The 72,089-nt window shown below is 33.7% G+C and overlaps 1 protein-coding gene across 1 annotated transcript; it reads left to right on the top strand.

The window, feature by feature from the left end:
- Window positions 1–3,158: 3,158 nt before the first annotated feature.
- Window positions 3,159–29,289, top strand: LOC136417922 (uncharacterized). Its single transcript, XM_066403786.1, has 4 exons — window positions 3,159–6,050; window positions 6,174–8,273; window positions 28,681–28,786; window positions 28,889–29,289. The coding sequence occupies exons 1-4, from the start codon at window positions 3,159–3,161 to the stop codon at window positions 29,287–29,289; spliced, it is 5,499 nt and encodes a 1,832-aa protein (XP_066259883.1).
- Window positions 29,290–72,089: the final 42,800 nt, after the last annotated feature.

Raw genomic sequence — 72,089 nt, forward strand, 5'->3', positions numbered from 1 at the left:
TGTATATGGAAGAGAGCAGAATTTATTTGCATTTCCAATAAACCATGCCGAAATACAGTTATGACTTATTGAAAAGGGCAATAAAACACTACAGTCCTGACTAACAGTGCCAAAAATAGCAATTGCCTATCTGGGAACTTACTCGAAATGTACGAAAATCAACCAGGTCACAATAAACAATATTGTCGATTATCAAAAATATTTTGAAAGTAAGGAGCCTTTACGTTAGGCGCCAACTGTAGTCTTAGGCGTGGGAGTTAAACATAAAAGTAGGCGCCAAAATAAACAGTTTTGCAGATGAAAATTATATTTATTTTTTAGTTGTTATACTACGACTGTAAGTTATGACATATAATTCAATTATGATTAATGGATGTCGTACGGGCAATTCAGAGCCCTCTAGACTTCGTTCTTGTTTATTTTGGCAGAAGTCGTATTTAGAATTCACTTAATGTATTTTCAGGTCACTTTAATTATTCAGGAAATTCAAGATTATCAAACATGGAAATGTAATGTCGCCCTTCGCTTTTTGCGTATTAGGTAAATTAGGTGTTTGGTGGAACGATAGAACGTTTTTAATGGAAGATACATGGGGTCATTTTGAATCTACATCATCATATTTTCCTTATGCAAAGTCTCATTGTTTTTATATATCGGCCAAGGGGCAGGAGGGGGGGTTAAGTAAATGTATCAGAAATGGAGGGTCTCATTTTGAAAATTAAATTATTAAAAAATAATATTGCTTAAGTTAGAACTAGCGCTCTAATTTTAAAATGATTAATACTTATGTAAATTTAATATTTCTTATTTTCTTGTGCGTACCATTTCCTTTTGTGTTTAGTATTGTGAATTATAATTTTGTTATAATGTTTATTATCTGAAACAATATACCACAGAGAAGTTTTTAGAGACTATTTCAATTTCTTGCTCCAGTGCCGTATAGGAGACAATTTTGTCTAAATGGGAAGAATAAATTGGAATCAAAATATTTTCACACATTAATTTGCCTACACAATTGTTTTTAATAATAAATTTTAATAAATTTTTATTTTGTTTTGTCAATATGCATATTAAGAATATTTTACAAAATATTTCTTAAAGTGGAAAGTATTTAATATTAAACAAAATTAATTTAATTGTATAAAATCAATGATTTTGTATAAAAATCTGAAAAGGCCGATATTTCAAAAGCGATGAGAGTTTGTATAAGGATAAATATGGTTATACATATACGATCAAGATCAATACTTTTTTCCTCATTATTACTTCTACTTCATCAGTTTCATTATTTCTTCCAATTGAATTTTTGTTAAGAACTGTATGTACATTTCTACAACCTACTATAACTGGTACTTAGTATTTTTAAAATATTTTATAGTTAGATATAATAAATTAATAAGACCAAAAATCCTTCCATAACAGCAAAAGAATAGTAAATATTTTCCAAAGCATTTCTGTATTATTTCCTAGACCGAGATTGGAAAAGCACTTAAAATTCGAACTCGATAACTTCGTATTCGAATAACTTCAAAATTGACAAGAACTTCCTTCATTAGATATTAAGAATTCGATAAATTGTGCCATTTTGACTTCATCCGAATATGAAATTGCTTGAATGGCATTCCGAGAATAGAACCCCAAGGATCGGAAAATGATTTTGACGATTCCCTAATCTGAAGTTTCTAGTCTTGATTGACAAAACGTTACTTTCAGGCAGCAAAATTAGACAGAAAGTATATAGTTCATGACCAGTCGTAAATAAAATACGAATAAACAAGTTTACAAATAGTGGCTTATACAATTTTCTCAATTATAATACATAAGCATTCAATAATTTGCTCAATCAACTAATTTTTACTTGCTGATAAGGAAATCGTTTTATTCACTATAGAATGTGTAGCAAATGTAGCAAAAATTCCATGAATGTGCGAATCTCTCTCTGCAAAAGCTCAATAATTACAACAAGTTGGTCAGAATTCATCCAATGCTCGTCCAGGCACAAAACATCTGGCTCAGCTTCAAAGCAGTATAATTGAATTAAGGTAATCTTGTTGGATAAGCATTGCATGTTTATGTAAAAAATCCTCATGCTTTCACTTGAAATAATTCTACTGGCTATTTTCTTTTTTGTCGAATGCAAAAGAAGTATTGCTATTAAGTTGTTATGCAGGGCGTTTGGTAAAACGATAGAAGGTTTCTTATGAGGTAGATGGGGTCGTTTTTAATCTATATGTATAAGCAGAATGAACAAGATAAAAACTACCTTACAAAATTTCAAAGAATACAAGAGTTTCTTCCAAAAGTCTTGCAAATTTTGCATTTTAAAACCTTACTATAGACCTCCAACTGTGAATTTAATAAATTCATATTTCAAAAGATAAGGAGGTCAAGATATGTTTATTAATGGATATTAGATTTAGATTTAAGTCAATATTCCTGTTTAGTATTTTTAGTTTTATTATTATTTGTTTTTTTTAATTATAATTAAGTATGTTAGTGTATCCCGATGCTGCATCAGCCGTTTACGTCGGGAATCACATCAATTTCATTATTGGCCAAACATCCGAGTTTAATTGCTGACCGCTTCGCTGGCAATAACTATAAGGAATCATTGTCCAGTAATCTAAGCCGTTAGGCGCTAAGGTGACTCATGGCTGAGTAGCCAAAATTGCCATGCTTATCAAGGGTACGCTTATTAACAGCGTATAGACAGTTTATTTTTTAATCCCCGTTGAAATATGATTATGTAAATCAATATACTTTGAGAATTTGAACCGATAAGTTGTGGCTGGTACTGAAGCCAGCTATGTTGTTTTAATTCTAAAATACCCCAGGTATTTAACATGGTCCTTCGAGCCGGATTCAAAAAATTTGGTTACTAGAAAAATAATTAAATAAGTTTGGAAGAAGTTTATAAGTGCACGGCGGCAGAAGTGAAGTACGGGTTGCAAATAAAATACCCAAGTGTCCAGTTTGTGTGGTCCAACATCGGCCTTGCAGCACAGAAACCAGAAGTAGAAGACAAAGGGTGAAGTTCCTGAGTGAGTAATTCTCTTCCTTTTTACATTTGTTCTCCAAACATTTTTTCCCTCATTGTGTATTTCATTATTGCCTCATTGCGATTAATAATCATAGTTGTTCATTTATAAAGGTATATAATGGACGGATTTAAAAGGCAAAGAGGTTCTGTAAAGTCTAGTTTAACCTATTTTTCAAAGTATATTGACCAGAATTTTTATGATAATGCAAGTATATCGCAGCAATTAATCATAGAATTAGAAACTCGCATTAATAATATTGAGGTCAGTTTGTTGCAAAAGTTTACCGAAATCCAAGACAATATTGAGTCAGCATGTGAATCAGCTGAGTTAGAAAAGGAATACGAAGAAAGGGCAGACTTTGAAAATAGGTACTACTCCGTGATTTCTTTAGCAAAAAAGTACTTGGATGAAATCAAAACCGACAATGAGGACGGTAAAGACTCCTCGAAAAGCTCGCAGAAGTCCGTTAATTTAAACACTGCGAAGGCTGTAAAGCTTCCAGATATAAATTTACCTATATTTGACGGATCTTTGCAAAATTGGCTTGAATTCAGGGACACTTTTGAATCTCTGATTCACAAGAATGAAGCATTATCAGATATTCAGCGTTTTCATTATTTAAGAGCCTCTGTGTGCAATGAGCCCCTCCAGATAGTAGCAAGTGTAGAATTTTCTTCGGACAATTATACTACTGCATGGGAATTAGTAGGAAAACGCTACAATAAAGATAAATTGCTGACTCATAATCACATTAAAAACGTCTTTAATGTAGAAACCATTAGTAAAGAGTCCGCCAAAGATATGCGTATGATGTTAACTAATGTAACTAAAAATATGCGCGCATTAAACAAGATGGGCTTGCCTACAGCATCTTGGGATGTACCAATGGTGTACCTGTTAAGTACAAAATTAGATAAAGGCACGACTAGGGAATGGGAATCATTCAAATCAAAGTCAAAGGTATATCCTTCGTTAGAAGATTTCAAATTATTCTTGAGTGACAAAGCGGAATTTCTCGAAAATATGGAACCAAGTCGTACGGAAAGGCAGCAAGCTGGAAAATTCAGAAGTTTAACTGCGATAGATGATGACGTAAAACAATTCGAAACAACGAACGTTAAATTACCAAAGTGTGCATGTTGCGAAGGTGATCACTACATACAATCATGTCCCTCTTTTTTAAAAACGCCTGTTGAAAAACGGGGCCAGAGAATCATGTCTTTAAAATTATGTTTAAATTGTTTAAGACCTGGTCATTTTAATAAGAATTGTCGAAAGCCAACGTGCAAACAATGTCACAAGAAGCATAATACGCTACTACATGTTGACAAAAATAATACACGAAACCTTTGCGATAATGGCCAAGAATCAAATATTGGCACTGAAGGTGCATCCTCATTGGTAGTAAATAGCAAAGAACTAGTTAATAATTCGGCTAATTGTGACATAAGTGAGGTTTTGCTATCGACAGCGCACGTTTATATTTTGGATCGGTTTAACAATAAGCATACTATTCGTGTGATTTTAGACAGTGGTTCTCAGTCGAGTTTTATTACTGAGAGGGCCTGCGACAAACTGCAATTGTTCAAGGAAAAATTTAGGGTATCTCTCAATGGAATAAATAATTCATTTTCGACGATAAACTATAAATGTAACACACAAATATTCTCAAAATCGAATGAATTTTCCTTAAAGGTGTCGTGTTTTGTTATTCCAAGAATAACAGGGCCATTGCCCGCGGCGCCGATAAACATTAACCATCTAAAGATTCCCATCAACTGTAAGTTAGCCGATCCTGAATTTTTTAAGCCTCAAGAAATTGACATGCTCATAGGCTCGGACTTATTTTGGGAAGTGTTGTGTGAAGAAAAGTGTTATTTAGGGAATAAATTACCGATCCTAAAAAATACAAGGCTTGGCTGGATTGTAACTGGTCCTGTAGGCAAGGAAAATAAAACAGAAGTTGTAAATTGCAATTTTAGTAGCACCGAGACTAGTCTTGAGCAGCAAATTCATGAAGGTTTAAAAAGGTTTTGGGAAATAGAAAATATTAATGAAGTCAAAAGGGGGTTGTCAGAAGAAGAGTTGGCGTGCGAAGAGCACTTCAAAAAAAATACGACGCGGTGTGAAGATGGCTCGTTCGTAGTTAGATTACCCCTAAAATTGGAAGTTTCAAAATTAGGTAGTTCTTTTGAGCATGCAAAAAGGAGATTTCTAAACCTTGAACGAAAGATGTGTTCAAATGAGCAATATAAAAATTTATATCATGATTTTATTAAAGAATACATAAAATTAAGACATATGACTAAAGACACCAGCCTGGACGAATCGTTATCAGACCATTATTTTATGTGCCATCATGGGGTGTATCGCGCTGATGCGATTACTACCAATCTACGTGTAGTATTTGATGCATCACTTCCAAGCAGCACAGGGTTTTCCTTGAACAATATTCAGATGGCTGGGCCTACCATTCAGCAAGATCTATTCTCAATCCTTATTCGATTTAGACAACATAGGTGCGTTGTATCTGCCGATTGCACAAAAATGTATAGGTCCGTGTGGGTCCATCCAGATGAAAGGCCACTGCAACGCATTCTATGGCGATTTAGCCCTGAAGAGCCACTGCATTGCTATCAATTAAAAACATTAACATATGGTACCACCTCAGCGTCTTTCCTAGCTATTCGGTGTCTTTTCCAGCTTGCTCTTGAAATCCAAAACACCTATCCGGACATAGCCGAAGTAATCAAAAACGACTTTTACGTAGATGATCTCCTCACGGGAGCCAATACTGTAGAAGAGGCAAGACGAATATGCAATTTAGTATTTAAGACCCTTAAACAAGGTTGTTTCGTGTTGCGCAAGTTTTGTGCCAATGATGGCAGTATTTTAGACGGAATCCCTAATGATGATTCGTTGACAAAAATTGTCGAATTCGGGGAAAACGATGCAAAGAAAACGCTTGGTCTGATTTGGAGCCCTATTCACGACATACTAATGTACAAGGTAAAGGACTTAATTCATTGTGGAAAAATCACAAAACGATTAATATTATCCGAAAGCTCCAAAATTTTTGACCCGTTAGGCCTTATAAGTCCATGCGTAATTATTATTAAGATTCTTCTCCAGGGTCTCTGGTTAGAAAAGCTATCATGGGATGATCCAGTTCCCCGTGATATCGCTATGGCATGGACTACCTTCGCTGCGGAGTTGAGGTTTCTAAATGAACTTAAGATAGGTCGTCATGCAATTGGTGAAAATGCAAAATCAATTGAGATGCATTGTTTTTCGGACAGTTCTGAAAGGGCATATGGGGCCTGCATTTATCTCAGGTCTTTAAACGAAATTGGCGAAACAAATGTATGTCTTTTAGCATCAAAGGTTAAGGTTGCACCTCTGCAAACGGTAACTTTGCCACGGCTAGAACTTTGCGGAGCCTTGGTAGCATCGAGACTTGCAAAAAAGATTTCCCAGGCGCTGAGATTGAAATTGGAAAAAATATGTTTCTGGACGGATTCGACGATTGTATTAGGCTGGATAAAAACGGCCCCAAACAAACTAAAAACATTTGTAGGTAACAGAGTTGCCGAAATTCAAGAAACTACCAGTAGCGATACTTGGAGGCATGTTCCAAGTCAACTTAACCCAGCGGATTATTTATCGAGAGGATTAAGGTGTTCTGAGATCAAGAACGTAGATATGTGGTGGAATGGTCCACGATTTTTATGCTTGCCCGAAACTGAATGGCCAAAAACTCCTGGAAAAAGCGATGAATTGCCTGATTTGCGTAAGACTAGAACCTACTGTGCAAAAAGCACATTACAAGGAGGAGGTAATTACGTCGTCGAAAGATTTTCTAATCTATTGAAGTTAAAGCGGATACTCGCATTATTACACAGATTTGCACACAATTGTCGCAAGGGTTCAGGTAAGCGAAGGTATGGTCCATTATCAAAAGGTGAAATTGAACATGCCTTTAAAATGTTGATAAAGCAAGTACAAGAAAGTTCCTTTAATGAGGAGTTCGAGAGTATAAAGGAGAACAAAATAAAGTCCTCATCAAAAATTATTAGTCTGAAACCCTTTATTGATGAATTTGGATTGTTAAGGGTGGGTGGCAGATTAACGAATGCAAAATTTAGCTTCGAAAAGAAACACCCGTTAATCCTGCCTAGACGACATCATCTCTCTAATTTAATATTTACTCATGAGCACATAAAGTTATACCACTGTGGTCCACAGCATTTATTGGCCTCCATACGGGAATCATATTGGCCATTGGCAGGTCGGTCCTTAGCCAAACAAATCGTGCACAAATGCTTAAGATGCTTTAGATACAATCCCAAAATGCTAAGGCCTATTATGGGTGATTTACCCGAACAACGGGTAACCCCTAACCATCCGTTTGATGTTATAGGGGTGGATTATGCAGGTCCATTTTTGCTAAAAAGTCGGTCTGGTCGTGGTGCCAAACTTTCGAAGTCATATATTAGTCTCTTTATTTGTTTTCTAACAAAGGCGGTTCATTTGGAATTGGTTACTGATCTCAGTAAAGAATCCTTTATACTATCGCTACGTAGATTTGCTGCGCGAAGGGGTAAACCCTCTGTAGTGTACTCCGACAATGGTACAAATTTCGTGGCGGCGCACTCAGAATTAAAGGATCTGGGACAGTTTATTATACAAAACAATGACGAGCTGACTTCAAAATTATGCAATGAAGGGATAGAATGGCATTTTATTCCACCTCAATCACCCCATTTTGGTGGGCTTTGGGAGGCAGGTGTTAAAAGTATGAAATTCCATTTAAAACGAGTGGTTAGTAGTACCCCATTAACATTCGAACATTTTTATACCCTGTTATCAGAGGTAGAGGCAATAATGAATTCACGTCCCCTTTCTCCATTGTCCTCTGATCCCGAGGATCTCACTCCGCTAACCCCGGGGCATCTTCTCATCGGACGTCAGCTAAACTCTTGGTTAAGTGCAGACCTAAAGAGTTTGCCTACCAATCGGCTGTCGTTGTATCAGCACCTGCAGCAATTAAGACAGCATATTTGGAGCAGATGGAGCAAGGAATATGTTGCAGAACTTCAACAGCGAATCAAGTGGAGGCAGAACTATGACAGTTTGACCGAGGGTTCGCTAGTATTAGTGAAGGATGACAATGCACCCCCTATGAGGTGGAAATTAGGAAAAATCGTGGAAGTGTTCCGCGGAAAAGACGGGGTAGCGCGTGTAGCGTATATAAAGACTCAATCTGGGGTCATAAAGCGTTGCTTTTCAAAAATTTGTCCGTTGCCAGTAGACTAATTAATTTATTTGTGTCCATAGATGTTAAAAGTCTGCGCTTTCAAGGCGGGCGGCATGTTTAGTATTTTTAGTTTTATTATTATTTGTTTTTTTTAATTATAATTAAGTATGTTAGTGTATCCCGATGCTGCATCAGCCGTTTACGTCGGGAATCACATCAATTTCATTATTGGCCAAACATCCGAGTTTAATTGCTGACCGCTTCGCTGGCAATAACTATAAGGAATCATTGTCCAGTAATCTAAGCCGTTAGGCGCTAAGGTGACTCATGGCTGAGTAGCCAAAATTGCCATGCTTATCAAGGGTACGCTTATTAACAGCGTATAGACAGTTTATTTTTTAATCCCCGTTGAAATATGATTATGTAAATCAATATACTTTGAGAATTTGAACCGATAAGTTGTGGCTGGTACTGAAGCCAGCTATGTTGTTTTAATTCTAAAATACCCCAGGTATTTAACAATTCCAGATTTAGTAATTTTTCGATTTTTGAACAGGAGTGATAAATAATATGCAATTTTTTTAAGTCCAAGTTTTAGTTAGTAGAAGTATGTAAATTATAAATATTATAATTATTTTAATCATTGCGAAATATCACAAAATCAACTATTTTGGTTTCGGATTCTATGTTCACAGCAATGCGAAACGTTTGCCAACACAATAGTGTAATACCCTTTTAAGATCATTGAAGCTACTCGAATTTTTTTATTTGAATTATTTCTCGCAAGAAGCAGGGTCAGGCCAGTAATTTTTAAAAAGTATTTAAATATACGAGTATACATATAATTACAAGTACTTCTACATTTTTGCCTGCCATTACAAATCCAATTACACGTGCAGGGTAAGTTTGTAGAAGCACGATTATATACATATACAATTAAAAACCTGGTTTATACATTTGTATTTGTTTGCGAATACAGTTTCTTACTAATTGTTTTTGTGTTTACCGTAAATACACTGAGATTTTTCTATTTCTGAACTTACCATGTTATTATGTTTAATTTTAAAAAACATATCTCAACGTAGTGGAACGCAAGCAAGCAATATTACTCAGCGAATGTTTAAAACTTCAAATTTTTAAAAATGTAACGTCAAAGTCAATAATTTGTAATTCAAAAGTCACTCCTTCTCTTTCGTTTAACGGTATTAAGCTACTACTAGATACAAAATAATGTTTATATGATAAAAACTCAAATTTTAATTGAAACAATATTTAAAAGCGAAACAAATTACAAATTTACAATAAATGTTTAAAGTGTCTTCCTTCTTGTTTCAAACATTAAGCAAGGTGGTTCTCAAATTCTCGTACAAAATTTCTTAGAAAAACGGGATTTATTTCATTATAAGCGTTACATATTCACTGTTTTAATTCTTCCACATTTTGAATTTGAACGTTATTATAAATCTTCGATTTAAGGTAGCCCCAAAGAAAGAAATCATTGGGGGCAAAATCTGAAGGCCTGGGCGCCCATAAAATTGGTCCAAATCTGTCTATTCATTTATTCGGAAACTTGTGATTTCGTAAATCTCTAACAGCATTTATAGAATGGGGAGGAGCACCATCCATTTCAAACCACGTATTTTCAATATTTAAATTTGCAATTTCTGGAAAAAATTGATTTTGAAGGATATTCAAAAATTTAGTTGGATTGAGATTTTCTTAAATAAAAAATGGTTCAATAACGACATCATCAATTATGCTGATCCAAATGTTGACTCTCGCATTATATTATGTGTGGGTTAAATTTTGTGCGTGGGCATTTTTATTTGACCGATACCTAAGGAATAATAAAAAATATATATGTAACGAGATACAATAGAATCAAAATATTTATTACCTGTAGTTTTGAAAATTTACACAGCCATATAAGGGAAATGATGCTTTATCGGTAAAACACATTTTTACTAAAATATTTCCATTTTAAATGAGTAAATTTTATACACGTTCGCCAAAATTTGTGCTTCTAATTCTATCTTCTTCGTACAATAATTGATAATTAAAATATTTCGTCTGGTCACTGCTAAAACAAGCTAATTCCACTTTTTGCACTTTTGAGAAATCGATGTGTGAAAGTTTGAATCAAAATGAAAAATCGCCTGAACTTAATCACCGTTTAATGTTTGAAAAATATCCAAGTAAAATAACTTAACAAGAGCCAAATCCTGTACAAAATATTCCAAATAAAAAAAAGTAAATTATTACCAAGAAAACATTATTTTTATAGCACTTGTCTTGTTTTGGCAAAAAAAGAATAATCATCTTCAACATCACTTGACAGATCACTGTCCTCAATACCGAGCTCAGGGATACAATCATTTATGTCCTTAGAAGTTAGTAACAACTTATAATACTGATGAAGCTCATCCGGAATGACACCCGACTTGCACAGCTTTAGTAAGTCCTATTTCTTCTGAGTACTGATTGGCCGAGATTTAGAATATGCATTTTTTAATAATTCGATCTTAGATTAATAGGACGGCCTTTACCAAAAACGTTAATCTCTTTATAAGCAGAATTGTGATTGTATCTACGAATATATAAAATAATGCCTGGTTTAGATTTGAAATATTTTAGACATTTAATTTTTAGCCAATTAACTTTTTCTCTATTTATGCTTCTGGTTTTATTTTTCATTATTAATTTTGAGAGTGTTTCTAAATTGCAAAAGTCGTATATTTAAGCTCTTCTACCCTATATAAGTTTTTCTTTGATTTGGACGATCTTGCCATATAAAAAATATTTAGCCAATCATGCATAGTGTAAACCGAAACAAATTGTTTTGCTTTTTCGATAGCGCTATGCATGCTTTCTATCTCCATGTAGCTATGTCCACTCTCCAGGAATTTCTGTTCTATCACAGATAAATAAAGATTTATTTGAACCAAATACAAAAACAGAGTACTAATATTCTGGTTACGGTTCTGTTCGCTGCATGTATCAGAGGAAGGAAAAAGTTTTGTTACAGCTTGAGAAAGTTTTTCTATATATCTCAAAAGACAAGTACCAATTTCTAAGCTTCCCCGTTTTTCATTCAATTCAATCCATGACAAGCAGTATGCATCATTGGGTGTAGCTAACTTATACACTTTTAAATTGTATGTACAGATGTTACGGCCATAATACATCAGACTAACATCACTACTGGGAATCTTCAGCACGCATTGAAGATTAAAAGAGCAGCAAATGAAGCTATCTTCTCGTAGAGTTCTTCCTTTTCCTTCCTTTCTGGCTTTGTAGCAATTATTCTTTCTCACAATGTGACTTGTGTAATTTTCTTCCAGTTGTTTCTTTTTTTCTAAATCGGCTGTCTCATATTGATTGCAACTCTGACATCGATCTTTTTTAGGAACAAAAAAAGATAAATTGTAGTTGTTGCAAAATATTCGTCTGTATGTTATGAGAGTCACAGGTTTTAGATTTCCTTTGTCACAAATGTCTTTATATAATGAATGCATTTTTGCGTTAATTAACTTGCAACCAAGGTATTGCTTCTTTGTGGAACTCCGACCATAATGAGATTCCATCACAGGAAAGCTTTCAATATGGTTTTTTGCCATTTCTACATCACAATCTTTAGTTTTATTGTAGGGCTCTTTTTTTACCTCTTTGGTCACTGCTTTCAAATAAACCGTCTTTACCTTTGAACTTAAAAGCATGTTCAACAACTTTGCATATACAAAGGGTTTTTATAAAAAAATCCCTACAGACTCTGATCCTAGTATTGTTATATTCAGGAAAGTAACGTTTAGAATTCCGTCGAAGCTTTTTATTACTTCCTGGATTGGCTCTTCTTCGTTCAGACGTATGGCTCACAACTCTTTTTAAGACAAAATTCTTTCGCCGATTAAAATAGGCTGATCAATAACTATTACATATCATATTTCTTGCATCTTGAGATAATTTGTCTGTACATTTAAAGCGACATTTAGAATAATGAACTGGTTTCGGAGCCTTAGCCTCAATTTTTAGACGTTTTTTAATGTTTTTATTCCAGTAAGTTTCAGATGTTACGATTTTCAGCAAAGTTTCATGTAGATTACCATTTTCCTCTAAAATATCCAAAAATTAAACAAATTTAATAAAAGTAACGATTTAAAACTTACACATGTGTTATACACATTTTTTATTTTGAAAAAAAAATGTATATTCGAAATACTTGGAAAAAATCTTACCTTCTTGTGAAGAGCTATATGAATCCGGCACATAATCTTTGCTTTTTATTGAGTAATCAGAATTATTTAAATTAACATACCAGTCATTTGAGGTACTTGGTTTATCATAATTAGCTTTCTCTTTATTAGATTCTAATATAACTTTGTCTATAACATCAGTCTATAACATCTGTTCGGGTTAGGGGGTTCGTTCCTCGATTGGCGCGAGTACCACCCTCGTGAATATTTTACAGGATCTCGTGACTCGCGGACAATGAACTCGGGAGTACTTTACAATTCATTTATTGCACTATTGAACAATACACGAAGTAATGCACTTAACTAACTTAATAATTCACGCCCGGAGTGGATATTACAAGTCGGAAAGGGGTGCGCGAGGTAGCTGAGGATCTCACAGTCTCTTGGTCGTGATGTTGTTGCACTGAGAGATGATAGATGAGAGAGAGATTTCTACATTTTTTGGGTCTTAAATAATAGAGCTAAGGGCCGGTACTCATAGACGTACCCCTAACTTAGAAGCAATTGTCGGCATCCCGGCTACTCATCGTGTTAACGCGCAACGTCCAGATGAATAGCCGACTGGGCCTTCGTTGGCCAGGCCGGCGGAGCGGCGTTTAAATTGGACGGACAGTATGGCTCCGACAAAGAACATTGCTAGAAATCCCAATCATAAAACAACCACCATCTGGGGATGATGGGTGCTAACGCTGAGAATTCCTTGAATGCACGTGCCTATTACTAAACTAACTTACAGAAAAAAACCTAGTAGGGTTCGGGAACTAAAACAAAATTACAAATACAGGGGCGTAGCATCGGGTATCTTAATTAAGGAAATAGTCCGATGTGACTAGTTACAGCCTTAACAACATCAGTCTAAAACATCAGTTTGAAATTTATCTACCTACATTTTGCCTTTTTTTCAACAAAATGAAAACACCACTCTCCAATAGACGTATCAACCAACCTGTTGGAATTTCCCAACATAAAACGGTTGAAAACCGTTGGGCCTCCAATCGTTGTTGCGCCCCAATAAAATAGACATCCTCGAGCCACCGTTACGTGCCGAATTAAGATGGGAGCTATGCGTTCCGCCCATCTGGTTCTTTGCGGCTCGGGGTTGTAGCCCAGAATTGGAACCACACGGACCTCCAATAAACCATCAGGAATTCCCCGGCGTAAATATTGTACGATGCGGCACCCAAATTAGAGGGTAGCGGCATTGATATAATTCAGAATAGGTTGAAAAAGTAGCATCTCTCCCACCAGTTCTTGTAGCCCTAAGAAGTGGGGAAGTTGGCAGACTCCTCGAGGGCGAGACGGGTAGTACGAAAAAAGACCTCGAAGAGTGCAATTGGACTCCCGATTGAGAAAAGTATCTCAATCTCTCAATCTCTCTATCTCTCTCTCGCTACTTCGTAGTTACTCTCATAACTCAGGGTCGATTGGTCGCTGCTCAATCACTCCAAACTCTATACATGTACACTAAAGCAAACAGCTCTAGCAATTTCGCGTATTCTCAACCTAGCCCTCAGATCTCGCGTACACGGTGCCTTCGACTGTATCGGCGATTGTGAATTTATACAAGATAGTAGTGTATTAAATGATTAATTGTGCAACAGTGTGTTTTGTGAACTGGAAAACCCATAAAACCTACTTCCTCTAAATGACGGTAGACCGCCTGGTCCTTCGAAAAACCCAACCAGCATAAGTGGATTACTCCGTGGGTATCTATTGAGGTAGTCACTACTGTTAGGCAGACTCTAAGAGACCCTGGCCTAAACACAACCCGTATTAAAATACATCGAAAAGTGACTCCAACATCTCTTCATTATTATTATCTACATTTTGTTTTGTTATGGTTTTTATGTTGTGTTTTTTTGACACGTTTGCAAACAAGAAGCAAGCGCATGTTTACAGTTGGTATTTATTAAAATAATTTATTATTTATTATAAATGATTCAATTTATTATAATATTGAACCAGTTAGGTTTGAATAATTTATAATAAATAAATAAAATGCATAATACAGCTAGTAAACGACGAAACGCAAATATCTTCTTTTTTTGTGATAAAATTTATCAAAATATTTAATATTTGCTCATTTATTACTTTCGTACAACAAAACCAACCTAATTGCGTCATGTCTGGTTTTAGCTCAGCTGGAAAGCTTGAAATGGGTAAAATATTAATAGGTTTTAAAATACAAATTCACATATCTGATTTTGGCTGACTAAAAGTGAGAAAAAATGGAGATAGGCTATTTTAACCAATCGATATTCTCACCTTTAATATTATTTAAACTTGCGTCGTTTAGGCAATACATTTTTTGAGCGTTTTTTAGTTTAATAGAGCACTTAAGTGAAATTCGACAAAAAATGAAGTTAGTTTTGGCAGTAACCTGATGATTTGTAAGTGTTGTATTTGATCTCTTTTAGAGTTTTACGTACAGAAGATTTTTAAATTGCAAAATATTCAGTTACCTGCTTCAAAAACATATGATATACACATATGTATACAGGGTATCCCATTTAAAGCTGTGTTTGAAGATTACTAAAAAACGGTACGTTGTTTGAAAAAAAGTTTCAAATAAAAGTTGTCCGGTAAAGAGGGGGACCTGTTATGAAGATAGTGCCTTTTAGCCAAAATATCATTTTAAGGTCGTTTTAAGACTAATTTTGTTTTCAAACAACAGCCTCGTATTTTTTTAACAGATCGTTGTAGACCCTTAAAAAGGAATATCTTTAATTTGAACAATTTTTTTATTAGACGTTTTGCTTCAGAGTTATTCTTGATTTTTGTCCAATTTTTGAGATAGTCGAAATTATTGAATTTTTTTCTAGAAAAGTTTTACAATGCATATTTTGTTTAAAACTCATAACAATCTTTCTATCTAATCCAAAAAAATATTTCTATGAAAAAAATATATATATATTCTTTTTAAATTTGACAAATTAATTTAAAATCCTGATTTGAGAAACTTATGGAAGCAAATGTTCAAAAGAATGTCCTTCCTGTTTTAAATATGTCTCAACTTTGATTCGAAAAGAATTGTTTACTCTGCGCAATATCTCCCCATTTATCAATTGACACGTATTTTCAATTCTCCTTTTCATGTTATTTGCAGTTGTTGATACTTCTGTCTAAACTTTGTTTTTTAAAAAACCCCAAAGGAAAAAATCTGATGAGGTCAGATCAGGCGACCTAGAAGGCTAGTTCACTGGATCGCCCCATCCAATCCATCAATTTGGATACATTTTACCCAGAACCTCATAAGACATTATAGAAAAATGGGCTGGACAGTCGTCATACTGATACCACATCATCCGTTTAATCGTAAGTGGCAGTTCTCTAACAATTCCGAAAGATTATTATGCAAGAAATTGCGGTACATTTCTCCGTTCCAGTTTCTTTCAATGAAGAAAGGTCCAATTAAATATCCCCGGATAATATCGCACCATAATGACAATGGTCAACTTCTCTAGGCCAGTATGAGTTTAGAGCACTTCAAAAATGCGAATTATGACGATTTACTGCACCGTGGTTTATGAATGTGGATTCGTCCAAAAACAAAACGTTGAAGAAGAAATTTGTATTTTGATTTAATTGCTGATTTGCCTAATTACAAAAATTGACTCGGTTTTCAAAATCAGTTCCATGAAGTTCCTGATACAAAGAAATGTGGTAAAGGTGGTATTTATTCACGTTCGAAATTCTTTGGACACTTGCCTTTGATATTCCTGAGTCAACAGCAGTTTCACGACAACTTACATGGGGATCGAAGGCAACAGCTGCAAGAACTGCTACTTGATTGCCTTCATGTGTTGCACTTTGAGAGCGATTGAGTTTTTTGTTTCTAATGTTTTCGTGTCTTTGAAATTTTTAATGACACTGTTGAAAGTTGTTCAACAGGGAACTCTTTCAGTAAAAAGTTCTATTACTCGACTAACATTTCTTCCAGCCTCTTCATAAATAAAAACTATTTCTAATTTTTCCCTCAAAGTGTAGCGATCTATTTCAATTATTGAATTTTGAAATGAAAAGAATAATTTTTCAATTATTTCACATAAAACAATTAAATTGATTGTCAAAAAAAGAATATCGATTCCCTGTAGACCTTATTATAAGGTAGACTCTAACAAGAGGAAATTTAAGAATTTTTTTTTATTAGATAGAAGGGTTGTTATGAGATTTAAAGACGATATGTATTGCAAAACTTTTCTACAGAAAAATACAATAATTTCAACTATCTCAAAAGTTAAACAAAAATCAAGAATAACTCTGCAGTAAATCGTCTAAAAAAATTGTTCAAATAAAAGATATTCATTTTTTTAAGGTCTATAAGGATCTATAAAAAAATACGGGGTTGCCATTAAAAAAAAAAGTTGGCCTTCAAGTTACTTTAAAATGACGTTTTGACTAGAAGTTACTATCTTTATGACATGTTCCCCTCTTTACCGGACAATTTTTATTTGCAACTTTTTTTCATACAACGTACCGTTTTTAAGTAGTCTTCAATCACAGCTTTAAATGGGAGACTCTGTATATATGATATGATTTTCTTTCATAAAACATAAAATATTTAGCTTCATTTCTTCAGTAAGTACATGTGAGATTTTAAGTATTTTTCATGTCAATGCATTACACAACCTTCCGAGTCAAATGATTTTACATTGTAGTGAATGGTACCTATAGCAGGTACAGGTTTTCTTGGATATTTTGCTGCGAATAAATCCCGTACATTTCTGAAACTATTGCCGCTTTGGTATAAATTGGGCATTTCTATTTTTTCTTCTTTATAATACATAATTTTTGAGGTGTTCGGAGATTATTAACAGAAAACTGAAATTGACGTTTTAAACATTCGATGTATATTATTGGTTGCTTACGTTCTAATGCGTTGAAGTGTGTTTTTTTAATTAAACATAAGGTAATAACATGGTATGTTCAGATGTAAAAAAAACTTCACTGTATGTAAATATAAATACATTGTAAATCGTATAACAGGTGTTATATAATTGGCAATGACATACTATAACACTAGCCTTCACAAAACGAAAATTTCCTGTTATCTTTTAACTGTTTGGTAATTCTGGTATAGGTAGTGTTAATTCTTCCGCATTTTATCTATCAGCCGAAGTTTTTTTTGCTAGAAGTCGTAAATGATTCGAAATTCCCTTAATCGGTTTCGGGAATTAAGTTTATAGTCTATAGCTTTTTCATTAAAGTTCACCATCAAAGGAATCTGCATTCTTATTAACAATGTATAGAAGTGTGGTATTTTTCAATTGTTCGGGAAAATAGTAATTAATCACATTTTACGACGCCGCGCGTCATCAAAGCCGTCACATAACGTAAGCAGAAACAGTTTTTATGCGAACCTAAAATTAATGCTTGGCTGCCCCTCAATTCGGTTTTTTTGAAACGTTTCAGATCTCTAGCTATATTAGATCCCCTAAACTTTTATTAGGACACTCACTGAGAATGACCCTGTATACATATATACAGTGTGGAAATTTTAGATGGAACAGCCCATATAACTAAGATACCGAACATATGAGGCTAAAATTCTCGGACATTTTGATTTTTATTTTTTCTTGCGGTTTTTTGATAGTAAATTCATGTATACAGGGTAGTCAAAAAATCAGGTACGACCACTAGCTTTGTTTTTTCAAATCGAAACATCTATTTTTTATTTAATTTTTGACTTCTACGCAAAATTCTAAGTGTATTTTATGTACCATGTTCTACACTTAAACGCAACAGGTCTGGAGAAATTTATGATTGAACATTATTGACGTTGTTTATTTACCGTGTGTCCTAAAAATTTCTGATCAAGTAGGCCATTATTTGACCGCGAAGTCGCATGTCTTTTTTTATTGTTTATTTTTGTTTAATTTCTGTTTATGTCAAGTAGTGTCCTTCCTCGCTTTTGATTTATTGCAAAATGATTCGTTTGACAGAAAAATAGAGAATCGAAATTCTGATTATGAAAGGATGTGGAGATAGACAACGTACACATCAAAAAGTATGTGTTTTATTTAACAATAAATATCCAGATGATGGTCCTTTAGGGCACTCCACAGTTTCTAAAATTTTAAATAAGTTTTCTGAACTGGGACATGTTAAAGACAATTTACAACACCGGTCTAAAGTACCCGAAGAAATGAAATTAAACGTTTTATTGCAGCTACAAGAAAATCCACATAATACCTCTCGAGCAGTGGCTGTTAATGACATTAGTCACACTTCTGTTCTGAAATATTTGAAAACTTATAAATGGCATCCATAAAAATTATAGTTAGTTAACGAGTTCAATGTAGATTATCTTGATATTAGAGTTGAATTCTGTGCTAATATAATGGAGATGTGCAATACTGATGCTACTTTTGTCAACCGTATTATCTTTTCTGATGAAGCTACCTTTACACTTAATGGTACAGTCAACAGACAAAACTGTCGCTATTAGACGTCCTAGAATCCTCATTGAATAATAGAGATGCACACTTAATTTCCAAAAAAAGTAAATATTTGTGTCGGAATAGTTGGCAACAGGATTTTAGGGCCCTATTTCATTGACGGAACATTAACGAGTGAAAAGTATTTAGAATTGCTCATAGAACTTGTTGCTGCTTTTGTTAAGTTGTATTCAAATGAGAATCATACTGATGTTCCCAATGATACTTTATGGTTTCAAGAAAATGGAGCACTCTTTCATTACCTCGTTGATGTTAGGGCTTATTTAAATGACATTTTTCCTGAATGCTGGATTGGGAGACGAAGACTAATTGAATGGTCCGCACGACTAACCTGAGCTAACCTGACCTCACGCCTTTAGGTTACTTTCTATGAGGTTATCTTAAGAGTAAGGTATACTTTAACCAATCAGCAATTATCGAAGTCTTAAAAGAAAGAATTCGTTATGAAATAAGAACAATTACTTCAGTAATGTTTCAAATTGTCAAACTGGAGTTCATTCATCGTCTTGCTTACTGTCAAGAAGTAGGTCGGATCCAATTTGAACTTTTAATTTAATGGTTGCTTGTTGTTTTATTTTGTATTAAATCGGTCCTTTTCAGAGCCAAATAAATTTTAAAAGAAATAAAAAGTTTTAGTTTTTGATATGTTCAATCGTAAATTCCTCGAGACCTTTTGCATTTAGGACATGGTTCATGAAACACACTTAGAATTTTGCATAGAATTAAAAAATTAAATAAAGAGTGGGTGTTTACATTTGAAAAAATAAAGTTGGTGGTCGTACTTGATTTTTAGATTACCCTATATACGTGAATTTACCATAAAAAAAACCGCAAGAAAAAATAAAAATCGACGTGTCTGAGGATTTTGACCGCATATGTTCAACATCTTAGTTATATAAACTATTCCATCAAAAACTTTCACACTGTATATAGGGTGTTTCACAACTTTATCAGGAAACGCTAATGAGTGATTCTACACATGAAAATAATGGTAACATGTCCTGTAACAAAAATTCGAATCTCAATATTTATCAAGTTATGACGTATCAAAGGTGAAAATTTTTATTCTTTTTTTCAAGTTTGTGTCGCCATTTCATAATCGATTAAAGAGATATTTGGAATGAGGCACAAGCTTAATGAATCTTAAATTCCTATAACAAAAACGTTTTTAAAATGTGTCACCAAAAGGAACTTTTCCTACATCCAAATTTTAACCTTCCTCTATTTTTTTTTGTTTCTTCAATTATAGCAAAATAAAGTGTGTTATTTTAAAGATATGAGTATATTTCTATAAAAAGGTACTCTTCATTCAAACCGATAAATTGAACGGTTTAAACGTAATTCAACATTGAAACTCTTATTGATTTTAAATTTAGTAAAGTAATTTTGACTTTACTTGTATTTTTAAAACAATTAAAATAGTGGGTACCAGTTTTTAATTTATTAATAAGTACAATAAATAAAACTGGTTAATTAAAAAAAATTTCAAAATGTTCTCCATTTTTCTCTATACACTTTTTAACACTCTTTAAAAAATATCTTCGTACACGAAAAAAAATGCCCTGAGTCTCCCATATAGTATTAAATCTATTTTCAATTTTAAAACGTAGTTATTCAACATTATTGGTCGGCTCATTGTACACTAATGATTTTATATGGCCCCAAAAATAAAAGTCCAACTGATTTAAGTCAGGTGACCTTTGTGCCCAAGACAACGGCCCATTTCTACCAATTCATCTGTTCGGAAAGGTATTGTTTAGATGGGCACGTACAGCTACACTAAAATGTGGTGGTGCTCCGTCTTGTAATAGCCACATATGTAATCTGGTTTCTAAAGGAACTTCTTCTAATAGGACTGGAAGGTTATTTGTAAGAAAATGTAAATACATTGCACCATTTAGGGTTCCACCAAAAAAATAAGGTCTTAAAAGAAAATTTCCTATAATTCCGGCCCATACATTTACAGTAAATTTTTACTGATGCTTTAACTTTACGGTAGCCTGAGGATTTTTATTCGCCCATCGGTGTGTATTATGTAAGTTCATAATCCCATCTCGTGTAAATGAAACTTCATCAGTAAATAAGACCAAATTCGTAAAGTTGTTATTTTTTTCCCATTTTTGTAATATTTCACGACACATATTCAATCGCAATAGTTGGGCCCCTTCATATAGCACTTGAACCTTTTTAACATGATAGGGATAAAGTTGCTCCTTTCGAAGAACCCTTGAAACTGTTGCGGGACTACACGTCACCCCTCCTAAATTTGAAATTTTTCTGGTACTTGTTCCTGGATTTGCAGCTACATTTTCCAAAATCCTTTGCTCTGTTGCAACATTTATAGGTCTTCCAGTGCCAGCCCGTTTGCCTTTAAGTAATCCTGTTTCGCCCAGTCGTCTGTGTAGGTTTATAAAAGTTTGTGCATGCGGTATCTTATTTCTTTGCGAATAGGAAAGCATGTAAATCCGACGAGCTTCTTCTGCATTTCCATTTGCTCTTCCGTAGCAAAAATGAACATCACACAATTCACGGTTTGAATATTCGTAAGTCATAATACTAATACATCCCCTGACCCGTAAATAACCGGAATAGAGTTAAAACAAAAGAAAATCGTTACGCGATCTGTCAAAGGGCAAATGTTTTGTAAAAAACTGTTTAAGTCTATGAATGGCATCGAAGATTTTGTTGTAATTGTTTTAAATGTACAAGTAAAGTAAAAATTACTTTACTAAATTTAAAACCAGTAAGAGTTTCAATGTTAAATTACGCCTAAACTATTCAATTTATCGGTTTGAATGAAGACTATTTATTTATAGAAATATGCTCATATCTTTAAATTGACACACTTTATTTTGCTATAATTGAAGAAACAAAAAAAATAGAGGAAAGTTAAAATTTGAATGTAAGAAAAGTTCCCTTTGGTGACACATTTTAAAAACATTTTTGTTATAGGAATTTAAGATTCATTAAGGTTGTGCCTCATTTCAAATATCTCTTTAATTGATTATGAAATGGCGACACAAACTTGAAAAAAAAAAAAAATTTCACCTTTGATATGTCGTAACTTGATAAATATTGAGATTCGAACTTTTGTTACAAGACATGTTACCATTATTTTCATGTGTAGAATTATTCATTAGCGTTTCCTGATGAAGTTGTAAAACACCCTGTATATGTATATACAGAGTGTTTGATAACTCGATACATTCCTTTAAGGGAATGATAGAACATGAGGTAAGGGCTAAATTTAACCCAATTTACCTTAGTACGAAAGTTGATAATAACAAAGATATAGGATGTAGATGGAGTCCAGATCTAACCCCGCTAGAGTTTCACGTATGAGGTAGGATGAAAGAGATGATTTATGCTCAAGAAATAATATAGAGAGTAATTAATACGATGTAGTGAAGGAGCTGTCGTATTCTTAAGCATACATTTTTGGTCAAAATAATTTATGCAGAAAATATAAAACGGGAACGTGTATTAGGAAAAAATGGCATCACTTTCAACAAAACTTTAAATAATTAGACTAAAATGAGTATTACTTTCACAGAAAACAGACAACGGTTCTTTTAAAGATTATAATATTAATGGGTATAAAGAAATTCAATAAATGCTAAAATTATTTTTACATCAGTAGCTTTAGGTGAGTTTTTCTCGAAAAGCGTTGCTTCTAGCGACTTCAGTAAAGTATATATATTTTTTTATCATCTCACAAAAACCCCTGGATGTACAATTTTACAAAATTAATTTTAAGAAATCGCAAAATATTTAAAAAAAAGATTTATTTTTTCAACTTTGGCACCCTGTATCTTTGTTATTATCGACTTTGGTACTATGGTAAGTTAGGTTAAATTTAGTTTTTAACTCAAGCTCTGTCACTCCCTTAAACGGATGTATCGAGTTACGAAACATCTTGTATATACAGGGTGTTTGATTTATCACGGACTTGCGATTTTCTCGAAAACCAAGAATTGAATATAAAAATTGTTCAAATAAAATTTGTTTGGGGTAAAGGAGCGCTTTTTTTGACATTTTTTTTTTCCAAAAAAACTTTCATTTAGAAGGTCTTTTCAAGATTATCTACATTTTTCTAATGGAAATACTATGTCTTTTTGACAAAAATAGATACATCACTAAAAACTGAAAAATATTTGTTTGAAAAATTTTTCCATTCAAAGCTTTTTTAAGTAGTTTATTCAAAGAAATAATGAAAAACTAAGTAAAGCATGGAACAACAACATAAAAGTTTTCTAATCCAATAAATGTTCCAAATTTCTTCCACCAACTTCAATACAATTTATAATACGTTTTTTGAACGATTCATGAACGCATAATAATGTTTGAGTACTAATTTTCCAAGTAGATTGCCTAATCCGCTGTTTTATATTTTCTTGGGTTGTTGGAATATGTTTGTAAACTTTATCTTTCAAATATCCCAATTAAAAAAATCTGGAGGCGTTAAGTCTGGTGATCTTGCCGGCCAGTTAATAGGACTGTTGCATCCAATCCAACGTTCTAGATAATCATGATCAAAAATTTGTCAAGCACCCCTAAAAAAATGCGCTGGGCAATTGTCATGTTGAAACCACATGGAATGTCGTAACTCTAAGTTCAGTTCTTCAAATGAAACGGGCAATTTTCACCTTAAAAATCGTTGGAATTTTTCCCCGTTCAAGATCTCATCAATAAAATATGATACAATTGAATGAAAACAAAACAAAAATTTGTTGTTATGATTCCATACCACACATTTATAGACCATGGATGCTGATGCTCAACTTGTCGTATCCATCTAGGATTGTCTACAGACCAGTAATGAAATATTATGGCGGTTAATTTGACCATGATTAGTAAAAGTTGATTCGTCAGACAACAAAACTGACATAAAAAACTTGGGTTATCAATTATTTGTCTTTGAGTTCATTGACAAAACAACATACGATACTAAAAATTTTCGCTGTGAAATTCCTGATGTAGGAAAATACGATACGGTTTTAATTTATGACGATGCAAAATACGAAAAACACTGTTTTGCGCTACTCCTGAATTTGATTCAATTTACCGAATACTGATTTCTGGATTGTAAGCAATAGCAGCCAGGACATGGATTTCATTGTTTTCATTAGTTACAGTGTTTTTGCGTTTTTTTCCTATTTATCAACATTCCCAGTCTCTTCAAACTGCCTCACAAGTCTTTTGAATGTAAACCTTAATTGCACAACCTTTTCTGGAAATCGTGCAGTATACATTGTTATTGATCTTGAAATATCGCGACCACTTTCTCCATAAATAAGGATCATTTCAATTTTTTCTTGTAATGAAAAATGTGCCATTTTTTCCAAACTTCTTAATCACAAAGAAACAATTCGAAAAACATTTCTACACCTCTCACCCGCTATAATGATTTGAATATTTTATTTATTTCCTAACCCTTATCAATCCAATTTCATATTATCGGTTATTTTTTATTGAAACAATTTGTTCAAACAAATTTGTAAGGCAATTTGTAAACCTGTGAACGTTAATTAATAGAATTTTAAACATTTATTGTATAGAAAACTTTTATGTTGTTGTTCCATGCTTTACTTAATTTTTGATTATTTTGTTGAATAAACTGGTAAAAAAAGCTTTGAATCGAAATATTTTTAAAGCAAATGTTTTTCAGTTTTTAGTGATGTATCCATTTTTGTCAAAAAATATAGTGTTTCTATTAGAAAAAATGTGGATGATCTTGAAAAGACTTTCTAAATGACAGTTTTATTATTTTAAAAGAACCCCTTTACCCCAAACAAATTTTATTTGAACAATTTTTGTATTCAATTCTTGGTTTTCGAGAAAATCGCATGTGCGTAATAAATTGAACACTGTATATTTATGTATAGATACACTCTATTTTTTAAAAATATTTTGAAAGTTATACTACTTACGGTTATACCGGAAATCAAGATTAACTTTTTTATTTCAAAAAGAACACCCGGTATATTTTTGCATTTTTAGAATTTGGGGATTTACCTGATTAAATTCATATTAGATATCCCTCTACCTATACCTAACCGTTTCAAAGATTATCTAATTATTGAATTAGATGATTGAAACTGGTTTTATGAAAATTTATTGACATGTTAACAAAACATGGTAGATTAGGTTAACGAGAAAAGTTATTATGTATAAATATTATACAGGGTCTCCAAAAAATAATATCAAATTTAAAGAACTTTGAAAGCAAAACAGTCACTTATTTAAACGGAACATTCCATATATTTTTAAATAAATTCTAGATTTAATTCTAAATTGATTTCTATTAAGTGTCCCTATACCTGAAATGAACGCTTTTGCTGTTATTTGCGATATTTTAATATTAGACAATAATATTTCGAAATATCTTAGTTGACTTTGAAAAGAATATTGTTGCTTCTTGCTAAAACGCATTAATGTGATTGTTAGTTTAACAAGTTCGCTCAGCAGTTTAGAATCATGAACTTTAATAATAGTTATTCAAATAGCGATATTTTAAATTTATTCTTTATTCATAAAGAGTGTAACAAAATATTGGGGGAAACTTACTGTACATTTAACGAAAGATATAAACATCTTCCGAAAATCAGGAAGAATAAATTTAGGAAATAGGAATCAAGTTTTTTAAGACAAGTTGAAACTAAAAAGTCTTATTCTAGACCTATCATGAATAACGAAAACAATGAAATTACGGTTTTAGGATATTTTGATACAAAATCGAATTTTTCTGTTCTAACTGCTTCTATTACGTCGTGTAGTATGAAATGAGTAGATTCTCGAAATGCCACATTCAACTGCGAATAACTTCACTCTAAATCTATATTTGGACTTGACTTTTTTATGTGGAAAAGGCACATTCTTCCTCTTTCGATCAGAGTTTAAAGTGTTAAAAATTATTGAAAACTTTTATTTTTATAAAAATTTTTGTGCAGCCATGCAAAATAGTGAAATTCGTGTGTTAATGAAATATGAGTTCCAACGTGGAACCACAACAGCTCAGACGGCTCGCAATATTAATGATGTGTTTGGTACTGAAGTCACTTCACAGCAAACAATATCTCGTTGGTTCATGAAATTTCGTTCTGGCAATTTTGACCTGAACTAACCTGAACAAATGAACCACGTGGACGACCTGAAACTCAAGTGGATAACGATTATCTGAAAGCCGTGGTGGAAGCGAATCCACGTCAAAGTGCAAGCGAATTATCGTTAATATTCAGTGTAACCAAAAAACAATATTGACTCATTTGGCTGCAATTGGTAAGGTGAAAAAGCTGAACAAGTGGGTACCGCATGAGTTGAGCGACATACAGAAAGAACGACGTCTCGAAGCTTGTTCTTTGTTGTTCTTTGTTGTGCCGGTATAATAACGATCCATTTTTGAATCGGATTGTTACTTGTGATGAGAAATGGATCCTATATGACAATACCAGATGTTCATCGCAGTGGTTGGATCAAGATCAACCACCAAAACATTGTGCGAAAAAAAATCTTCATCAAAAGAAGCTTATGGTGTCCGTTTGGTGGTCCAACGCAGGTGTCATCCATCACAGCTTTATGAAACCTGGTGAATCGATTACGGCTGATGTCTACTGCCGACAACTGACCGAAATGATGAGGCAACTGACGGTTAAGCAGCCAAGATTAGTCAATCGAAGCGCACCGCTATTGTTGCACGACAACGCTCGGCCACACACCGCACAAGTCACCTTGGCCAAGCTACAGGAGTTGGAATTGGAAACTCTTCGTCATCCACCGTATTCACCCGACTTAGCACCCACTGATTACTACTTCTTTCAAAATTTGGATAACTTCTTGGTAGGGAAAACATTTAACTCCGACGAAGCTGTCAAAACTGCCTTCCAAGAGTTTATCGACTCCCGGCCTGCAGGCTTTTACAGCAGGGGAATCAATGAACTTCCCGTTAAATGGCAGAAGTGTATTGATAATGGAGGTGCATATTTCGATTGACAATAAAAACATTTCATATGAAAAAAAAAATGACTAGTTTCAATTCAATTCTACTCATTTCATACTACACGATCTAATAATAATTTATGTTGGTACTTTTATTGTTATTAATGATAGTAATTGTTTACTTTCAATTAGTGATTTTTACAGATTTATCATATTCATCAATTCAAAGAATTTTAAAGAAACGTACAATGCATACATCTCGAAAAATGACTATTTTCAGTTAATTGAACCATAAAACTCTCATATTTGCGCTTTACCAACCAACAATACTTGCACATTTTTACCTTAAGATGGTATCACTAGATGGAGCTAGTGACACTATTGAATTTCGCACATTTTTCAACATCCAAAATCGGCATAAAGCTCAATGTGTTAGTGACTATCTCAATGTGAACAATGTGAACAGACATAACAGTGGCACATTTTCAATAGTACGGTAAAGCAGATTAAATATTTTAATTTTAACTAAACAACAGTGACTCATTTGAAGTTATGTCAAATATTGTGTGTCAAAATGTTACAATAAGCCCCCATGTTATTGAATCAACATATTTTGTGCCACTATTGCATATTTATTCATTGATATTTTTAAAACGTGTCATTATTGCTTTATCTACCTAGAATTATAAGCTTTAAAACTTTATTTAAAACTAAGTAATATATTTGCCTTCTTAGAGTTGCAAAGGCGGCAAAATCAGTGAAATAAGTATCTATGAAAATTTTTTCTTTGTTTCAACCCAGCGAATTGAACTACAAGATATTTATTGCAATATGGAAAGTCAAAATGACAATTGACTAGGCAAACAAATTCTAGGGCTGTTAGGCATTAAATTAGCAAAAGACATTTCTAACTGTAATACTGATACCTGGAAAATTGTATCTGATTTGTCTGTGATTAGCAATGTAGAAACAGTTGTAAGCAATTTAGAAGTAAACATAAAAAAAACAGATTTCTGTAGTTGAACTTGATCCATTTGCAGAAATGGAAGTTGTCATAAAAGTGAAAGAAACTGGATCAGAGTGTAATCAATTCTCAGACGATTCTATTGCCGATCCCAATTACCAAGTTGCATTATCCACAACAGACAGTGAACAAGAAGTGCCAATGCAAAAAAGTCATAAAGACACAAATCTATAAAAGGAGAAAATCACAAAAAGAAGGGAGAACCGTCAGAAGTGAAAAAGAAACAAAATAAAATCACTCAGAAATAGCGAACAACTTTATGTTACTCTAAACAAAGGCGGATCTATTGCACCTAGACAAATGAAACCTCCTTGTGATGAAAACTATAAACTTAAGTGCTTAACTAAATTCTCCAAAGAGGAAAGGACTGCAATATTTTGTAAATACTGGGATCTGTCTGATATTGTCAAACAGCGATAATTTATTTCGACACTTATGCATGAAATACCTCGAGATGATAATAATTCTATATCTCGTAATGGCAGAAACAAACGAGCCAATAATAATATTTTTCATTTATTAAAATGATAAGAAGATACATATTTGTAAAGTGTTCTTCATATCGACTTTGGCTATTACCACTCGTTGTATTCGAAGTGTGATAACCAAGAGAAAAGAAGGAAATTTTGAAGATAAAAGAGGAAAGCATGGGAATCAAAAGCAAATACCTGACGTAAAAAATGATATACATGCTCACATTTCATCCATTCTCAAGATTGAGAGCCATTACACAAGAGCTCATAGCGAAAACGAGTATATTGAAGGCGGCAAGATCGTAACCGATCTATACAGAGATTATAAAAATCTTTTTGAGCAGGCTGGTAAACCCGTTGCAAGTTTAACAGCATATAGGGATATTTTGAATTTTGAATTTAACTTGGCTTTTTTTTATTCCTAAAAAAATCAATGTCCGAAATGTGTAGCCTACAAAAATGCGGATGAGGATGAAAAACAAGAAATGGAAGTCGGTTATTTAATACACCAAAGAAAAAAAAAGCTAAGCAGGATAGAAAAAGAAGAAGATAAAGAAAAATGCAGTGAAAATTATCGGGTTAGTTGTTTTGACTTGCAAACTACATTGCCAACACTGAAAGGCGACGTTCCACCATTCTACTACAAATTCAAGTTATCCACTTACAATTTTACGGTGTGTGGCTTTACTCAAAAGGTTCAAGGTTCTGTTACCTATTTTATGTGGTATGAAGGGCAAGGTGAAAGGGGTGCCAATGAAATTGGCTCGTGGTTGTTAAAATATTTAGAGGATCAAGGTGAAAGTTATGATGGTAATGTAGGATCGCAGTTGATTGCTGGTGTATTCTTGTAGATAGGCGTTACTTTTAAGTTTGACAGATGTTAGATAGTAGGTATTTAGGTATTATCTTTAAAATTGATATACTTCTGAGTACGACCCTAGTAGGCAGTAGTTGGAGCATAGGGATTTCCCATATTATGTCTGGTCAACATTGGAAATCCCCGCAATAAACTTGGTCGGCATTGGAACTGCCTGTAATAGACATTGTCGGTATTGGTATTGCCCGCAATAGACTTCGTCGGCCCTATAGTTGCAGTTCCAATTCCCAACTAAAAAGCTACGGTTTAATGCGGCGGATAGTGCAGATGGCACTCTAACTAGGGTACGCCCATAGTTTATCGTCGTGAGTTTTAGTATTTAAAGATTTGTAGGGTATATACAAGCTCTCTCTTTGGCCCAAAGGCAATAGTCAGGACTGGCGCAATGTCACCATTGTCAGCAATTTGGGCACTCCTAGAGATTCTGCACGGCCGCACCAAAGTGCGTGAAATGTGAAGAAAATCACATGACCAAAAACTGCACCAAAGAAAAAAATATCCCGGTCAAATGTGCCAACTGTGGAAGACCTCATCCCGTTAACTACAGGAACAACAGCAAAAAAGCCCCATAACCCTCCAAACCCTCTAAGAAACCTCCAAAGAAAACAGGGAAAAGGACGGTAATAAAATAGGCTCCAATCACTCCGCCCTTCAAGCCAAAAATCAGCTACGCTGCAGAGGCAAAAATAGCGAAAAATACCTCCAAAAAAGAAGAGCCTGTTGACTTTCAACAGGCTCTAAAACAGGTGCAGATGATGTACTCAGCAATGAGTGTATTCTTCGCAAATCTTCCAAAAATACAAGGTTAATAGAAATACATTGTTGGGACCGTTACTGAGCGTGGATCTCGCGCTCTCTCGTTCACGGTACACTCGCCACTCGGATGATCTCTCTCTTTACCACCGTCTAGACCTTCCCGCGTTCTCCGGCGAAGTCTGAAACGTACCTTTCTAGAAGCACTGCCGAGAGATATAAAAGGTCGTCGTGACGCGGCACAAGGGGAGTATTCTTCAGTAGCGTACATCGAGGCAAAACATAGTGAAAGACAGTGAAAGAGTTCTAGTGCAGTGTAGTGTTGTTTAGTATTTAGTGTATTTTTGTATTGTAGCGTTTGTATCCATTAAAGCCTTATATTTGTTAAGCTCTCAGACCCAGCATACATCAAAAACCTTCAGCACTGCAGATAATATCATGGAACATCAATGGTATTAAGAGGCGTAAATCAGAACTGCAGGAGCTGCTACAACGTCAACACCTCGATACAGTAGCCATAGAGGCTACGGCCCATGGAAGACTTCAAGACCCCAGGATATCAAACACATAGGAAGGACAATGAAAATCAAGAAAAAATGGCACACGGAGGAACAGTACTTCTCGTCAAGAACAACATCCAGCATATTCAGTTGCCGCCGATAGAAACAGAACGAACGGAAGCTATAACAGTGGAGGTTACTACTGTCAGGAGTAGATTAAGAATTGCCTCCTGCTATCATACACCGACCTTAAGGCTCTTGCAAAATGACCTGGAAAAAGTTCTTTTTAAGAAACAAAGAGAATAATAAATAACCATCGGGGATTTCAATGCGAAATCTCCAGACTGGCATAGCAGAGTCAGAAATCTAAACGGCAGGCGACTAGAATACTTTCTAGAAAAGAGAGAAGAGTGCACGTAATGGCAACGGAAGAGCCTACATACATGGCAACTGTGGAGACGAACGACGTCTTGAACATCATGCTAGTTAGGGATCTAGCCATTGGAGTAGAAGCAAAGAAAGAGAACATTTTTACTGGAAGGATCCTCCGACCACAATCCAATCCGAGTTCTACTCGGAAACGGACCACCGATAGAGGACACAATCGAGCTCAGAAGGACAAATTGGGACCTGTTTAAAACAACATTGCAAAGAGATCTGTCATTAACGGAATTGAAAATGTAGTTGAAATCGAGGAGGCCGTTTCAACGCTGGAGAGGGATATAAGAACAACCTTAAACGCGAGCTCAAAAATCACCAAAAAACGGAAGATAAGGGACTACTTGGAAAAAATTCCGCAGGAAATCAAACGGCTGATTCAGCAAAGGAGACAAACTACGAAAAAAGGCATTTAGAACAAATACCCCGGCCGATAAAAATGCTCTGTACCAACTGAACAGAAGGGTCAAAGCGGCCCTGCAGGAAGTGAAAGAAAAACAGTGGCAGGAGCATCTGGAATCTCTTAACCCACAGGACAGGAGCACGTGGAAAACGCTCAAAGCGATTAAATCAAAGAGGAAACCGATTCCTGCCATCCAAGGGGAACGAGGAATCATGTACACTGCAAAAGATAAAGCAGAGGCCTTTGCTAACAGCCTGGAAAAACAATTTCGGGAAAACGAAATTGAGGACGACGATGCTGAAGACTGGGAAGAAGAAGTTGACAGACGCGTCAGACAACTGGAAAACATGGAGGACCAGAAAATCACCAGACATGTAACGCCTAACGAAATAAAGGAGATCATACGGCATTTGAAAGTAAGAAAAACACTCGGATGCGGATAAAAAGTTGCCAGTACGGGGGGAACCGCATTGGTGAACATCACGAATGCGGTCCTGAGGCTACGGCACTCCCCAGAAAACTAGAAGAAGGCTGATGTTATGTTGCCAAATCAGGAAAAAATCACCTTCTTCCACAGAATTATAGACCGATAAGTCTCTTGCCGCACATGGGAAAAGTCGTGAATAGAGTCATTCTGAGCAGGCTGAGAGAATGCGAGGAAGGCTTAAAAACCATCTCCGACGAACAGTTTGGATTCAGAAAGCAACATTCTACAGAACTTCAGGTGCTGAAAATGACAGAATTCATCACGGACAGCTTCAACAGGAAGCAGGCTGCAGGAGTAATATTTTTCGACATAGCAAAGGCATTCGTTAGAGTTTAACATAACGGCCTATTGGTAAATGTAATAGACGCAGGATTAAAAATCTCGCTGGTCAAAACCGTCGAAACTTTTCTGCGAAAAAGGATATTCCGGCCTAAACTGGGTCGACATCATTCGACGTACAGGGCAATATAAGCGGGACTACCTCAAGAAGCGGTACTGTCTCCGTTCCTGTAGAATATCTTCGTATCAGTCCCTCCTAGGATAGAACAAATACAACTGGCATTATACGCCGACAATACCGCGATACAGGCTAGATCCTGGAACGAGACAACGCTAGTCAGGTATCTGCAATAGGAGATCACAGATTTGGAGAATTGGTTTTCGAAATGGAAAATCGACATCAATCCGAAAAAGATTCAGGCTATCACCTTCAAACGGAGAAGAAAAAACAGGACAGAAAACCAACTGGTGATCAAAAACGAACAGATATCGTGGAGCAACAAGGTCATGTACCTGGGTGTGGATATGAAAGAAAGGCTTACGTGGCAGCAGCACGTAGCGAAAACAAGGAACAAGGCAAAAATGACATGGGCAAAACTGTACCCAATGCTAAGGAGGAAGTCCAAACTGTTCCTTAGAAACAAGATCACGCTCATCAAAACAATCATTCAACCACAGCCAACGTATAAATCAACAGCATGGGGTTATGCAGCCAGGACGCATCTGAAGTCTTCAGGCAGTAGAAAACATTGCTCTGAGGACGGCTTTCGGTGCGCCTTGGTTCGTCAGCAATGAAACGATAAAGAGAGATCTCAATTACAGAACAACGACGGACGTTAGCAAAGACCATGCAATCAAGACATTTCAAGCAATGGAAATATCCGGATGAGCTGATCAGGAGAGCAATCGACTACAGTCTGGAAAATGATATACCGTACAGGAGACCGAGACATCAGTTGCTGAAAAACGTTGATGAAAGGAACCTACCCACACAGAACCCACCAAGTGAAAAGACTTGGCACAAAAACAGAAAAAAAGCCATAAGGCAACCCCACAATGATGGAAGAAAGAAGGACAGATAGCCTTTCTGGCACTTTAGACTCATCAATGCGAACCAGCAAACAACGAGGGACAACACCTGATGAAGAAAGAAGCGTCCAGAAGGATAGAAGATGGCAGAAGAACCCCCTGTCGACGGGGTGATTCAAATCAAAGATCCGGGGAGGTAATCTAGATCCATTTCTCGAGAAATGCACGAAAAAGGCCTAGAGCGATGGCAGAGTAAAAAACGATCCCACTTGACTCTGTTATCTCATGCCAAACACCAAAAACATCCTAAAAAGCGCGATAGAAGACTTCGGGCACAAGCTCTAAACCCTCGGCAAACACGGGTTTTTTTAGTGGATGAAACTCCACACAGGCTGATAGTATGGACTCCAGTACTGTCTTATGAACAAGATTTTTTATCCCCGGGGTCGCGCCCCCCCCAAAAAAAATACAAGATCTCTTTTCTTCTGGGTTCGGTTGATCGTTGGCAACCTAGGAGTCACATCCGCACTCGCGAATTCATAATTTACTTTATCCTTCGTTTTGTTCACTTTGTATTAACAAACGCACAATTATAATCCTTTCTCTGACCTGTGATTTCATTATAAGATATAAACGCCATCCTATATCTACAGTAGTATCAAACCGGATGATACAGTAATGATTTGGATATTGTTTTTTTTTTCAGACAATTACGCAGGACAACAAAAAAATAAATTTGTTTTAACAGCGCACTTTTATGCTGTAGCTAGATAATACATTGAGTTCATAACGCATAAATACTTGGTAACATGACACACAGAATGAAGATGATAACGTTCATGCAATTATTGAAAAAAATATTAAAATATCACTAAGATATGGTCCAATTTATACACCAGGTCACTACGTAATGTCGGTTAAAAATATGAAGAAGACGAGAGACCCTCACAAAGTCGTAGAAATGGACTACGGTGAATTTTTGATTTGAAGAAATTATGTACGCATTCTTTAAACTTTTTTAAAGACAGTTCAGGAGACATTTGTAAAATTAACGACGTCTGTGTTTTCAGAGTAGAGAAACACATCCCTGACACTTTTTTCTATAAAACTTCGTCAATGTTGGAAATTTCCCAACATAAAGATACCCCAAATGAATTATTGGGCCCAAGCAATTCGACAATAAACAAAAAATATATACTAGACCGATCCTCGACCTACCATTACGTGCCAAACTGCAGATACAGTAATAAGACCTGAACATCTGTGTTACTGCACTTCGGACTCATAACCAAAAAGAGCGATCGTAAACCATCTTGGAATTTCCGATATCACCCTTCATAAAAAGAAACCGAAGTCGGCAACGGGTGTAATTGGAAAAGAGGGTTGAAGGTCCTAAGTCTCCCACCAAGAAAAAAGGAGGTATCCCTTTTTGGGGAGCTCGAAAGTCCGCGACCGAAGGCTCCTTCTAAAAAAAAAAAGCTCTTCAAGAGAGGTCGAAATAATTCATCTCGCGATATACACCACAATACCAGATCTCGTGCAACCTGTGCTTAGCTCTGTGATTATGATTCTTACTCTCTTCTCTGTTACGTCTGTGTCTATACAAGAACTATCGTCTAAATAAAAGTAGTATTAATTAGTGCGACAGTGTTTCCTTTATTCTTGAAACCTTTGAATGCCATCATTTCACGACGATAAACTGTCTGGTCCTTCGGTAAAAAAGAAATCACACTAGTGTAAGTGGATTACTTCGCGGGTGCCTAATGAGGTAGTCACTATTCTTAAGCAGGATCTCAGGAAGCCCCTAACCAGCCAAGATGATTACAAGAGTGTAAGCGTTAGACCGCAAAATATCCCAAGATGTGCAGCTTTAAATTTTTTTGAAAACGTTGATCTAGAATATGTGTACCGATATATTATATTGATTCCAAAGAAAAAATGTGATAATCTGATGGATTTATTAAAAATTAACGTCATTAAAAAAGTCACAGTTACTTTTGTAATAGCCTAAAACGTGCCAAAGACTAAAGTTTTGTTTTTTCTTTATCATTTCTAGAATAGTAGGTTTTTGTTTATTATTTATTTGCAGATTGGTGCAAATTCGAATTTAATTGTTTTTTTTTTTAGTTTACGTCAATAATTTTATGTATGCGCTCAACCTCACAGTTACCTAACTATACTATAATATCGAATTTTTGTTAATAAAAATTTTCAAAAGCTATAAACGATAATTTTATTAAGAATTTCTGATTAAGATATTTTCGTTAAGCACGAAAATTCTATAGTTATAAAAAAGTCAATAACGGTACATCTAATTGTTTAAAAAAAATGAAAAAAAAAAGTAAAATAATAGCGACAGTATTTTTTTTAATTTAATTGGATAACGAATTTTAACACATATACAGGGTATTTCAAATTCGGCCCTCACCATTGGGATCTCGGAAACTAGAAGAGATACGAAGAAGATTAAATAGGGGCAAAGTTGCGTGATCTAGCGCTTGATCGAATACCATTTTCAAAGTTTTAATTTTCCGAGTACTTCCGAAGATATCCGAGAAAAACTAAAAATTGGAGAATCCATTTTTTATTTTTTTTAGCGTTATTTGACAAAGAAGGTTAAATCCATAAACACATTTTCATTGCCACTTTTTCTCAGCTACACGATGACATATTCAGATTTGCCATCCGACGTTTCGTCTTTCGGCTACCATCATCAACTTTATTTTTTCTTAAGGGCGCCATATTGAATTTTTCGACAGAAAAATAGTGCGTTTCATTCTGATTTCATTGATATAAAACTTCTTATAATTAATTTTTTTAAAAGCCGAAATATTTAAATTTAAAAAAATATTACATAGTTGGCCTTGACTCCATCGAAAGACTTTCTTTTGTTCGCGATATATGACAGAGCTCCTCCAACGAGATAAGAGCGTGTGTAGATTTCCAATGAAAATGAACTTCAGAAATGAAGAGAAATGAGATATGTTAAGATTTTATTACAAATTTGACAGGAACAGTACGAAAACAGCTCAAATGTATTTTGAGTTATATCCGGAAAGACAACAGCCGCATAGAACATTATTTAAAACTTTGGATGAACATTTCGAAAGCACCAAACTCACCAAACTGACCAAAAACCTAAAATGAAGTATGGAAGCAGAATAGAAGAAGATTTTCAAAGGTACCAAACTCAGCTAAATGTTGATCCAAAGTTTTAAATGTTTTATGCGGCTGTTGTTTTCCCGGATATAATTCAAAATACATTTGAGCTGTGTTCGTACTGTTCCTGTCAAATTTGTAATAAAATCTTAACATATCTCATTTCTCTTCATTTCTGAAGTTCATTTTCATTGGAAATCTACAGATGCTCTTATCTCGTTGGAGGATTTCTGTCATATATCGCGAACAAAAGAAAGTCTTTCGATGGAGTCAAGGCCAACTATGTAATATTTCTTTTTATTTAAATATTTCGGCTTTTAAAAAAATTAATTATAAGAAGTTTTATATCAATGAAATCAAAATGAAACGCACTATTTTTCTGTCGAAAAATTCAATATGGCGTCCATAAGAAAAAATAAAGTTGATAATGGTAGCCGAAAGACGAAACGTCGGATGGCAAATCTGAATATGTCATCGTGTAGCTGAGAAAAAGTGGCAATGAAAATGTGTTTATGGATTTAACCTTCTTTTTTAAATAACGCTAAAAAAAATTAAAAAAGGATTCTCCAATTTTTAGTTTTTTCTCGGATATCTTCGGAAGTACTCGGAAAATTAAAATTTTGTAAATGGTATTCGATTAAGCGCTAGATCACGCAACTTTGCCCCCATTCAATCTTCTTCGTATCTCTTCTAGTTTCCGAGATCCCAATGGTGAGGGTCGAATTTGAAATACCCTGTATACAGTATACTACTTGAAATGAAGTAAAAAAGTTAATATGTAATATTGAAGTTTTTCAATTTCACTTCACAAATAGGTGATTATCTCAAAAGTAATATTTCTTTGATGTGCCACTATTGCACCCAGTGAGCGATATGTTTCTAATGGTTATGAACAATGAAGCAAAATATTTTATTTATAACGAAAAATTAAACACTTTAAAATATTTAAATATATTAAGAGGTATTATTTCCAACTCCTTGGACACTATCTGTTAATATGCTACAGACTGTTTGGTACCAAATGAACGGTACATCGATTCAATTTTCCAATGATGTTTAAGAAGAGATAAATCAGACATTTGAAAACCATTGGATCGGACGTAACGGACCATAGAAATGGCCGTCAAGATTACACAACTTGATACTCCTAGATTCCTTTTTATGGGGTCATGTAAAATCTCGTGTTTATGAAGTTTCCATATACAGTAAAGCACCTCTTTGTGATCGAATTTGAGAATTTTTTGAAGAACTTCATCTCGTTACAAGTAATAAAGTGACCCAACATGAAGTTAAAAAAAGAATTTCGAAGTGTTTAGAAGTTAATGGGGGGTCATATTGAAAGTTTGTTTTAATTTCATTTTATTCCAATTTAAAATTTGACTCGAATTCCCTAAAATGGCGTGTTTGTTATATTTTCCATAAATAAGAAATAAATTTAAAATATTATATACTATTTGAATAATTACTATTATATTAAATTCATGGTTCTAAACTGCTGAGCGAACTTGTTAAACTAATAATCACATTAATGCGTTTTAGCAAGAAGCAACAATATTCTTTTCAAAGCCAACTAAGATATTTCGAAATGTTATTGTCTAATATTAAAATATCGCAAATAACTGCAAAAGCGTTAATTTTAGGTATAGGGACACTTAATAGAAATTGATTTAAAATTAAATCTAATATCTACACATGTAAAAATATACGGGGTGTCCTGTTTAAAATAAGCGAGTTTTGTTGGAATTTCCCAACATAAAACGGTTGAAAACCGTTGGGCCTCCAATTGTTGTTGCACCCCAATAAAATAGACATCCTCGAGCCACCGTTACGTGCCGAATTAAGATGGGAGCTATACGTTCCGCCCATCTGGTTCTTTGTGGCTCGGGGTTATAGCCCAGAATTGGAACCACATCGACCTCCAATAAACCTATCCGGAATTCCCCGTAATAACCATCAGCAATTCCCCGGCATAAATATTGCACGAAGCGGTACCCAGATAGAGGGTGGCGGCATTGGTATAATTCAAAATAGGTTTTAAAGTAGCATTTCTCCCACCGGTTCTTGCAGCCCTAAGAAGTGGGGAAGTTGGCAGACTCCTCCAGGGCGAGAATTGGCGGTCAGTACGAAAAAAGACCTCTAAGAGTGCAATTGGGCTCCTGATTGAGAAAAGTATCTCAATCTCTCTATCTCTCTTTCTCTCTCTCGCTACTTAGTAGTTACTCTCATAACTCAGGGTCTATTGGTCGCTGCTCACTCACTCCAAACCCTATACGCGTACACTAAAGCAAAACAGCTCTAGCCATATTTCGCGTATCCTCAACCTAGTTCTCAGATCTCGCGTACACGGTGTCTTCGACTGTATCCGCGATTGAGAATTTATACAAAGTAGTAGTGTATTAAATGATTAGTTGTGCGACAGTGTTTTTGTGAACTGGAAAACCCATAAAACCCTACTACCTTTAAATGACGGTAGACCGTCTGGTCCTTCGAAAAAACCCAACCAGTATAAGTGGATTACTCTGTGGGTATCTATTGAGGTAGTCACTACTGTTAGGCAAACTCTAAGAGGCCCTGGCCTAAACAACTTTTTTACTTTCAAATTTCTCTAAATTTGATATTATTTTTTGGAGACCCTGTATAATATTTATAAATAAATCTCGTTAACCTAATCTACCATGTCTTGTTAACAAGTCAACAAATTTTCATAAAGCCAGCTTCAATAATAGCTAAGAATTTTATATTTTAAAGAAATGGTGTTTAAGAAAGATATTTCTTTTAAATCAAAATATTTTTGAAAAAGTTAGGTATAGGGATATCTAATAAGAGTTTAATCAGGTTAATTTCTAAATTTCAAAATTGCAAAAATATACCAGGTGTTCCGTTTGAAATAAGGAAGTTAATTTTGACTTCCGGTATAACTGGAAATAGTATGACCATCAATATTTTTTTAATTTTCAATATTTTTACAAAATAGAGTGTATTTATATTAGTTTAATCCCGCAATATGAAAAATTAAAAATGGTTACGAGTCCAATTGTTTCCAATGAGAGAGTTACGTGAATACTGTATACATATACATATATAGGGTATCGCACGAATATGAGCTTCTATTCTATTAAATCAAAGTCCTTCGTACGATTTCGTTGTAAGTATTTTTAGTGAACAAAAACCAAATTTATGGGATCAAAGCTTTATTACGACTGACTAAAAAAAAACGGTGTTGGTAAAAAGAAATATAGGCAGAGTATCAATTATCATAATGCTGGCCCAGCAATCATATAAGGCTGCTGCCAAACTTGCAGTTCATAAAGAAAATAAGATTACGGGTGGAACCTTATCGGTCGCCGTCGCCACAAATTTCAAATACATATATTATTGATTATAATCCTAATATATTCGTATCTTGAAAACTATGATTAGGACAATTGAAACTTGGTTATCATACTAAAGTGGAGGTGATCTATTGATTAAAATTATTTTCATGAAAATACCATTTCCGGTTATACCGGAATAGAATTTCAACTCGTTTATTTTAAATAGACTACCCTGTATATTATATCAAATTTAGATTCTGCGGAATATTATGAACATTTTTCATGTATAATGTTCTATATCTAAATTTTACGATTTTCGAGATATTTAGATTTTTCCAAAAAAAATTATAGTTACAGCCATTAATGTATTTTCTAATAATTCGCAAAGAACTAAGTATTTTGTAATGAAATTTTGCGTTGTTGTACAAAATCCTTTACTATCTTTGGATCAATGAGTTAAACCATATTTTTTTATACACTATATTCAAAAATATAACCCAAAATTGTCATTCAAAAATTGAACAAAACTCTCATTTTTTAAATAGGAACCCTCTATTTTTCTAGCAAATTCATATTTAACACCAAAAATAAGTATTACTTTCAATTCATTTGTCTACACCTACCTAACTGTCTTCATTTTATTTCAAAATAACACTTTTTAATGTTTAGTACTCAACTGATTTGTTTTCAATGATGTCAAAAATTACTAAGTTGGTCCTGCCCGCTAAAATTATATGATATGGCGGCATCTGTAAATTATACAAACGAAGATTATCTAAACATGTTATATATATATATAATTATTTATGGTGAATGTAACCAAGTATTAATCAGAACATGTCGTATATTTGATATTCGATATCCAAAAAGAACGAAGCCCCTGCGAAAAATCCTCAAACGCATAGTAGAACATTTTAAAAGTAGCGGATCTGTCAAAATATCTTACAAAAGAAACATTCTATTGCTTCTCAAAAGGTCATTCTATTATACCTCTCCTCCCAATCCTGTTAACTTACAACTTCTCATCAAACCACTCACGCACTGGTCTTATGCCAACAGTACATTCTAGCCAACATGAAGCAGGGTAGCTGAGAGCGAAAATGTACTGGATATGCTCGACTGGTCTCGCAATATCTTCGTTCGTCTCGTGAATGCTCCATCCATAGTTTTTTTTGGAACAAGTCGAAGGACTCGAGTGTAGATGAGATGACAAAGCGAGGCTACTAAGTTTAATCCTGTATGATCTCGAGAAATACCTACTAGGCGAATACGAGAGTATACTGGAAACATTCGAATAAACCACTCGCACAGTAAGTTTGCTGAGAAGTCTCGTCGAGACATTTCGGAGAAATATTATTGCCGACATAAAGGAGACAAAACTGTGAATGCTCTACCTGAGTGTTTCCAGTATACTCTCGCATTCCCTAGTAGACATTTCCCGAGGTCGTACAGGAATGAATTCAGTGACCTTACTTTGCCGTCTTGCCTACGTTCGGGTCTTTTGATTCGTGCCAAAAAAAACTGACTTTTAATGGAAAGTTCACGAGGCGAACGGAGATATTGCAAGACCAGCCGAGCACGTTCAGTGCATTCTCGCTCTCGGCTGTGCTTGCTTCCCCTTAGCGAAAGTGTACTGCCAACATAATTCCATGCTATATAATGGTATGCTACTTCGTCTTGCTAAAAGGGTATTAGATTTTCTTCCAATAAAATACGTCCATTTTAGTCAATCTGGTTTTCGAATCCTTCAGTAACAAAAGGATCGATTGCATTTTCCAATGAATTAAAATACACTTCTCCATTAAGATTTTCATTAAGAAATAACGATTCAATAATGCTATCTTCCAAAATTCCTATCCAAATATTTATTTTTTGTGGCATTGTGTATAACCTTCCCTAAATAGGTGAAAATTTTTATCGCCCCAGTAATGGCAGTTATGTTTGTTTACCAAACTGTTTAGAAAAAAATGTACATTTGTTAGAAAAACGAATATTCTTCATGAAATGTGGATTATTGTTAATCAGGTCGATTATCGTCTCACAATGTAATATTTTACAGTCATGGTCATCTTCAGTAAGGATTTGTACAATTTGCAATGTATAGGGATGCAGCTTATGATTTTTTGTTATCTTTGCACTCAACTTAAGTAAATTACGATTTCATAGGACACTTTTCTCAACAATATAATTAGCTCGACTGCAAAGTGACCTAGCACTTCGATCTGAGCAGCTTCATCTCAGACCCTGCGACTACTTCGTTTTACGTTCACTACAGATCCAGTCATTTTAAAGGTTTCCAATAGCTGCATGACAAATATACGAAACATAATTATCAAGATGTATTTCACTGAATACCGCCGCAGTTTGCCTAGAAGATTCATTATTCGCATCATAAATTAATACAGTTTTGAAACTTTCAAAGGTTAGGAACAAGTCGTTTCGAAAGTTATGGAATAAACCATTTTTAATAAACTAATACTTGAATAATAGTAGAAAATTATTTCTTAGTCACTAAACAGTAATATTCAAATCTAATTAGGTTCTGACAAGTTTCTTTATTCTGTTAGAGACTTGTTTTTTTTTTAATTTCTTGAAAACATCTTTATTGATTTTAAAATTATTTACATCAAAGTAATGCATTTTAACTGCCCTTTAATATGAAGGACATGTCAAGGTAGGGTTACCATTAAAGTACCATTTAAGATTCTGGAGTTGAGTGGCTGGGGTTGAAAAATATTCCACTCTACAACCCTTCAGATCCTCACAAATGCATCTTGAGTATCTTTTTCTTTCTGAACTTACTGAGAGGATAAACTTTTAAATGAACACACTGTATAGTGGTTGATATTATCAATTTCATTTAATTAAAAGAGATTTCGGTAGGGTGTTTCCCTCTAATTATTTGGAGCGGAGTATACTAGGTTGTAGAACGGATAGTGTTATTGTATGATGGAAGAATATAATTCATTAGTGATAATTTTTTTCTTTCCTTTACTGTTTGTCAGTGTTAATATTACTTCCGAGAGAGTAGAATGAAACTTTTCTACAGGATTGTTTCTTGAGGGGTATGTATTTCAATAGCGCCGGCTTTGCAAAATTCTTGGGCAAGTTCGTTTTTAAACTCATTACTATTGTCTACAGTGATTTTTCCAGGTAGATCAAAATGTGTTATGTACATATGTATATTATTAATTTTTTAAGAATTTCTATCTCGGAGGCGCTTTTTAATGCCAAACTTTGCCCAGATTTAGAAAACAAATCTAAAAGTGTTTCAAAATATTAACTATGGGTTTTATAAAAGTTAATAGACGAGTAATCATAACGTGTGAATTCAAAAGGAATTGCTTTAAGTATTGATTGATTGGTATATCTCTAATATTTACACTTTTGACAAGTTTCATAAAAATTTAAGTTGTACGTTGTTTTTCACATTTAACCAATAAAGTTGTCTTTTTGTAGATTTAAGATTTTCTTGAATTCTACTATTCAATATTTTTTATTTGTGATGTAACAGAATATTAATATTTTGTTTTTCAGGGTCAGATATGGCTGTTAAAAAAACGTTAAATAGAAATGTAAATTTTAATTATAAAGTAAAATAATTTTTTAAAAATAATTGTGTAAAACTCTCAAAATTATAGACTTTAATTTCGTTCTTTAAAGCCATGTTGGAAACTTATCGTCCCTTTATCAGATTACAAACATTTTGTTATAAAGTATTCTTGTTAATTAATACAGGGGAAGGTGTAAGGGAACCGACACAGCGCAAGAGCAGGTGCGTCAAGGGGCCTCAAAATATGACGACTTGTTGAATTTTTTTTTTGTATGGTTGATAGTTGAGAATATACAGGGTGTTAGTGAAATAACTTTCGTAAATTTAACCAGTGATTAAGAACATCATTTTGAACAAAAAAGTTCCTTACAACAGGGGTCGTAAATACAACCATTTCCCTGGAAAATTAAAAAAACATTTTCTGAGAATTGGCAACGTCGCGTCGAATTTATTTCATTTTCACTCCTACCTAAGTAGCCGCATGAAGTGGGTTTGCTTCTTTACACGTTTTTTTTTGGGTCTGGTAGGTTTTACAGTACATAATTAACAAAATGCACTAAATTTATGAAATTTAAAAATTATGTGATTCTTATTATTTTTAAAAGCTACTTACCTTTAAATCATTGTTGTCATCTCTTATTGGTATAACATGTTACATTACACACTTTACACCACTAATATCTCAATCAAAATACAAAGTTATAATTGTTTTTACTACATCAAATGTTCAAAATGTCCACCATTTGAGTCCATACATGCACGACAGCGTTTTAACCAATTTTCCCGTACGCGTATTCCTGGTGTATTCCTAATATGATCGGCAGCAGCAAAAATACGTTGTCGTAACTGGTTTTCGTCCTTTATTTCCACGGCGTAGACCAAATTCTTCATGAAACCCCAAAAGAAAAAATCTAAAGGATTAAGATCCGGAGATCTGGCAGGCCAATGATTAGGGCCATTTCTTCCTATCCATCTATTTTCAAACTTATTGTGTAAATGTTCCACAACTGGACGGCTTATGTGTGCAGGAGCTCCGTCATGCAAATACCACATCATGGCACGCAATTGAAGAGGTACATTTTCTAACAAATTTGGCAAATCATTTGTTAAAAATTCTAAATAGATGGGTCCATTTAACCTTGAAGGTAATACAAAAGGCCCAATAAGCTGATCTCCCACTATTCCAGCCCATAAATTTATTGAAAATTCATGTTGGAATTTTTTTGGAGAAATGGCGTGAGGATTTTCATCTGCCCAGTTATGACAATTGTGAAAATTCCAAATTCCATTCCTTGTGAAAGAAGCTTCGTCCGTTGATAAAATGGTAGACAAGAAATTTGGATTTCTTTGTTGTTCAATGAACCATTCACAAAATTGTTGCCTTGATGCAAAATCAGTGGGTAAAAGTCCTTGAACTCTCTGTACGTGGAAAGGATAGAGCAATTGCTCCTTTAGTGTTCTATGAACAGTCCAATTAGAAACACCTACATAGCGAGCAATACTCCGGGTACTCCTTGTTGAATCCTCTTCCACAAAGTTTATTATTTGTTCCTCGGCTTCAGAACCAACTTCTCGCTGTCGACCTTGTCCTTTATAAGTAGGAATAACACTACCTGTATCCAGAAGCCTTTGGGAAACTTGCACAAATGTTTGTCTCGCTGGAAGTTTTCTTTCTGGATAACGATCACCGTAAATGCATCTAGCTTCTTCAGAATTTTGTGACGCCTCACCATAGATTAAAAGCATGTCATGATACTCGCGTACAGAATACATTGTCACATAGGTACTATTAATAAGTAGGGATAAAATCACTTAAAGCTCGCCCAAATTAACTTTGCGGTTAATTTGTTGCGTGTACCGACAGAAGATGCATTCAGCGAGACCGAAATCACACTAAAATATTAAAATTATGGAAGGACATACAGTCCATGACAAATTTGAAAAATAAGGGTGGTTTTTGTCTTTTGTCTCTTCTTGATGGTCACTAATGGGCTACACATGTCCATGGCGCCAGGCATGTTTGCCCAGGATCATATGTCACATAAAATGGGATAAAGTGCAGATGGTTACATAACTCATGTACTATTGAGGTACTAAGTCAATCTGTTTACTGCGCATTCCAATGCCTTATCACTTCACCCGCAACGTGGGTGAGCGACCCTCATAAGGGCCATAAAAAACAACCCTGATGAAAATAAACTTCTTTTCTTCGGTAACATTCAGTGCGGCGTTGCCACTTACGTTTTTTTTTTACCGCTTAAGTTATTAATTAAGTTTTCAATTGCTTTTAGCAATGTTATTGTTGAATTATTTTAAGTTTTTTTGTTACACGTCAAACAACCTGTATGTGTCAAGCACATTTTTCCACATTTTATTCAAATTTTAAACCTTATTATAGCTTTTCGGTTACCAACTTTGACATTTTTTTTTGAAAAAACTATTAGGTTTTCGACCCCTGTTGTAAGGACCTTTTTTGTTCAAAATGATGTTCTTAATCACTGATTAAATTTACGAAAGTTATTTCACTAACACCCTGTATTGTCCTCCGAAGTTGGCTTATAAATTTCTAAAAAACAACATATTTTAGTAATGAGTCATCACAACGAAACCAAATTTGTAATATTCTTATCAACATCTTTAATTGGTAGAAATATGAAATCAATAGAAACACAATAAGAGTTGAATTAGGAGAAAGGTAAAGTGTTAAAGAGTTGGGATTTTTTATCTGTGAAATAACTAACAAACGGACAATACCATATATATACCAAATTTAATTCTAAAACTTTTATTGTCCTTTAAAATTTGTCGAAAACCTTAATTTTTGATAAAATCGTAGTTATGCGGGATAGAATCAAATCAAATTTAAACGGATTTAAAGAGGTTACCAGTCAAAAACAATGCAGTTTTTGACGATAATCTATTTGTAATTTGCAAAAGTACCAAATGTGACATTACATCATTACATTACATTTGACTGGTAATCCCTTTAAGTTTATTTAAATCTGATTTGGTTTTATCTCACGAGACTGCGATCTTATCGAAAATAATGTTTCCTATAAATTTTGAAGAGAAATAAACGTTTTAGAATTAAATGTGCCATAAAATGGTATTGTTCATTTATTAGTTTCTTTATAGATAAAAAAAAACACAACTCTTTTAGACTTTACCTTACCCTTAATCCAACCTTTATTGAGCATTTATCGATTTCACATTCCCAGCAATTAAATGTATCGATAAGAATAAAACATGTTCCAAATTTGGTTGCATTGTGATGATGCATTACTTAAATATATCGTTTTTTAGAAATTTACAAGTCAACCACGGAAGTCAATATTTCCTCAACTACCTATCAATCGTAGAAAACAAATCAACAAATCGTTATATTTTGAGATTCCCTACACACACCTGCTCTACTCTGTGTCGGTTCCATTATGATTTACCCTGTGTATTTAACTTGTTTTTGTGTCTGTTTTAGTTGTAAGCTTTAGATATTAGTGGTTCTTTATTATCTGGAATTAACCATATATTTCGTAGAATTTGTTTATCAAGAATATTAACAATGTTGTTGAAGTCGTGTTCGTTTATAAAGGTTCCACTGTGGCATCTTTAACATCAGATTTACCTTTAAAGAAATATCGCTAGGATTGGTATCAGAAATAATGCCTTTTTAGATCTGATAGATTTGTATACTTTATAGTGCATCTGCATTAATATTTAATTTCGCTTTTTTATATACTATCTTATAGTTACATTCTTCAAGCTTCAATCTACATCTCAGGAGTTTTAAATTAAGTTCTTTCAGAGAATAGCCAATGTATATGTATGTTTTAACTACTACTACTAACTACTAATTTTAAGCTTTTTCCCAAACAAAAAAGGTTTGCAATATTTCACGGCCCACACAATTGCTAGTAATGCCTTTTCGATAGTGCTGTAATTGACTTCCGTAGAATTTACTGCTCGTGAAGCATAAATGATAGGGAGATAGTTACTTATGGGGCCTTAAGATAAAATTGCATCAATTGCGTAATTAGAAGCATCAGTTGTCATGTTAAAAGGTTTTGTAAAATCGGGATATTGCAACAAAAGATAATTTATTAAAATATCTTTTCGAGTATTTTACAAGCTCCTAAAGTATTCCTGATTGTGAGTAATTTTTTCATTTTTCTACAAGTATTGTATTTTCGATAATAACCGATTAATCCTAAAAAGAATTTTATTTCCTTGTTTGTTTTAAGGTACAGTTGTCCAAAATCTGTCATTGTCTATCCTTCAAGCATCTACTTTAACTGGACTATCAACAGCATCGGTTCAAAAAGTTCTAAAATTACATAAGTTTCATCCATATAAAATTCAACTTCTTTAGGAATTGGATGAAAATGGTCCAGACCACCGAATTAAATATTGCGAGGTGATGCAAGCTTTGATTATCAACCAGTCCCAACTACTGCTCAACGTTTGCCTCAGTGATAAGTGGTTATTTGACTTCACTGGTGGTCTCAATAGGCATAATGGCAAAATTTGGAGTGACTGAAACCCTCATATTATGAGAGAAAGAAGCATTCATTATCCAACAAAATTGAATGTTTGGGCCAGGATTCTCAAATATGCTATCAAAGGATCTTTGTTTATTGATGGTAATTTGAATGGTGACATCTACACCTTTTTAAAAATGCTATTGATCGTTGATAATTTATAAGCTAGAGAATCAGCAAGACAAAAAAGCGAATTGCAACTAGTCAAAAATTTAGTAAGATTTCAACAGGATGGAACACCGTCACATTTTTTTTGTTTTACCCGTTAGAGTATAAACATTATGAAGCATTGTATCTCGCCGGGTACCTCGATATTCACCTTACCGTCTGGCAATGATAAATCAAAACAATAGAATCATATGAATTGTTGGATACTCGTCCAAATCATCTGTTATGCCTCATCTCAAACGAAGCGATAACCAATACATAAATCGCTCAACTTGAGGGATGTTCTGGTTTGACCGTGAGAACCATTAGGTAAAAATATTCTCGAGTACACTTAACACACCGTGACTCTGTCGCCACTCACCAGTCCTTATCAGTAATTTGGCCCTTCGCAGAATCACATGTGTTAAGACGTTAATTGCAAAAACCTTTTAAGGTCTGTTTTTTCTCATTCAATCTAAAAATCCTAAGTTCGTGGGAACCTACCAAATTTGTGTTCTGATTGGTCAACTAGAACAAAATGGGCCGAAACCAAATTCTGCTCGTTTTCCCTGCGTCCTTTTTTTGGAGATTGAGAGTGGAACTCTACGAATAAACAAAGATCCGACCTTCCTCCAAATTGATACTTGAGATTCTAACGCACTTAGTTCAGTAATAGTTATCACAGATTCTTAAATATAGATTTGTTGACGTTACGGTAGTGTTTTGTCTCGACCATCGTCCTGATTTGACGTGGCGGTACCCACGTACAAAAGAATACCTGGTGTCAGAAGGCTTTTCCCTTAAGACTCCAACAGAATGCTAACAAATTGAAGTTGTTCACTGAGCATCGCATTTTACCCCTCACGTGACAGTAAAATGAGGAACAAAATATTTTGTTCTCCAGGTGCTTGAAACTTGCTCTATGATTAGTTTTCTCAACTCCCCACTTCCTCCATACGATAATAGTGTATATTGCCTTTAATCAGCAGGATTCCATATATTTGGTTCGATGAAAAGGCCAAATATACGTTTAGGGTAGAGGAACGGAATGTGTGGTGCTGCTTGAAGGACCAGACCAAACTTAACATAAACAAAGCATAATTAATCATTTTCTCAAGCTAGCCGAGTTTGTGTTGGCAAAATAAACCATGCAGGGTGTGAGTGACCAGAATGATACACGTTGATAGTATATAAACTATTAGTATATTAAACAAGGAAAAAAGAGCTTGGTTGAGGTGACTCCGTAACCTCTTACAGACGACGACTAACTATTTCATATTCAAAAAGGTAAAGGGTACATAGAACCCGAAAATAAAAACACAACCTAGCCAGGAAAGAATCAGACTAAACATAAACAGTCTCCCTAGACGAAAGGTAATTAATATCAAGTATTTATTACCGAGAAAAGGGAGACTGTTCCCATAAACCATCTTTAATATTGTTATTTCTAACAGTTTGAAATAAAAATATATGATTCCAGTTAAGACTGGTACTGGTAAAAGGTAGTTTGGACAAATTAAACAATATTGGAGTTGAGTTTTCGAATGATGAAGTTTCCAAGCAAGTTGACTTTCATGATACTTACAAAGAGGGTATACCACTAATTCATGATCGTGTTGATAATGAAATAACATTTCTATCGACATCCTTTTCGGAAACATCAAGTATAGGTCAAACTTCTGGTATTACTTGTTCGTTGATTTGGAATATCAAAAATGGCGTTCTCAGACAGAGATAATAGGCACCAGCTTGTTGGAGCTGGAAAAAGAGGAACTAAAAATGAAAAAGATGAAAGAAGCATTAAATAATGAGGATAAAAATAATGAAAACGTAGCATTGTTTACATCTCTCTTGCTCCGTGTTAAAAAAAAACCGCCTGAAGATAAACTATTGTTTTGAATAAGAGTTCAGCAGTTATTCATGGAAACTGTTTACGGACAAAATAGGCAAGAAACTGTCTAACAACAAGTAACAATAATTGGTGATACATCTTCTGTAAATATGCAATCAGTAGATTCTAATAATGTTTAATTTACAAGAAAGTTTTTTCGATGATTAGTGAGGGGATCTCGGAAACTAGCAGAGTTATCAAGTTATTTAAATAGGAAAACAATTGCAGCTTTAGGGAACCAATTTAAAGCCACTTTTAGTTTCATGAAAATGTCGATGGCTTAATAAATATTTATTAAAAACCAAATTTTGTCGGTTTCTTTTAATCGATCTAGCCGTGTAATAATTGATTCTAGAGAAATTATGTAAATACCAATATTGTAGATAATTTTGCCCTGAAAAAGGTACACTAACTAGATGTTTTCTGATAGCTGCCATTTTTGAAATATGCCATAAACTTACTTTTTTTAATGAAAAGCTTAGTAGGTTATGATTTAATTAAAAAGGTATTTTTCAAATTTTAAAATGGTACCAATAAGTAGAAAGTTATTTCTCAAAATAGCGGACTTATAGCCTTTTTTTAATCCGATATTATAATTTTAAGATAGTTGGCCATGAATTTGTTCATATTGATTTATTATCTGTTTAACACTGACAGTTCGCGTAATTTATGTCACACATACAGAGTGTCCCACTAAAATGTTCGCGGAGGATAATTCAATGACTATTAGTCTAAAAAAAAAGTGTAAAGATAAAATTGACTTTATTTTTCGAACACTATCAATCAAACATATTTTCGTTTATACAGGATTTATTATAAAGCATGTACAATGTGAAACTTTGTTATTTTAAATGGAACCCCCTAATTTTTTTGCCATTTGCGTATTTCCCGTTAAATTTCAAGATCAGTTTATGTAAGGTATCTTATGTCTAAAATTTACGACTTTCGAATTATGCCGGAAAATTTAAAAATTTTGACAACTGCATGATCCCATGGAAATTGATATTGTGCCCTAACTGCTGCGAATTTCAGAATCGATTTTCTGGAGCTTCAAGAGAACCTAACAAGCTACGTTTTGACATACCTGAATTTTAGAAAAATTCTTCCATAACCTTCCAAATATGCCTCGAAAATTGCATGACTTTAAACCCTCATCACTTTTTTACTTCAAATAGAACCCATTCTATTTTATTACTCAATATGCTTTTTTTTTAATAATAACGCATAAGTTTTATTAAATATATTTTAGATGTATCTCTAATAGTTTCCCAGATTTTTTGACTTTATTGAGATTGTGTATAAATTTAATTTACTTATGAATAAAAATTTTAAGATAGCCATGAAATAAATGAGATTAAAAATCCAATTTGTCTATGTTAGGCGAACTAGTTGACCAATTACTAGTCCCTCCCCTTCCTATTCATTTATTTTCAAAAATGGTATTTAAATATTCCCTTACTAGAGGACTAACGTATGGCCGAGCACTATCTAATTGTAGCCACAGGAGTCTAATAGTTCCTAATAGTAGTCCTTCTAAAGAGTCCTCAAAACCATTTTGCAAAAATGGTAAAAATATGCGTTAATATAATTCTCAAAGAAATAGGGATCTATTAATTTAGTTCCAAGAATCCCCGCCCATACGTTCAATGTCCACCTATGTTGATGATCCAAGGGTAAAAAAAATGGGGATTTTCATTATTATAACATTTAATGAAAATTAGTATAAATATGAAAATTATGTTTATTTACAAATCCATTGCTGTGAAAAGTTGGTAAACATATCCGTATTAAAAAAGTTCTGATTCCGCTGATTCTTTTCTATGGCCCAATTACAAAAATTTACTTCACCAACAAAATCATTATTATTAAGTTTTTGGAATAACTGAATATGGTATGGATGAAACTTAAATTTATATGTTATTCTATTTATGGTAGACTACAAAATATCAGTTTCTAATTTCAGGTGGCGGCATTAATTGTGAGGGTTCTCAACTAAACTTCGAAGGATTAACAGTTCCTTCTTTTCATTTGAAACGTTTTTCTTTCTTTGTTTTTTTTTCATGTAATTCACATTTCCGGTTCTCTCAAATCGTTCTTTGAGCTTCTTAAAAGTTAAAATGAGAGGTAGTGACCGTTCGATATTTGGATATTTTTGCCGGTATATCCTACTGGCCAATAAGCAATTTCCATTACTAGTCCATCCAAGTGCATAGATCATTTGTGTTAATTCATTTTTGGAAAAATTAATTTTTTAATAAGTAAATAATCTCTAATTAATTTATTTAACTAAAACACCAACTAATTAACCTAAAACTAAAGAAATCACAACTCCCTATTTGTTTGGGTAAATTGAGATAGTCATTTGTTACTAATAAGAAATGTCATTTATTTCGTTGCTAACTTAAAATTGCCATTCATAGGTAAATTGAATTTACAGACAATCTTAATAAAGTAAAAAAATCTCGAAAAGTATTAGGGATACATCTAAAACGTGCTTAATAAAAGTTAAGTGATATCATTAAAGGAAGCATATTGAGTAATAAAATAGGGGGGTTTCCATTTGAAGTAAGTAAGTTATGAGGATTTAAAGTCATGCAATTTCGGAGGCCTATTTTGAGGGTTATGAGAGAGTTTTTCTAAAATTTAGATACGCCAAAACGTAGCTTGTTAGGTCCTTTTGAAGTTTCAGAAGATCGATTCTGAAATTCGCAGCAGTTAGGGCACAATATCGATTTGCAGCTGTCAAAATTTTCAAATGTTCCGGCATAACTCGAAAGTGGTAAGTCTTAAACATAAAACATCTTACATAAATTGACCTAAAATTTAACGAAAATTTGAAAATAGCAAAAAAATTAAGGAGTTCTATTTAAAGTAACGAAGTTTCATGTTGTACAAGCTTTATGGTGTTCCCTGTATAAACGAAAATATTTTTGGTTTATAGTGTTCGAAAAATAAAGTGAATTTTATCTTTACATTTTTCCTCTAAGACTAATAGTTATTGAGTTATCCTCCGCGAACTTCTTAGTGCGACATCCTGTGTATCTGACTTAAATTATGCGAGTTGTCAGTATTAAACAAATAATAAATCAATATGAACGAATTCATGGCTAAATATCTTAAAATTGTAATATGGGATTAAAAAAAGGCTGTAAGTCCGCCATTTTGAGAAATAACTGTCTATTTATTAATAACATTTTTAAGCTTGAAAAAATACCTTTTTAAATAAGTCATAACATACTATGCTTTTCATTAAAAAAAAAAAACTTATGTCATATCTCAAAAATTACAGCTGTCAGAAGAAATCTGATTAGCCTATCTTTTTCAGAGAAAAATTATCCACGATGTTCATATTTACATAATTTTTCTAGAATCAATAATTACACGGCTAGACCGATTAAAAGAAATCGACAAAACTTTTGTTTTTGTTAAATTTCTAGAAACACTTGAAGAATTACGACAACGAATTATCACTGAGTGTCATGCATTTCCTAGGAAAACTTTTTTCAATGTGCGTCAAGAATGTAAATATCCTTTGTATGCTTACATGAAAAATAGCGGACAACATCTCAAATACCTATTAGATATAAAAAAATTATTTATAGTGAGCGGCAAATCTCACGCTTTAATTTAATTATAATGAAACTTGGAATTAATTATTAGTTCTATTACTTAATCCTGATTCAAAATCAGTTAATTCTAGATATCTTACTTAAAGATTTTGCATTTGAGGCATTATCGGATACATTCGAGGACAGATTTCCAGAAACTTTGATATTATCGAAAAGCTAATTCAAAATGGTTTCCAACGATATTTCGCAATCATGCCAGTGCTATTTAAAAAAAACGACCTAGGGTGACAATCATATTATGGTAGACCTGCTTTTGTATCTTTCTATTAGGAGCATAATTTTCAAGATATTGCCATTTATATAAAAAAAACACCCCATATAAGATGAGATAATAAAATAAGATATCCACATGGCTACATGAGTTATGCAGGCCTTCTTATGCTAAGTGCTGGTAGATAAGAGTAGCAGTCTTTGTTTGGTCCAAATTTGGCGCGTGTACGTGATTGGGTCGACTCACCCCTTTTGATACGATAACCGTGAACTACGTAGATCGTGGACTGGATTGATCGATTATGAAGGACCACCCTGAGTTCGCAGTCTCAGAGACACTGTTTTCGCGTATAAAAGAAACTAAACCTTCTTAACTTAACAAAGGTTTATTGGTAACATTAACAACTATACAATATCGAGAAATGCGTTATTTAAAGAATGTTGACGAGAATCTAGCGCGTAGGAGTCCGTGATGAAGTAGCGAGAAAAGAGAGCTTCTTCAGTTTCGCACCCTCCTTAAGTACTGATTCGAAGGTGTAACACCCATAGACGTACCCCCGATAAGGCCCCATTAGCGGCTTCTAGGCTACCTTGTCGTGTTAAAGCGTAGCACTTAGAGGCACGATCGCTGGGCTTTTATTAGAGCCCAGCCATTGTATTCGTTTGGCGGTACCTTTAATTTAAATTCGCAATGTTAGTCCGACAAAGAATAGTGCTGGAAATCCCAATCATAAAATAACTTCCCTCAACCGAAGACGGGTGTTAAGCGCTGGGAATTCCAACAGTATTATCCAATGACTGGGGTTTTCCATGGGCGTAACATCAGTTTCTTAAACTCACTTTGAACATTTAAACTAATAAATAACCCAACCATAATCCATGATATAACAATACGTCGCAAGTCCTAACAGTCTTCGGATAATAGTTATTGTTCGGACTGTAATGTACCCTTAGGCTACGCCTATGAATTTTCACTGCTTTAGTGGCATGTCCGGGACGGCCATATGTTGGGAACCCATTATCTTCCAATAAGGATTACCCTTCATAAAAACTTTCACTCCTTTTCCTTGTCAAGACAAAAGTCTAAAATATCCACATTTTGCTAAAATCTCATTACAGCTGCAACATCCCCGTAAATCATCTTTTCTTACCATTATTTTGACATTACGGGTTAAGGATTTAGAAAGTTACCATCTGTGGATTGTCTTGTTAATTGCCTAAAACCGGAGTACGCCTATGGGTACTGACCCCCAGATTTGGTACTTAAGATACCCCGAAGCTTGTAAAAGGACCATAACTATTTTGATCATAACCATTATAATAATATAACTCGACGCTCCCGGAATTTTGTCACTTCCCTCATTAATTCTTGGTTCTGTCTATTTAAATGTCAGTTTAATTCCGAGATCTTTAGTTTTGTAAACGATTAAGGGTTGTGTGTATCATAACGAGCGGAATAAAAATCTACCAAAGTGTTCCCGAGTTTTGTTTCGCGAGTTCCATTACAGGACCTTAGTAATGAACTCATATGTTAAGATTTTTTTTTTATCGATTAATTTGTCACCATCAAGTCTATGATTTAGTCTAGCGATGATAAGAGAACCTTTAAGTGCGAGCATTTTATGTTCGACCCTACGTTTTGAATTTATCTTTTATTTAGTCTAGGTAATCACATAACTCTTATATTCCAGCGTGGGAATGAATAATTTTAATTTATGTTTCTGTGTGGAATGTATGGTGGAACTTTAAATGAACTTTGAGAAGGCAGTTAGGTTTGAGACACCACGCGAATGGTCTCGAGCTCATCCACTAACTGAAATTTGATAATTTACTCATTTGTTAATAGTAACTCTTTCTTTAATATTAAGAAGAAGAACACAATAAATATCAAGTAAAAAGTGAGAGTTATTGTTTCTCGAAAACAGTTTCTCTGAGACTGTAAACTTCAGACTGGTCCTTTAAGAAAATCCAGTCAACCATCGACTTCACACTAGAGGAATAAAGTTTGATCTTTGAATCGCGGAATACAACTGTTTTTGCGAATTTCGAATCAAACAAGCTTCCTCCATTGGACCCAACAGTTGTTTTTGTTTATCTTCTTCTCAACGACCACTTACAAAAGATATTCTAATTTGTTTTTGAGTCACCCTGTACAAACAAAAATAAACTAAAAAAAGCGCGACTAGAACTAAAAATCCACGAGTTCCAGCCCTTCTCCTAAAAATCAAGGCAATACTAAAAGAGTTTTGCATTGAGTCGAGACCAAGACCTAAACTTAATTGATATAATGTAGAGCAGTATCACGTTTGATTCAGCATAATTAAGACCAAGATTCTCTATATAAGGACAAAACCAGTCTGTCTTGGTCTTTTTTTCTTATCACTAAGCAGAAGAGGATCGAATCGACTTTCTTACATGAGTATGTTCAATTTAAGGGTTTAATTTAAATCCCTAGGGGTGCATCTACATGGGTATATAATATTGACACAAAATAAATATAAAATGAATACACACAATGAAATATTTTTAATATAAAAAATGGACTACTACGTTTTCTGAATTATATGATTTTTTTTACGCAAAAAAAAGAACTATTTTCCTTACCATGTGATTTTTATTTGTTAAATGAATAACATTTTCTAGAATTTAAAAAAATGCATTAAAATAAGAAATGTCAATAAGATATTGTGAATAATGAATTAGTGGTCCGTGTAAACTTCCTTCTCAGACCTCTTCACATAGATCGGAAAATATAAAATCATTCACCTTTTATTAAAGTTATAAGCAGTCTCCAGCCGAGCACCAGCTAGGCCGACAACTCGTTTATTTGCCTAATTGGCCCTTAAAGTACGGTAGCTTAAATTCGTTTCCGATTTATTCCTCCATATATTTAAAGCCTTAATATCTTTTTAAAGTGGTTGTGAATTTTATTAGCCTTCAGCCGCCGTACTAGCGTTCTTGATGCCGATATGTCTTGCGAAGTTGCTACTTTCGCATTTTTAAAAATTCGACGAGTTTTCCTAAAAAAACGAGTATCTCAAATGAAGGTTCCCAACTCTCAAACATATTCGAACTTGGTGGAATATAATGAAATATGTATTAGGAACAATTTCCAATCAAAATCTAATTATTTGGGCCTTTAGGGAATATAGCGAAATTCATCCCTTTGGCATTGAATGTTATACCTTCATGCCCTATAGGCTTATACTCAATGCTACGGTTACCGATAAAGCTATATTTTACCAATTGTCTTTTGTGTTAAGGACAATTAGGGAATACTGGAATTTTGTAGGGGCGAAATTGAAAAGTATTTCTTAATCTAGAATTTTAATTCTGAAGAGCTGAATTTCAGTGGCCTTATAACAAATTGGAATACTTAAAAATATTTGATACATGCAATTTTTTTGCGATAAACATTGGTACCTAAGGACAACTTAATAAACGGGTGCTTATAAATAATCTTGAATTGACTAAATAATGTTCTCACATCTCACATAAATAAGTCACACTTCGCTACCAGCCTGCACCACAAAACTTTGCATGAGAATATAGGTGAAGATAACATAATGTCGTAGAGGAAAAACTTGAAGGAGAGTATAGGGAATGTCTGATAACATGATTGATATACATACACCTAGAAACCTACATCACATTAAAATCCCATTTACATTTAAAAGATAATAATATTTTGGTGTTTGCAATATTTAAAATATTCTAATGAAAATAATAATAATAACTCAACACCGGGCGCCTTACTCCATACAAGGAATCTTACAAATAAAATAAACAATGTAAGCTTGATTAACGAACTTGAATAAGATCATATAGTTGTGACCCTTGACACTGACTTCCTGTAATTGCATTTTATGCCCCGTGTAAAACACAAGGTTGAAAAACTAAATCTAAACAAAACTAAAATGGACAAGATCAAAAAACACATGCCCCAAGATATTCAGCCTATCTCCACAGAAGAGGTTTAACAATTATCATCGGCAATAGAAAAAAAGATCTCCTCTCGACTGAAGAATGACATCTACCAACAAACCAGGATGAAAACACACACACACAACATACTTATACCGAAATGTAAAGACGTTGATATATCAATATCGACAGGACAAATGGTTAAAAGTATATAGATTTGCGACATCGCTTTGGTGTAGGGCCTAACTACTAAGGTCTAAGTATCTCCAACCATTGAAATGTATGAACGAAGAGAATATTATTTTAACACGTTTTTTTGAATGTTACAGTAATTTGGGATACCTTGTGGTGTAAAGAGCTTGCGTTAAGGAAAACAGAAGTAAAGTCGAATTATCAAAGGATTTCCTAATTACCGGAAATGGAGTACCAAATAAGCCATAGCTTTAACTTTTCAGATGCTCATAAATACGGAATAAGACGGGGGTTTAGCCACGACGAAGCGCAAACGGTATTATAAGGGCGTAAGTTAGAAGCACTTAGGCGATCCAGGGCGTTTTAAGCAGCTTTCGCTATGCAGCCAAATTGGGCTATCCCCGAATCCCATAATATACCATAAATCTAGACAAAGGACACTTATAAGGGCTTAATTCAGAACACTTCTAGTCATATTAGTTACCAGGACCGTAATTAATAAAATATTCAAGGTTGATATTATGGTGAATAAGTGATATTAGAAATTAAAATACTCCTTTCTGCTATAAACGCTTTAAAACAATGAATGCCTAATTTCCAAAACTTGAAAATGAGATTCTGCATCATTTTTCGAGAATGTATGATACTAAGCAATTTACGGGGAACTACGTATTTCTCTGTGGCGACCTAATAATGAAACAAACCAGCGATAAAAACCCATAAAAAACTCACAAACCCGATGAACGGACATAGTAGTAGTGGCATGTTGGAGACAAAGATTTATTATTTAAGAGTGCTTCTGGCCTGAAAAAACTGACGATCGACAAAGTGAGGGCATGAAAATATCAAAGAGAGCCACGCGAAAAACAAAAGAAAGGCGGATTTCGGGTTAATGGCATTCCCCATTACACATTCAGGTTAGGGACGTTAATTATTATTAGCCCGTAATTAATGTTTAATTAAATTTTTACATAGAAAGAAAGTTTGGCTATTTTTGTCAGAGGCATTTGGCCCCAAATGAAAATGCGGTGTTATTAATTTCATCAAATATTTTCACAGAATAATCAGGTTATTACATAGTGAAATCAAAATTCAAAAACATATTGTTTTGATATTGTGTTCCTGTATAATAAAAAACTTTTTTTTTTTTAATTTTAAAGGCGGTTTTAGCATTTCGCGTTTAAATTTATAAACTTTTGAAAGCTGCCCTACAGTATTGCACTATGCCAAAATTTACAGTCATCGATACATAGAATATGGTACTGGTCAATGTAGGAAATGAACTCAACAATAGTGTTAATGTCATTGTCATCAAAATATCTCTTAAAGTTACATGCCGTCTATTTTCACGCTGAGGATTCAAATGTTTGGAATAAAAGCAATCAGAAATATGGTAAAAATAACATCAGAAAGAATCAGAATGGTACTAATTCTTAGTATTACATTTTACAGAAATACCGTGTTATTTAGAATGCCGTCTTTTTTAACATTTCACTCTGATATGCTCCTGAGACAATATTTTCATTCTCGCTCACTTCATCTGAATACTGAAATTGGTGACCTTGGTTCGGAATATTTTTTTGCCTGATATATCTCTTGGTTAAAGAATAATATACGATTTTTTAAAAGTTTGAACTTTGTAAGTTGCCTCAGTAATAAATCAATTCAAAAATCTTATTTCATAGTTGAGTTTTCATAAAATATATACTTGTTCGCTGATCTCAAGTAAGTCAAGAAACATTCAATGTATTTCACATATAGGGTATAGCTTTTTTTTTTTTGGAGAATTTTGTTGTACGATGATGTGTAGAAAACCGAACTATTGGTTTTAGGATGACGATTCCTGACTTATATTCCCAAAATGAAACAAAGGCATACTGTCACATCTATAAGAAATTCTAAGGGCTAAAAAATTTTAAGTGACTATTGAAAGTATTTCTTTTATTAAGTGTAGGTTGTGATGTGACAATGCTGTATTTAAGCATTTAAAAATGATTACTGCTTAATGTAAACCACCGAAACTCGCAGTGTCAGAACTACGTTATAAAAAGAAAAGATCTATTTTCCTCTTTAACTAAGAAATTTGCCACTAAACTTGAATGTCAGTATTCTAGGCTCTATGCCGTAACTACAATCGTATTATTTGTAGTAGAGGGCTTCAAAAAGTTGCTCCGATAAATCTCTGAAATGTATTCATATCAAAGACTTAAACACTGTCCAATAAATAAAAAAAGAATTCTTTCTATTTATCTGAATGTCAAAAGACGCAAACTCCAAACGGAGATGTAGAAGTCCGATAATCTCCCGCGACTCTAAGTTTACAAGCCTTAAGAAAATAAACCAGTCAATTTTATGTTTATTTTGTTGCCTAAACTAACCTACGATCTAAAATTGATATTGCAGTCATTTTGGTCTACTGATATAAACCGTTTTTAAATATGTCTCGCATCAGAAAGAAAATAGGTCTTTGAGAAAACTATCTCTTTTTTCCAACTATTGTTTTTTTAAGAAACACCTTGGCATTGACTCTGTTGCCCTAGAGCATTAAAAGGACGGGTAGAAATGAAGAAGTTCAAAAATTCTCCGTTTATTGTTCTGACATAAGGCCATACTTATAACTGGCTCTTATTCACAACATGTTGGCGTTGAGGAGACTGAGGTCAAACTCGACACTATAACTTCGAGCAGATCTTGATCTTATGCTGTTTCCATAGGACTGAAGCAGGAGCTATGTCAGGACCTTTGCTGTGACGTTGCATGTAACAAATCCTTGGAACGCTAGCTATTGAACACTATTATGTTTTTAATTGTACCAACCGACCCCTTACTTCTCAAATCTCTTCCCTTAATACCATCCCACTTCGGGATTTAAATTTAATGTTTGAGTCATAATAATGTATTTCTCTTAGTATACGTATAATATACTCTTATTTTATATAAAATATTCTTTCTTAGAAAGAGGGATGTATAACGGAATTATTGATTTCTAATTTCAATTATCAACCTAATTATCAATGGAATAAACTCGAATACGATAAGTCCGCTTATCGCAATATTCTACACAGTAAAATTCCCACCAATTTCACCTTACTTCCGGAACCACAATAGAAGTTTAGTCAGCAAACTGAAAATATTTATTAACATTTAAAGAGCGATAATGAGCAAATAACGCATAGGGTTGAAATTTGTAAATCGAGGCGTTGCCGAGGCTTATAATCAACCCTAGTATGTTATTTACATCTCGACCTTGTATTGTTCATCACCTTTCGATACGCTTCCATAATTGTTTTAAAATTCATAATAAAGGCGCTCTACTAGATCATATAACACGTTTCACCTAACTCTCTAGATGAAACGAGTATTTATGAAGAGCATTTTCTACTAGCCACATCAAGCCACTATAATGAGAGCCTTAATTCCATATATTACCCTTGAGTACAAATGATAGAGATTCCTTTGCTCCAACCTAGTGTGATCAGTAAAAAACATTACGAATTTCGCACCATTAAAAACATATACAATAATGGTACATATCTATATAGTGGTTGTGCAGTGATTCATGGCTAATTAGTTATTATATACATATATTTTTCTTTGTATAAAATGATAACCAAGGAAATTATTTTTAGGTCAGATTTGCCCCTTTCAAGGTTATAGACCATAGACAAATTAAACCTCTAAATCTGAATGTCAATACAATCAAAATGAAACTGTTACTGTAGGGACATATGTTGGCGAGCGAATTTCGAGGTTTTTTAAGGTCCTATTTAAGGGGATATAGTGGAACTTAACCGTAATATAATATTATGTTAAATTAAAATTTCCAGACGCCAACAAGCATAAGTAAACTTTAAAAAAGAGGTGTATAATTTGTGTAAAATCTTTAAGGTAGAGTAAGGTCGAAAAGTGATTCATAGAGTAAGGTGCTCGAGAACTTTCTATTATTGTGTTTTATAAGCATTTAGGAAGTTCAAATGATAAATTTAATAAACTGATTTCTTATCCAAAGTAAACGTTGTTTGAAAGTATTTTATTAGCTAATCACAATTAAAAATTTAATTCACGACTGTATAAATAGTTAGTATTTATCTGCAAAATGTGTTATCAGGGACCATACCACTGTAAACTGGCGCATAAAGTAATATTTGGGGTTAACCCACCCGTTGAATTCATGTTATTATTTCAGGATAAATTACTTTATATTCAAATTGTTTCACTATCAACGGATTAATTAAAGAATATAAAGCTTTGTAGATTCTCAAATCCCTTCACTATCGGGAGATAACGATACTTTTTAAAACGCCAGATTTTCATAGCACACCCACAAACTCTTTGACAAAGTAAGTCATATAATCGCTTATCTAGGTCACAATGAGTCATGAAGGCCATAACATGAGCAGCTACTTAAATATATATTTAGGATTAAAAATATTACTTTAAATCACACCTTTTTAACTTTACTTTTTTATTTCACAGTTTACCTTATCAACGAACGCTACGGTCCTGTTTAAACAATGGAATTTCGATTCAATTGGTGGTTTAATCTCGTCAAAGTTCTCTATCTACACGATGGTCTTCTCGTACGAAACTAAAGTTTTTCATGTCTGTAGTCTTTGCTGCTTTAATCTTAATATAACAGAATATTTTAGGACTTATCTGCTTACATCTACAGTCAGTATTAAGCGAATCAATAAAAGTTCTGGAGATGAAAAATTCTCTCAGTAAGCATCAATCCTTTATCCTTAGTTTTTCTTAGGGCAACAATAATGAGTAAATCGCACTTATCCAAACTACTACGCGGAGTTTAAGGGATTCTCATCTACTTTTTAACGTTGATATTCATGACCTTCAATGGGTGGCTTTGTTTATCTGTGATTGGAGGTTTCGGATGCGGGTATTTTGTTTTTGGATGGCGAATACCCGCTCTTTTGCTTGGCATCGCCAATGACGACCACTGTCCATTGTACATTATTTAAAAATCATTCCACAATGGAGAATTGTCGTTTACTATACATGTAATTATTTTTGTACCGAATGTGTAAAATATAACTTTTACGCCAGCAGCTAAAAGATGTTGCCAGAACTGTGCAAAGACAACAGTCGGTTGTGGACTAAACGGGTGTTACGCCGAAGGGACAAAACAATATTAACAATTAAACTGTCATGAAATTACATTATTTTATGTCTGTATACTGTTTTTATTTACTAGTGTTATGAATTTGAAGTAAATAATAAAATTATAAAATGGTTATAGAATGAAATTGAGTATAAATAGTAAAAAAATAATGCAGACATCATGAGATGCAGACAACATATAAAATATATTGATAAACAATGTATCCATTTTTGGTCAGAGTGACTGTAAAATCCCTTTTTACAGGTGCGTAAGTGTATCTGCGTCATCAGAAAATAAATTAACATAATTTAAAATTTAATTATTCAAATTTAGTTAGAGAAGGAGCACTGATAAAGCAGGCGCATTTAGATGCATGCAGAAAATGATTTTACACTTACTGTCACCAAAATAAGTTTTTTATCAATTTCTTACATATATTAACTTTCACTCACATATTAAAATCAAATACCAATTTATGCTAAAGAAATTGTTTCCAATTATTGAATTTTTTAAAACTATTTCTCTATTTGCACTAATAACCAATTTAATTTAAAGAAAACTTCAGTTGTGATAAAACCTTTTTCTCTATATTTTACAATGATAAAACCGCCCATATTTTACGTTACGATTTTTTAAGCGAGTCCTACCTTAGTCGAAGCGTGATTTAGATACATATTATTGATTGCATGTTATTATCGTCAGTAGTAACCATAAATATATCCACATTAAGATAAGTTATGCGATATCAGTCCCCTTGGAACGTAAAGAAAATCTGACTCGGGCTGGTGTGATATCCATTGCAAGCGTGTATCATAATGAAATTTTTCATTTTAAAACAGTACTACTACCAAGTCAACAATCCGGCATTTAATGCGTAGTTCTAATCATTAATTCCTAGCAATCATCGATTAATGATTGTCGTTTTAAATATAAGATATGAAGAGACAATCAAACGAATGACGGCGAACTTACTCGTGTCGTATAAGACGTGGGAATGAAGCTTATGCAAACGTCATAGCAGTACTCGTATAAAATTCACCACACAGTTGCTTATTTCAGTTTGCTATGTTTTTTATTTACTTTTGTTATCTAATTAAATCGTCAATTGAATGTTAAATACAGCATTTTGATGAATAATGTTATTACAGTTAATCGGCAATAATTTTTTAAATAAAAAAAAATTGTTTCTGCTCTAACATGACGAACCTTGTCGTTACATGTGTTATTTATTATATTTAAACAACTGTAAATCATAACAATACATGGCAGTTTTCCTTGTTTAGAATTTTAGTTACAGGCTTCTACGCTCACAAAAATTAGATTAGTCAAAATTTAGCGTGTGCGATAAAAAGTTTTGCCGCACACATGTCAATACCACGGCTTGATATTGCCCACAAAAACTTTTGACATTGATGCATAGCATGTATTATGTTTTGGGTGGGTAATTTTTTTAGAATCCGGAATGATTTTAACTACATTACCATATTGCTCACAGTTTGATTCTCTGTTATGTTAACTATCTTCGATGTGCATAATTATTTATGCTCAATTTCTTTTATTATTTAGTTGTAATAATCAATTACAAAAAGTGAATTGAAAAAATCTCAAGTGAACTTTTGTCGAAAATTTCCAATTAACTCGAAAAAAAAAAATTTGTCTTCGAAAATACATATCCATGTCATTGGTTGGTACACGATCCACTGCTAAAATTAGAAATATTTTCTTAAAGCAAATTATATACATTCTATAGTTATTATATACAGGGTGTCCCACAAGTGTTTCATTATATTTCAGTGGGTAATAGTACATTGAAAAATAATATGACTCCCCATATAAATCATATTCCAATAATGCTTCATTAAGAAGGTACAGGGTGTTAAACTTTACTTAAAAAATCCAACTTTTATTGATATATTCAAAACCGTTTGAGATATGTAAGTGAAATTTGACACGTTTTGAGACTACCTATATCGACGACGTTTTTGCCGATGGTGGCTACAGAAGCATTTGTGGCAACAGAATTTTGATGAACAAGTTCTCTTTTCGGACGAGGCAGGCTTTACGCGAGAAGGCCTTTTTAGTAGCCATAATAGTCATATATGGAAAATGGACAAGCCTCGTGCTATTGCTTTTCGCAATAATCAACGGCAATTTTCCATAAACATTTGGGCCGGAATTTTAGGTGATAACATAATTGGTCCTTATCTGCTCCCACCTCGTCTAACTAGCCATATTTACGAACAATTTTTGAGAAATATTTTACCAGTGCTTTTGGAGGATGTGTCACTAAATGTTAGACAAAGAATGTGGTTTCAACAGGATGGAGCACCTGCGCATTTTTCCCTGCTTGCTCGGCAACATCTTGATCAGGTTTTTCCTAATCACTGGATTGGCCGAGGCGGACCAGTAAATTGGCCGGCGCGATCCCCTGATCTAAACCCTCTGGATTTTTTTTTTTGGGTCATGTAAAAAGTTTAGTGTATGAAAGACCTATTGACAGTGAAGAGGAATTGCTAGCAAGGGTGTTGGCAGCCTGCACACAAATCCAAAACACAGCTAGAATATTTTAACGTATCAGAGTATCAATGAACAGGCGAGCTAAATTATGTCTTGAACAAAATGGCCACCAATTTGAACAATTTCTGTAATATTACGGCAAATAAATAATATTTAAAACACACTTAATATTATTAAAACCATTTAAAGAATATCGTGCATATAGACGGTATTCAATTTTTTACTGGCAAACGATGCGTCGGACGAAAAAAAGTCAAGTAAGTATTTCTCTTCTAAATGAAATTAAACTTCTAAAAATAATTTTTATTTTAATAAAAAGCAGTGGCGCACCATTTTTTTCTTTAAAAATGTGCTGAGAGGTGTCCGTACGCACGCCACTGGTGAAATGAAAAACAGCCTTTTTACATAAATAAATGCATCTACATTAACTCTCAAAACGTGTTAAATTTCACTTACATATCTCAAACGGTTTTGAATATATCAATAAAAGTTGGATTTTTTAAGTAAAGTTTAACACCCTGTACCTTCTTAATGAAGCATTATTGGAATATGATTTATATGGGGAGTCATATTATTTTTCAATGTACTATTACCCACTGAAATATAATGAAACACTTGTGGGACACCCTGTATATACACTATTATCCATAAGTATTTGCCCACCTCAAAGTTTTCATCTAATCACATTATATCCAAACTTAGTCTTAAACATTATCCTCGTCAATATTACCACCTTTATTTTTTATAACTGCTGCACATAACCGTGGCATTCTTTCAAGTAACTTTATCAGCGTTTCACTTGATATTAAACGCCGTGCTTGTTAGGACTTGCGACGTATTGTTTTATCACGGATTATGGTTGGGTTATTTATTACTTTAAATGTTCAAAGTTAGTTTAACAAACTGATGTTACGCCCATGGACAACCGCAGCCATTGGGTAATACTGTTGGAATTCCCAGTGCTTAACACCCATCTTCGGCTGAGGGAAGTTATTTTATGATTGGGATTTCCAGCACTATTCTTTGTCGGACTAACATTGCGAATTTAAATTAAAGGTACCGCCAAACGAATACAGTGGCTGGGCTCCAATAAAAGCCCAGCGATCGTGCCTCTAAGTGCTACGCTTTAACGCGACAAGGTAGCCTAGAAGCCGCTAATGGGGCCCTATCGGGGGTACGTCTATGGGCGTTACACCTCCGTATCAATACTTAAGGAGGGTGCGAAACTGAAGAAGCTCTCTTTTCTCGCCACTTCATCACGAACTCGTACGCGTTAAACTCTCGTCAACATTCTTTAAATAACGCATTTCTCGATATTGTATAGTTGTTAATGTTACCAATAAACCTTTGTTAAGTTAAGGTTTAGTTTCTTTTATACGCGAAAACAGTGTCTCTGAGACTGCGAACTCAGGGTGGTCCTTCATAATCGATCAATCCAGTCCACGATCTACGTAGTTCACGGTTATCGTATCGAAAAGGGTGAATCGACCCAACCACGTACACGCGCCAAAATTTGGACCTAACAGTGCTTCTTGCAACATCTTCCACAGGGATTCCTGAGATAATGGACATTCGCTTCTTATCTTTCTGTCGAGCTCATCCCACAATAACTCGATGGGATTGAGATCAGGCGACTGTGGAGGCTACTCCATCATCTCTAATTTATTTTCAGTTTTTAATTGATTGAAATAAGATTTACACAGTTTGGAACTGTGTTTCGGATTGTTGTTCTGTTAAAAAATAAATTTCTATCCGAAAAAACGACGCTTAGAGTATAACATTTGCTTTTTTAATATTCCCAAATATTGTTCTTTCTTCACTATTCCATCCACTATTCTTAAAATTAAAAAATACTGGGGTGGGCAAATACTTGTGGACGATAGTGTATGTTATAAAAATAAATAAATTCTTATTTTTTTAGATGAAATTTTGGCACCCGGTATCTTTACACTAATGCCGAGAGAAATTTAGAATTAAACCTAATTTCTAATTAAAATTTAGAGTTTTTTGGTTTTTGACTTGAGCTTAAACGGCCTTTCTATTGTGATTTTTAAAGTGCGTCATTCAAATTTTGTCTATGTCTCTGACAATTATTGAAAATCTACATCATTCTACTTCAAAAAAAATCAATCAGTCAATGAGTCAAATTATGTAAATATCCACAATATTATTAACCGTCTAGAGCTGAGCCCTGCTTTGTATACCCTTGAATTATTCAAATCAAATGGAACATAAAATTCTAATTCCTACTGTTTGGGTAGGTCTGTTTAATCTGTTCTGCACTGTAAAGATTTGCAGTCGGTAAATCGAAAATTACAGTGCCTGATACTCTAATGTTGTTGTTAAACAACTTGATCGAACTCATATTAGGGATCTATCGTTTGTAAAATTTCAATAATTTCCATAATTATAACCTTTCTTATTTAAATAACTTGTATTTAAATTTTAACCTAAATATAGTTTGAAACATTACAATATCACCTTATTGCATGTAATTAATGCTGGTAAAATAAATGTCGAATACACATGACAGTGATAGTAGATAAATCCGCATTTGACTGAGGTAAATAAAAGAAAAAAAGTTAACTCCACCTTGTTCAGATCTAGTATCTACGAGTGATCTTTGGTTTGAAATAAAATATAAAATTACATTAGATTCAGGTCCATTATATGTTGTTATGGTACTAGTTGACACTTTCGAGAAGCGATTTGAAAAAAGATCCACGTAATAAACTCGCACCGTAACAAGTCATCTAATGGGCTTGTGACGTAAATAACTATTCTGGCATTGAAATTTTGCTCACAAATATTGTCGAACTTTAGTAACGAACTGAACTTTCCGACAACGCAAACAGCTTACCATGTTGTTTTCTTAGCGGTCAAGAAAACAAACGCCCCTTAAAAAGGGGAACATCCTCAGACAGCAAATAAAACCAAATAATCTTGTTAACTCAATCCCTAGGGAAAGCCTGGAATATCTGAACTTTTTTAACAAGGCCGAACGGTCAATCGGGCTTTGAAATATTACTGATTCCCTGGCAGCCTTTTATTTCAATCAGGAAGCAGGGAATTCAGGAAGGTTTCATGTTTTTCGTTCGATTTATCCGGCTTTGTCTGTTTGAATAGTTCCTAGACCGGATGAAGCTCCGGATTGTACCTAGTTCAAGCATTTTTATCCGTTTTAGTGCAGTTGCGTTTTTATTCTCTCCCTCTTTGTGTATTGTTTGTCTAAAGCTGAAGCTGATTACCGTTAGACATATGTACCTAACTTCGTTTTTAAGGATTTGCAAATAGTAAGGAAGTGCTTTGATGGACCATTCACATTATTGGTCAGTCATAATATATCTCATGTCAGGATTCGCAGGAAAAGCTCATAATCTATATTGTTGGAGTTCAATCGACTGCTTTTGAATAGAGCGTTATCCTGGGAAAATAGGTAAAATAAAATCTCTTCTTACCATATGGAACAGTCATAACAACCAATTTGGGACAAGAAATTTGCATTATTGTTAGTGAGTGACAGGTCTAAGTGACATTATTGGTAAAAAAACTTCCTGAGAAGTTAAGATTTTTTCTTCAAAAACAGCTTTTCTCCAAATTTATCCCCTAAACTTTATTTTCAATATATTGCGCATTATCGTCACCTAGTTCAATATCTTGGAACTCAGCAGGCTAAAAGCATCGACAGGTGTGATGTATGATATAAAATTAATTCTTATATATGTAAGTTCTCAAAATTGTTAATAAGAATGTGAAAAAAATATTATAATATTTTTCATTTTTGATTACTGGCAAATTAAAGCTACAAAAATCTCTTCTTATTAAATTTTATTTCAGCTTATATATTTTTTTTAATATTTCATATTTTTATTTAATATAAAAAACGATTTGCTATTCATTACCAAATATCTAATTACCAAATGATAATAAATGATATTTCAAGTTTTTTACGATCACCCCTTATTTGTGCTATGTTTTTGCTTTAACCCCGACGACCGGATTTCAAAAATTATAAGCTTTTGGGGGAAATAACATTGAAGCTTACTAATAATTTTTCTAATGATGCATTTTGGAATTAGAAAGAAGCTAATATTTTCTAGTAAATACAATTTAAAAAGTAAAGGCTTGAATTAAATATTCAATTATATAATTATACAGGATGTTTCAAAGTTTCACAGAAATAATTAAGGATCATGTAGAAGTGATTAAAATATGACGATTTACTTGTTAAAATTATATTCACAAACTTCTCGTTACTGAGATACAGGATGTTAAAGTCTTCGTAAAAAAATTGAAATTTATTAATAGCTTTCAAACCCTTACAGGTATTACAATGAAACTTTGTTCGCACTTTGTGTGCTCAATAGTTCATATTTTGCTGTAAAAACATTAACATTAGATTCACCAGTGGCGTGCAGTCGGGCACCACTTTGAATATTTTTCAATAAAAAATTGGTACGCCAATGATTTTTCTCAAATTAAAAATTATTTTTAGAATCCTCGTTTAATTTAGAAGAGAAAAGTTCACTTGACTTTTTTTCCTCCGATGTGTTGTTTTTCAGTAAAAAAATAAAAACCGTTTACGTGCACGCCATTTAATAGTTTTTTTCAACACTTCTAAAATATTACTGTACAAAATTTAATTCCTGGTGATGCCGAAAGACGATTGCTACTTTGTTAATGGATTTTAAATAATTTGGAGTTAAACCCTGAATTTTTGAGAACACATCTATGTAGAAGAAATTAACGATAGATTTCAGTTAATTTTAAGAATAGAGATGGCATGTACAGAGTTGAGGAACAACAACCAAATAATATCAACCTCTATTAATTCATTGCGAAGAAAATGTGAAATGTGTATTCAGGAAGGTGGTTTTCATTTTGAGCACTTGTTATAATAGTTTATGTTTATTTGTTACTGTTAATTCTATTAGCAATAAATAATTTTTAATTTTCCAACTCGTAAATGTCTTCATATTTTAGAAGTGTTGAAAGAAACTATTAAATGGCGTGCACGTAAACGGTTTTTATTTTTTTACTGAAAAACAACACATCGGAGGAAAAAAAGTCAAGTGAACTTTTCTCTTCTAAATTAAACGAGGATTCTAAAAATAAATTTTAATTTGAGAAAAATCATTGGCGTACCAATTTTTTATTGAAAAATATTCAAAGTGGTGCCCGACTGCACGCCACTGGTGAATCTAATGTTAATGTTTTTAAACAATAAAAAAATATGAACTATTGAGCACACAAATTGCGAGCAAAGTTTCATTGTAATACCTGTAGGGGTTTGAAAGCTATTAATAAATTTCAATTTTTTTACGAAGACTTTAACATCCTGTATCTCAGTAACGAGAAGTTTGTGAATATAGTTTTAACAAGTAAATCGTCATATTTTAATCACTTCTACATGATCCTTAATTATTTCTGTTAAACTTTGAAACACCCTGTATATTAAATATTCTTAGATTCATATAACCGCAGGATGATATTGAATTTATTGAAATGAGAAAATAAATTTTTTCGTTATAGTTTGGTCTACATTTTTATTAAGTAAATATGGTATAGAAATAAAGTTTCAAATTCTAACAAGGAATACTTTTAATAACTCGAGAATGTCAAATTGTCATGTTGAGTAAAATGCTGATATAATACATCCAAGGTAAGAAAATACTTAAAATATATAGACACTACTTTATTGACTGATATTTGAATTCATAGAAATTTTATTTTAATTTCGAATCATGTTTTATTTTCAATTTAAATGCATTTACTTGCAAATTTACATACTAAAAAAGTATTCACTTTTTTTTCTATGTACTTATGTATGTAATAAAGCTTAAAAAAAGTCTGGGTTTTACAAGGAGAGACCAGTAAAAACCAAATTGGAAGATTTGGTATGTTGCGTAATTTATTTACGATGATGTGGTTTAATAATTAATAATTTAAATTGTACTTCAGAATGTTTGTAAGTGCAATCAGAATCGTTTGGTGAAACTGCGCAATGGGTCGGACAACTTTGTATGTAAGAGTCGACCTAAATTTAACTATTCGTTGAAAAGAAGTTTTTGATTACCTTATGATACTTTGCGAACTTATAGAATAGTTCGGAATAGTCTGCTTACGTTGTTTGACGATTAAATTTTTGGCAATGCGGTCTTGACAATTTTTTATATATTCTTGACTTACGTTTCAAGCTCTGAATACAACGAATTAGTTCTGAATAAGCAATCGGAATCACAATTGACGAGAGATATACCGAACACTCCATGTGACTAATGAGGAATAAACGAACATAATCTGTCAATCCGTGACGCTAAATTGCAAAAACGAACTTACTAATAAAATCCAGCAATGGTAATTGAAAAATTAACTCCCAGTTTGAGCTGGAGGTAATATACTGTCTGTTTTTAAATCATGTGCTAATTTGTATTCGAAAATGTCAGCCATGTTCGTTTTTATCTACTTAGTGATTTTAATATAAGACCTGGCACACATGCACAGTGGTCAGGATTTACCGCGAGATGCTGCTCGAAAATTATTGATGCAACAAATTTTAAACGTAGATGTTTATATTGCAAAACTGCATCACTCGACAAAAATCTATTATATTAAGAAAAAATATTCAAGCGACACCAGGCGGTAAAGCATCGTTTGACCGGTGCCACTATGAATGAGAGCTTTAAGGGTTATTGATG

Source organism: Euwallacea similis, chromosome 31 (assembly GCF_039881205.1).
Source record: "Euwallacea similis isolate ESF13 chromosome 31, ESF131.1, whole genome shotgun sequence".
NCBI lineage: Eukaryota > Metazoa > Arthropoda > Insecta > Coleoptera > Curculionidae > Euwallacea > Euwallacea similis.

Bases quoted from the DNA above. Each gene is read 5' to 3' on its own strand.
- LOC136417922 (XM_066403786.1), top strand. From the start codon at position 3,159: ATGGACGGATTTAAAAGGCAAAGAGGTTCTGTAAAGTCTAGTTTAACC. The intron at 8,274-28,680 runs GTAGCGCGTGTA...TCCATTCTCAAG, and splicing joins TGTTCCGCGGAAAAGACGGG to ATTGAGAGCCATTACACAAG. The intron at 28,787-28,888 runs GTAAACCCGTTG...CGAAATGTGTAG, and splicing joins AAATCTTTTTGAGCAGGCTG to CCTACAAAAATGCGGATGAG.